Source organism: Glycine max, chromosome 15, assembly GCF_000004515.6.
Source record: "Glycine max cultivar Williams 82 chromosome 15, Glycine_max_v4.0, whole genome shotgun sequence".
In the NCBI taxonomy this organism is placed as follows: domain Eukaryota; kingdom Viridiplantae; phylum Streptophyta; class Magnoliopsida; order Fabales; family Fabaceae; genus Glycine; species Glycine max.
Window position 1 is genome coordinate 1 of NC_038251.2, and position 54,980 is coordinate 54,980.

The window sequence follows — 54,980 nt, forward strand, 5'->3', positions numbered from 1 at the left end:
CCCTAAACCCTAAACCCTAAACCCTAAACCCTAAACCCTAAACCCTAAACCCTAAACCCTAAACCCTAAACCCTAAACCCTAAACCCTAAACCCTAAACCCTAAACCCTAAACCCTAAACCCTAAACCCTAAACCCTAAACCCTAAACCCTAAACCCTAAACCCTAAACCCTAAACCCTAAACCCTAAACCCTAAACCCTAAACCCTAAACCCTAAACCCTAAACCCTAAACCCTAAACCCTAAACCCTAAACCCTAAACCCTAAACCCTAAACCCTAAACCCTAAACCCTAAACCCTAAACCCTAAACCCTAAACCCTAAACCCTAAACCCTAAACCCTAAACCCTAAACCCTAAACCCTAAACCCTAAACCCTAAACCCTAAACCCTAAACCCTAAACCCTAAACCCTAAACCCTAAACCCTAAACCCTAAACCCTAAACCCTAAACCCTAAACCCTAAACCCTAAACCCTAAACCCTAAACCCTAAACCCTAAACCCTAAACCCTAAACCCTAAACCCTAAACCCTAAACCCTAAACCCTAAACCCTAAACCCTAAACCCTAAACCCTAAACCCTAAACCCTAAACCCTAAACCCTAAACCCTAAACCCTAAACCCTAAACCCTAAACCCTAAACCCTAAACCCTAAACCCTAAACCCTAAACCCTAAACCCTAAACCCTAAACCCTAAACCCTAAACCCTAAACCCTAAACCCTAAACCCTAAACCCTAAACCCTAAACCCTAAACCCTAAACCCTAAACCCTAAACCCTAAACCCTAAACCCTAAACCCTAAACCCTAAACCCTAAACCCTAAACCCTAAACCCTAAACCCTAAACCCTAAACCCTAAACCCTAAACCCTAAACCCTAAACCCTAAACCCTAAACCCTAAACCCTAAACCCTAAACCCTAAACCCTAAACCCTAAACCCTAAACCCTAAACCCTAAACCCTAAACCCTAAACCCTAAACCCTAAACCCTAAACCCTAAACCCTAAACCCTAAACCCTAAACCCTAAACCCTAAACCCTAAACCCTAATGTGTATAGACAAGTAAATTTACCGTCTGTTGTCTCTCTTATCTTCCTCTTTCTGTTGCATGGCATTGACACCCACATATACCTACAGATAATATTGACAATCAAATTTACCTAATTAAAAAATGCTTCAAGATAGAGAACACAGCCAGAATTAATTACAGCACTTCAAAGCTCGCCCAGTCATATAGAAAATATGCCTTCTTTTCGTCTTCCCAGGCTAATGTTTTGTTTATAAGATTGTCAACTATAGCTGAAAGAAAACATATTGTCTTCAAAAGTTCAAATGGCACTGTCAATAATGAATAGTTTCATAGGCATTCATGAAAGCAAACCTGGAATTTTGCCTATAGTTATTCTAGCACGTTCTGCACGTTTAAGATTAATGTGATTGCATTGCCCAACATTGTAACGGTTGTCATCCTGTAATTGTTTTTAATACTTCAGAGAACAAACTAAATGATCTAGCAATAACAGTTGTCCATAAATGAAATTAAATTAATAACAATTAGTTTGAACAAGATACACAGCATAAAGTGAGACCAATTATACTAACTAATCACATAGATACAAACAGGAAACTCAAGCTTACAATAAAATTGTGATTAATAAATATCTTGATATATTTGGATTCACTTTTCCAAACAATTTTTACATCAACTTTCACTTCAATTCATCTGACATGCAATTTTTTATGGTGTAGTCCACTTCAGTTCATCTGACATGCAACTTTTTATGGTGTACTGGTGCAAGTGATCTTTTGATTAATCCATGCAAGAATCACCTTTTTTTTAATGAAAAATACAATGTATTCAATATCATTTGAAACTTCCAATAAAAGTACAATAGTTTGGGCAAGAAAATAAAGAGATCTAAAAACAAAGAAAGAAGGCAAAACCATGGCAGGCCTGTGTCCTACCAGCGTGATTATGAAGCTATACAAATGATAAAATATAATTTCTGGCTTACTTGATTATATTTGTCAAGCCAATTCTCCTCTTCACATGCAGCAAACCACTTATCAATCCTATCTGTTACTTCTTTTCTACTCAAAACTTCATCTTTTGCCTTAATGATCTGTTCTTCGATTTTGGCTAATAGCTCAAAAGGATCCACCAATCCTATACAAAAAACAGTACCATTGCATAATGTCAGATACTCAGATTATTTCCAGGTAAATCTTGAAAAGAAAAAAAAAAGATTTAAAGAAGTACTAAATATGTGTTTGGCTCAACTTGTTTAAGAGAAATAATCCCTTATTTTTGTTAGCTTCTTAAAAGCGTTGAAAAACAAAAGTATGTAGCAGAAGAAAGTCGTTCTGAAACATAAGCTACGAGGAGGTTATAGGTAAATAATCTATTAATGCACACGAACATACCAGAATCTATTAATGCACTAGCTTTCTCGGCCACAATACTTGGATCTGGTTCAATATTAGTCAATCTGCATATTTCCTCTAACTCTGACCTCTTCTTAAAAACAAGTTCTTTCATTCTGCTTGCTTTTAGTTTGGCAAGCCTGTCCACTTCTGTTGAATCCTAAAAAAGGAATTTTCAGTCTAGGAGCTCCATCTCCACAGAATAAATTGCAAAGAATGAAAAAATAATAAAAACAAAGGGAGAGGGAACTGAAAGAAGCTTCCAGACCTTCTCTATCATTTCTATTGAAAGAACACCTCGTTCAGTGATTTCTGATTCTCAGGTTTCAACAATAGAAGTAATCTTCATAAAACAGTTTCTCTCTTCTTTTGAAGAGTCCATCAAATTCCAAAGTTCAAATAGTTTTGCTACAACATCCTTCAGCTGCATTTTTAAAAATAGTGTACTTTTAAAGGAAGGGAAGAAATTACAACAATCAATCAAACGAAAAGCAATTAAGTATACTGCAGAAAAATCACCTTCTGAAATTCTAGTTTTCCTTTCTATTTTTAACTTGAGAATGGCCTGCTCTAGACCTTCCAATGTGCTATTGCTAATATTAGTCGACTGTTCCACCTGAGTCCCATGCAAACTTGGGTGAACATCACCCACGGTCTGACCAAAATCCAACCCAAGCACACTACAAAGAGAATGCACCTCATTCACACATTGCAAGACCTTTTGAAGGCAATCAGCATCAAAAGAACACACATATAAAACGCAAAAATAAGTTATAAAATAAAAGGAGGATCAATATACTGATTGATATGAGGCTATAAAACAAGACAACAGGGGTAAAGAAAAGCATTTTAATTGCCACATGTACTACTTTTTCTTAGGGGAAAAAATAAAACAGCAGGGAGCTTGCACAAACAAGAAATGAATATTTACATGAATTGATCATTCACAAAAATCAAAGGTTTATTAACCCATAACCATGGTCCAGAGCTATAAGAAAGTTCATGGGTCAGTTTATATCATAATACAAACCTTTTCTTTTTTAAGAACTAAATTATGATTGAGTTAAACTGGTGTAGCTTTTATAGATAATTATTATTTGATGGAAGTAGTAATTATAAAGGTGTTAATATTCACCAAAAAAGGTCTTCTTCCTACTAAAAAACTATTCTCTTAAAAAAAATCAAAATATACCGGAAACTTAATAAAAATCTCCCTGTGAACAAAGATATATCTTACTCTTTAATAATTGTGTGAAAATTATAAATTTAACCCGAAACCCTCAACCCCAAACCCTTTCAGAGAATGACTAATCCTGAATCAAAAAGAACAGAACAGAGAACAAAGAGAAGTAGAGACTTAGAACACATAGGAATTGATAAACACAAAAAACAAAGGAATGAGTATCTCTTACAGAATATAAAAAAAAATAGAGAGAACAGACAAGGAAACAGATGAAATAATTGGAGAAAAAGATGAAAACAAAGAATGAGACTCTAAATAGACAGGCTACCAAAGAAAACCAAAATAGTTTGTTCACAGCAGAGTCTGTCACAAAATTTGGTAGAAGTGTTCAATCAAAGATATCTTATTCAAGTCATGGGTTTGAGTTTGCGAAAGATATAAGAATACTTGTAGTAACCACATTTAATGAACACTCAATGCAAGGGAATAGTCACTGAAGTCTGAACAATCAGAATCTGTTGTGTTAAAAAAAAAGAATAAGTACTGCTTTCCCCACCATACCTCTTGCTATCACTGCAGCAGCCATGAGAACTACACAATGTCATAACCATATTATAGTATATTGTTATAAAATGGTTGCAATTTAACAATTGATAGAAAGAACCACAAATAATTGGTTTTTACTTTTTACTAATGCACATTTGATAAAAGTGTCTCATAAGAAGCCAATGCCGATCCAAAAATTCTTTTCTTATTTAGGTTCCTATGCTTTGCATGTTATCACAATAAAACAAATTTAGAGAAGGAAGAATTTATACCTTGCATCTAAACCATGCACCACGATAACCACCTTTTCAAAGCATCAGGCATCTTTATGTGCTTCCACTTTTTTAAGACAAAAATCTTGATATAAAGAAGCTGCAAAGATTATTATACGAGACAACTGTTAAACAATCATGTTTCAAGTTTTCGGCCCTTCAACTTAAGTAACTTAGCAGACGAAACTCTTGATAAAATAGAGAACAAACAGGAAAACAAAATAACAAAATTATATAATTATAGGTTAAAATACCATTAGAGATAGAGAGAAAGAAAATATGCAAAGAGAGAGAACAGTGACTTCAAAAATACACAACAAATAAAGCAAATTAGTTTTCAAAAATTAAATCTTGATCAAGTCCGGAAAGTAGCTTTCCATTTTCTTTGAGAACACAACAATGTTAATATGACAAACAAAGGATAAAGATCCTCAACGCCCCAAATAAACATCTTCAAACCTTGGAACAACAACACCAAATAACCCAAATTAAGCCTACAAAAGGATCAAGACAAACAAGCATTAAAAGAATGACAATCTCACAAAACATGTTGTCAACTATATCAACCCATGGAGAAATCTGTGAAAAAAGGGAATTCATATCCACCCTAATTGTTATTCATATATTATTAATTTTTAAATTGTACAAAAAATATTAGTAATGTTAGGTCTCATCAAAATTATTAATTTTCAATAAATTTTAATAATTGTAAAGAGAATGTTAAAAAAAGTGTCTTATAGATGAAGTGTAGTTAACATCCATATTATTTGAAATAGTAAACCAACCATTATGAATATTTTTACACATTTTTTAAAAAATATTTTTCTTACTTTAAATATTTAAAGATTTTTTATAGTTACTTATAAATAAATATTTATATATATATATATATATATATATATATATATATATATATATATATATATATATATATATATTAAATTCACATATAGTTGAGATATTGACTTTATTTATTCATTTTTTGTGATTTTTTTTATAAATAAAATGCTGAAATATTTTTTCATCCTTCTAAAATTACTACAGTTCAAATTTATTTTTTATCATTTTTTGTATATTTTTCACCGCCTATAAACTTATAATTTACTAGTTTTTCATCTAGAATTAGGTTTGAATGATTACGGACCTATGTGATATTTTTTATTTTTTTAATTAAATTTTTAAGATGTAATTTTTGAAGGTTAAAGTTCTTTTACTTAGCATTCTAAAAGGGCTACACTAATTTTAATTTTATTAAATATGGTAGTTTCACAAGATAACAAGAAAACATGTAGGATATTGCATCTGATGTGTACTATGGTAGTGGCTGCTCCATCTTAGCGTCCATGTCTTTCCAAATGAAGTCAATCTTAAATTCTTCACTGATAAATGGAAGAGGCAATTGACAAAATACTTCCTGGAAAAAGGTGGGGTAAGAAATCTTTCAAAATTGATATTAACAAAATTACAAAAAGTCTTATGTAAATAGCTGGTTTGACTCACTCAAACATACAAGGAACCAGTATATATGATGAGCAATCAAAGTCGTTGTAATACAGAGTCCTTCAGAATTTGTATTAATTTAATATTACAAGTTCCTTTCTTTCTCAAACATGCTATATAATATTCATTTTACAACAGATATCCATAATGCCAAATATATAGCAAAGGGTCGGCACAAGATATATACATAAGTCCAGTAGATGTAAAACATTTTTCATAAGCCTTACAGAAATGTCACTTGTCGAAGCATCAGGCTACTCATCCAACAAATACAACATTCCTGTCAGCCAACCTAATCAATGAAAAATACCAATCAAAAAATAAAACTTTGAAAAGAGATACCTAAATCTAGTGAGAAATATTCTACAAATATATCAATCCAATTAGAAGCAGTAAAACCTTATGAAGTATATTGCAGATGTGACAACTAAGTCGATGTAAACATCAAACATCATCAAATAAGCTTATAAAAGGAAAGACATCACAACGTAAAGAAAGAAACAAAAAATAGATATCCCAAGCACAACAAATAACTAAATTTGAATGTGGGTGGGAATCTAATGGAAGGGCATACAGCAATTTGCAGTATAATCAATAAACAATAACAGTAAAACATTATGGTGAAAAGAAAAAATTGACCTTCCAATCCAAGTGCCAATCATAAGGATGCCTCCAGCAAACAGTATGCCCAGGATGATCTTTTAGTTGCAACACTGAATCTGACCATGCTGCACATTTACTATGGAAAACTACTTTACACCTAACGCACCAAAACTGCTTCTTTTTCTTGCAAATGAAGCATACCTGTTCATTTAAGGACATAATATGAATATGGCAAGACAAGGAGGACAAAATAAACAAAAAAGACTGTGGAGTGTGGACGTTGTTGGGTGTTGGGTAAATAGCTTGATTCAATAAGCTCTTGCTAAGTGGGAATTATTCATAAGTTTTACACACATAAAAAGTTTAGAACTTGTGATCGATCTCTGCTTTCACATGTGTTCATACCACCCCAAGTTCATCAGATGACACAAATAATCTAACATTCGCTCCCTGTTTTAAATATAAGCTAAATGATACATTTAGTATCCAATTAATCTTCTATAAATTGCATTAATCAAAAGGAAACCATAATTCACATAATAGAGCACAACAATACTACTAATATATGAGCTGCCCATGAAATGCGGTTTTAATTTTAAGACTGTGTATAAAGTAGGAGCCAATACATGTAAATTCATGTGCAAAGGCAAATCAGTGCATTAAGGAAGTGAGGGTCATGTCACTAAAAACCTACATGTAGTGGACACTTGAATCTTTTCAGAGTGGAAGACCCAACAGCTTCTTTTGCACATTCAGAATGGTAGCACGCGTCACTTCCTCGAACAGAACACAAGAGCTCATCATCTCCAGGTAAATAATATGGCAACAAAACAACATTCACCCTCAACCCAGACACATAACAAACAATTAAATGAAATCCATTATCAGTTAAAACAAAAACAGTCAATTACATGCCGAATCCATTAATCAGTAATTTAAAGATTGTTAAAAAAATACCATCTTGGGAGCGCCAACTAGAAAAGGATCTTTAAGGCGATCTTGGAAGGCCTTATCGGCGGTGGGGGGTTTCTTGACCCGATCCAGGGAGCCACGAGTGCGCTTCAAAACCCGAGGTTCGAAGGCAGGTTCGGAACCGAAGCCATTGGTTAGGGATTTGACAGGAACGTCAAGGGCATCATCGGAGGAGCAATGAGAGAGTTTGAGAGCCGCGGAGAGAGATAGGTTCACCAAATCTGGCATCGTGGAATCCTTTGAAGAAACTTGCCGACAGAGGCATATGGTACGAAAAACAAAGATGCAGAGGGAGAGAAAGCAGAAGCCGAATATTGTATAAGGTAGTGTCGTTGGAGGGAGTCATGAAAATGAAAGCGGATTGTTTTCAATTTACAAATAATAATAAAACATTTTCTTAAGTTATTTTAAAAAGCTTATTGAAATAATTTTAAAACTTTTTATAAATAAATAAATTATAATAATTTTTGTAAACTCTCTTAAACACTTTTTGAAAATAATTTACCATTCTACTATGTATATATAAAAGAAGATTTCACCAATGAGTATAATAACTCCATATTCATTCAATATTAATTAAATGTTATTGATTTTACTTTAACTAGTTAATTCAAAGTAGTTCAAATTTAAAATAATAAATGTTATGATTTATTTATGATTCTTTTAAAATAAAATTTAATCGAATCAATCAATCCATTTAAATACTAAAATAAAAATACATATAATTATGTTACTTTAATTAATAATTATGTTTTTAATTCATTATATTGTAGGTAATTATTCTAATTATTGACAATTCTTTTATTATTATTATTATTATTATTATTATTATTATTATTATTATTATTATTATTATTATTATTATTATTCAAAAATGTGATATCAATTTGTGGGTTAAAAACATGGGAGGTCTTGGAATAAAACATATTTTCCTCTTCAATGAGGCTTTTTTGGCTAAGTGGAGATGGGATTTTTGAGTGAGAAAGGAGGGGTGCAAAGTGAGGTATTAGTTACAAAATATGGAAGGTGGAAGAGGCTTAAGAGGGAGGAAGCAACTCAACATGCTTCATTCTGGCAGAGAGATTTGTGTAAAATTTGTGGAGGGTGTTGTAATTTAAAATGGTTTGATGATATGGTGAGAAGGAAAGTACGGAGGGGGAACAACACTAAATTTTGGAGTGATATTTGGGTGGGAGATCAAGCTTGGTAAATAAAATTCCTAGATTATATTTGAATTCTTCACAAAAAGAGGAGTATGTATCGTGTGTGGTTTGAGGGAGTGTGGAGGTGGGATTTCTCATGAAGGAGGGAGTGGTTTGTGTGAGAAGAGGAAATGGTAGATAGGCTTGTGGTGTTAGTGAGAGGTGTATCTTTAGAAAAGGATAGGTCAGATTCATGGAATTGGGTTTTGGACCAAACTGGGATTTTTTTCGATTAGAGCCAATACTTGGCTTTAGTTGAACAAAAGTTTGGATCTTCCAGTGATGATATTTTGGTCCAAACTTGGAAGCTCAAAGTCCCACCAAAGATCAATATTTTTCTTGGAGGCTTACGAGGAATATACTTCTTAATGGGGATAATCTTATGAGAAAGAATGTGGGAGCTAGACTTGGAGATTTTCATTGTCCATCTTACAGTGATCATAATGAGTCTATTATGCTCACTTTGTTCTACCATCTGTGGGTTCAGGATATATGGATGATCTACTACGTGTGGCTGAAAATTTCATTATTTGATGAGAATCTTTATCTATTTATGAAATTTTAAAAATCTAATTATTTTGAGATTTTTTATGAATTGAATCTCAATCGATTGTTTGTTGTAGAGATGAAGCATGATATAAAATTTTGAAAATTTTCTTAAAATAGATTGTGGCGGTTAAAAATCAACACTTTGTTTAACTTAATTATATTAATTACTTATAATGACAAAGAAAACCCATCTAACCCCTAACCCCTAAACCCTATTACTAGAAAATTATGAAGCCTCAACATCCAAATTACAAAAATGAAAAAAGCATTCACAAATTAATAATAAAATGAGGCATAAAGAATTACAATCCTTAAATTTCCTGGACAGTGCTGAAAATTACATTTTCTAGCTTGTTTTACCCTAAACCCTATTACTAGAACATTCTAGAGCCTCAACATCCAAATTACAAAAATGAAAAATGCTTCACAAATTAATATTCAAAAGAGGCATAAAGAATGACAAAATCCTTAACTTTCCACGACATAGTGCTGAAAATCACAAGTGCCGCACTCCTTAAAGATATACAATCACTGAGGATAAACTCATAAGTCAAACATTTCAAACCCAATATACAATCCTATTACCTGGGCCATTTCATATAGTGGTTGGTAAATTGCAGGCATTAATAGAGCAGAGTTGTTGGAGCTCCATTTGTAGTTCTTTCAAAGGTATGACTATATAGTTAAGCATCATTATTAGTAACAATGAAAATAAAAGCTATAATAATTAGAGACAGTGAAAATAAAAGTTGTAAGGTTCATAACATACTATACAAAACATCTTCGATATCCACACTGCCAGCATCCCGAGCAATGTCCTCCATATTGCTGCAAAGTGTAAGCATGTGAGGATCATTTCACAAAGAAAAAAAGGAATAAACTATTACCAAACTATACAAATTTGTCATTCAGCTCTACGTTGGATAGTATACAACTGATGGTTTGTGAAAGACATCCAGAATCCATATATTATTTTTTAAAAATAAAATAAAGCAAGTTCAATTTAACTGGACTTTTAGAACTGTTTCATTGACTTGCCAACTAAATAGAAAGAGAAGAGCAACTCACTAAGCTTCGTCAAGAATAACCATGCCTCCTTTAATATCCACTTCCATTGGTACTCAAATGACTGGATTATTGATGTAGTTATATGGACAAAATACTAATTGGGCATCATTTGACATATAGAACGAGCACCATAATAACAACAACCAGAAAGTGAAAGTGGAGACAGCATAAGACTTGTACTTTACAAAGCTTAGAACAAACTTTTAAACAAAAAAATAAAAAACAAAGATATGTGGGAAGACACCCACCAGATTCACCCAAGACAGCGATTCCCACCATACTGGAAGTACTTTCCTGCAATGAAAAAACAGGTGACATGCACTCTCCTCCATTGTTCTGCAGAAAGGACACAAATATTCATGTAACTCAACTTGCTTCCTTCTCAAGTTATCTCTGGTTGGTAGCCTATCTTTGAGTAACCTCCATGCAAACACAGCCACTTTAGGTGGGACCTTAAGCTTCCATAATTCCTTGAACTCTCCATCCTGGGCCTCCTCTGATATGTCCTCTCTAAGCACACTATAGGCACTCCTAATCGAATACTGGCCACTAGGATCTGCCGCCCACACCCACTGATCACCAATATGAGACTGGATTTTGTACCCCTCAACTTCTTGTATAAATGAGACCGCCATATCTATCTCACTGTCAAATAATGGTCTCTGCCACTTGAAGTCCCATTCCCACCCTGTGTCCTTGAAATCTCGTACCACTTAAATTTGTATTGTTAGAGAATAAAATGGTACCATTCCGATCAAAAAACAATTTGAGTGCCTCAGCAATCATCCAAACAGAATCATATGCATAGAGGCTGTATGGATTTAACCCAATTGAGCCATTACTGATGTGTTTCCACCTTGAGATAAATGCCTATTTTTTCTTAAGTGAGGGGTGTGAGGGCGAAAGGTAATAACTCCTTGAATTGAGTAGGTGGGGGATATGAGGGTAATGTGGAAGGGGTTGATGCAGTGAGTGTTTTCATGAAAAATGAGACATTTTGGTGTTTCAGAGAAAGTTTTTGAAGGTGGGATTTGATAGGGATATGCAGTTGTGGTAAATAATGTGGGCAGGTGGAAAGTTCGTTATGGGACATAAATCAAACAGGAGGTAGGCACTAAACTTAGCAGGGGTTCTGTTAAATCTAGTAATGATTCTGTCCAGATTTGTGGGATTCAATTTAGGGGAAATAAATCTGAACCAAATCAGATCAGATATTTTTAGGAAGTTTTTATCTTATTTATTGCATTTCGTTTTTATTTTATCTCTGTTTATGGGAGATTTGTTTCCTGATTATGGGAGATTTATTTTCCTTATTTGTAGCAGATTCACTCTGCATAAATACTGATTAAAAGACAAAGCTATTGTTCGATGGGTCGTCCAAACCTCGGATACTGCGCAGACCTCCAAACAGCACATGTAGAGGCGTAACACAGCAGAGGCAGAGGAGCTGGTAGTAGAGATGCACAAAAAAGGAGATGAAGGGGACCTCGGGAAGCGCGTTAGCTGTCATTCGAGACAGCTTACATGAAAATGTAAATGGCAAGGGGACAATGAACGTTGAAGGTGAAGAAGGAGAAGTGAATGAGGCTGACCTGGGCAATTTCAAATTATCCATACCATTGGCACATGACAAGGAGGATATGGGATTAATGGACTTGGGCCACGCTATTAACACCCCCCTAAGGTAGTTTCTCCTCACAAAAAAGGCCCAACATCATCATAATAAGCGCTCAGCACTTCGTGGCTGGTATATTCACAGAAAGGGGGTATCAAAAGCAGCAAAGCCCATAAAGCTGGGGTCATCACGAAGCAAGCTATCTCAAGCCCAGTGCATCCTGGCACTGAACCAAATTTGCAAATTCAGGATAGTAGCGGACCAGTTGATCAACAAACGCAATCAGATCAGTCCCCATCACCCAAAAAACTTGAAAAACACAACCAAGCGGAAACTCAAGATCTTCATGCAGAAAATGTATGGAACATAATCATCGAACTGGGGTTGACAACAGGCCCTTCACAAAGGAATTTTGTTCAACAGCTCTAGGACATGGAGGATAGAGATGAAGAACAGGTAGCCAGGCAGGGAGTTACGCACAGACCCCATGAACATCATCTCATACAACATAAGGGGGTTAGGGAGGGGAATTAAATGGCCGGCAATCAGAAGGCTGGTCAATGAGAACCATATTGATCTTTTGTGCATTCAAGAAACAAAAATAGAGAGTATTAATAAATTATTGTGCCAGGCTTTATGGGGCAACTCCAAATTCAGTTGGGAGTCATATCCATCAGCCAATTCTGCTGGTGGAATTCTCTGTGTTTGGAATGAGAAATCTCTTAAGGTGGATGTGGAAGCAATGCTTTTCAAGTTTATTTTGATGATGCCAAAGACTCAAGTCAAGAATCAATAGTCAAGCAAGTATCAAGAATCAAAGAGTCGTTCAATCAAGATTCAAGATTAAAGTGAAGATTCAAGAGAAGACTCAAGATATACAAGAACTTCAAGAAAAGCATTAAGATAAGTATAAAAAGATTTTTTCAAAAAAAAAGATTCAATAGCCCAATTTGTCCAAAAGAATTTTTCAAAGAAAAATCTTTTACCAAGAGTTTTACTCTCTGGTATTCGATTACCAGAAAGCAGTAATCGATTACCAGTAGCCAACATTCTTTTCAAACTGATTTACAAAGCAGTAATCGATTACCATGAGCATGTAATCGATTACCAATGTTTTAAAACGTTAGATTTTAAATTTCAAGAGTCACAACTTGTGATAAAACAATTTCAAACTTGTATAATCGATTACCAGTGTTTCTAAACGTTTTGATTTTTAAATTTAAACATGAAGAGTCACATCTGTTGATGTGTAATCGATTACACTACAATGGTAATCGATTATTAGTGACTTGTTTTGAAAATTAAATTACCAAAAGTCACAATTCTTAAAGTGACTAGTTTTTGAAGATTTTTTAAAGAGTCATAACTTTTAAAGTGACTAGTTTTCAAAAGAGTCAAAACTTTTAAAGTGACTAGTTTTAAAGAAATTGCCAAGAGTCACAAACTTTAACTTGAGTCATCAAATTACTATAAATATGTGACCATGACACAAATTTTAGAAGAGAGAATTTTCAGATTCCTTTCATTCAAAGAGAGCTTTCTTTCATTCATTCAAAACATTCTTCTAAGAGTTTGTGTTCAATACTTTCTTTATCAAAAAAAGTTCATTGGTCAAAAACTTGTGTTATTCTTCTTCTTCATTCCTTCTCCCTCTTGCCAAAAGAATTTAAAGAACTAATCGTCTAAGAATTCTTTTGATTCATTCCTTCTCCCTCTTGCCAAAAGAATTCAAAGAACTAACCGTCTGAGAATTCTTTTGATTCTTTCCTCCTCCCTCTATACAAAAAAATTCAAAGGACTAACCGCTTGAAATATCTTTTGTTTCACCCTACAAAGATTTCAAAGGACTAATCGCCTGAGATATCTTTGTCTTAACACATTGGAACGTACATCCTTTGTGGTACAAGTAGAGAGTACATCTACTTGGGTTGTAATACTGAGAACAAGAGAAGGTACATCTCTTATGGATCAGTTCAAGTGGAGCGTACATCCACTTGGTGTTACACTGAGCACAAAGGAGGGGACATCCTTTGTGGCTCTTTGCTTGAAAAGGATTTTATAAGGTTATTGGAAATCTCAAAAACCGTGGATTGCTTGGGGACTGGACGTAGGCACGGGTTGTGGCCGAACCAGTATAAATCTTGTGTTTCCTTCTTCCCTACACTCTTTACTTTTTCGATGTGCATTTTTTATTTCCGCTTTACTTTTGTCTAAGTTATTGTTTCTGTTATTTACTTTCTCATAACTTAGTAATAAAGCCTAATTGAATCTAGTAATATTAAGAAGGAAAAATTTTAATTAGTCAAGAAACATTAATAATTAATTCAATCTCCCCTTCTTAATTATTCCGAGGCCACTTGATCCAACAGTGGAGAGCAAATTTGTCGGAGCCAGATTCATATTGTTGTCTGGGAAATGGGGCCAAGAGTCGCAAACTATTCATGTTGTTAACATCTACTCACCATGCAATATTCAAGAAAAAGGGTCCTATGGGACAATGTCTCTTAGTTGAAAAACCAAAACCCGAGCGGATATTGGAGTATCTTAAGGGACTTTAACAATGTTAGGTCACCTGTAGAGAGAATAGGATCTTCTCAAAGGGGGTTGCTGGATGGAAGCATTGTGGAATTCAACAATTGGATCGAGGAGCTGGAGGTAGAAGAAGCGCCTTGAGTGGGAAAGAAAATCACTTGGTTCAGACCGAATGGCTCGACTAAAAGCAAGCTGGATAGATTCCTGGTTTCTCCCGAATGGCTTGCCAAATGGCCTGGGTCCGTTCAATCTGCGCTAGTCAGGAATTTCTCGGATCATTGTCCTGTCTTGCTCAGATCTAAAAACGTCGATTGGGGCCCAAAACCATTGAGAATTCTAGACTGCTAGCTACCCGATAAATCCTTCAAGAAAGTGGTTATCAATGGTTGGTCGGCTAATCCTCAGAGCGGGTGGGGGGATATGTACTAAAAGAGAAAATCAAAGCTCTTAAATAGAAGATAAAGACATGGAACAGAGATCAATATGGAGACATCTTCAGCAAATTTAAGAAGATAGAGGAAGAATTAAATATATTGGAAGAAGCAACAGCAGACAGGCAGTTGGAAGATAATGAACGGGCTCTTAGAAAACAGCTTCAACAACAATTATGGAAGGCAACTCAAACTCATGAGTCAGTATTGAGACAGAAGGCCAGATCCAGGTGGATTAAGGAAGGAGATTGTAACTCGAGATATTTCCACTTGTTGATAAATTCCAGGCGGAGATCCAATGGTCTGAATGGAGTGTGGAAGGATGAGCTGGCAGCAGTTAAAGAGGAAGTTAGGAGGTTCTTTTCTCAGAGATTTCAGGAAGCTGACTATGACAAGCCAAAACTGGACGAAATTAGTTTCAAAACCATTACTTCTCAACAAAATGACATGCTAGTAGAACGATTTCAGGAGGAGGAGATAAAGGGCCGTATGAAGTTGCAAAAGTGATAAAGGTCCAGGCCCGAATGGGCTTAACTTTAAATTCATCAAGCAATTCTGGGATGTCATCAAATCAGACTTTCTCAAATTCTTTGATGAGTTCCATGTTAACGGAGACTTCCCGAGAGGTTTAAATGCATCTTTTATAGCCCTAATCCCGAAGGTAACAGACCCTTAGGTGCTGAATGATTACAGGCCTATCTCACTAATAGGATGTACTTACAAGATTTTTGCTAAGGTGTTGGCCAATAGGCTGAAGAAGGTAATGCATGGCATCATCAACGAACGACAATCAGCATTCATAAAAGGCAGACACATGCTCCACAGCGTGTTGATTGCAAACGAGGTAGTCGAAGAGGCTAAAAGATGCCAAAAACCTTGCATTGTTTTCAAGGTTGACTACGAGAAGGCGTTTGATTCGGTGTCCTGAGAGTTCTTAAGTTATATGATGGGGAGATTGGGCTTTGGCTCGAGGTGGATCCAATGGATACTTGCATGTCTAAAATCAACTTCGATTTCGGTCTTGGTAAACAGAAGTCCTTCATCCGAGTTCTTACCACAGAAAGGGCTCAAGCAAGGAGACCCATTATCACCTCTCCTATTCAACATCACAGCCGAAGGATTGAGCGGATTAATGTCAAAGGCTATTGACAGAGGGCTCTACAGGGGATTTTTAGTGGGCTCAAATAAGGTTGAAGTTAGCCTGCTCCAGTATGTAGATGATACTATATTCTTGGGAGAGGCAACTATGGAGAATGTAAGAGCCATCAAAGCAATGCTTCGTGCTTTTGAGCTAGTATCGGGGCTAAAGATAAACTTTGCTAAAAGTAATTGCAGGGCCTTTGGTCTGTCGAATCAGTGGACTCATGATGCTTCCAATTACCTCAATTGTAGCTTGATGTCTTTCCCGTTCTCATATCTAGGCAATCATATTGGATTGCCAATCCTAGAAGATGTCAGACTTGGGAACCTATAATCACTAAATGTGAGAGAAAATTAGCGAGATGGAAGCAAAGACATTTGTCTTTTGGGGGGAGAGTAACTCCCATAAATTCAGTGCTAACATCCATTCTGATCTATTTTTTCTCTTTTTTCAGGGTTTCTAAACAGGTGGTTGACAAGCTAGTTAGATTACAGAGGAATTTTTTATGGGATGGTGCAGCTGATCAAAAAAAGATTGATAGGGTCCGATGGGATAAGGTTTGCTTGCCAAAGGAAGAAGGTGGATTGGGAGTCAAAGATATCACCTCGTTCAATATATCTTTGTTGGGAAAGTGGAAATGGGATTTGGTCCAGAATCAGGGGGAGACTTGGACAAAAATACTTGAATCAAAGTATGGAGGTTGGAGGAATCTAGATGCAGTCCCAAGGGCTAGTTTAGAATCCTTATGGTGGAGGGAACTCAAGACGATAAATCAAATCACTCATCAAGGGCAGCAGTTGGGCAGATCGACTTTGTGGAAGGTTAGGCGCGGAGACAAGATTAAATTCTGGGAGGACAGGTGGTTAATTGGAGAGACCAAACTATCAGAAAAGTATCCAAGATTGTACACCATATCGACTCAGCAACATCAACTCATTCAGCAATTAGGAGTCTTTAATGAAAAAGGGTGGGAGTGACAATTTCAATGGAGGAGACCATTGTTTGATAACGAGATTGACCTGGCGGTCGCTTTCTTGCAAGAAATTGATGGGACCAGAATCAGACCGGATTCGCATGACCAGTGGATTTGGGTGGTGGAGCCAAGCGGCTGCTATTCAGCTAGGAGTGCATATAGAGTAATTAGAGAAGGCATACCACCAGAGGGTCAGGATGGAGGGTTCAGGGAATTATGGAAGCTCAAGGTACCACCAAAAGTGGCTATGTTTGTTTGGAGGTTAATCAAAGATAGATTGTCAACCAGAGACAATTTGAAAAAGAAGCGGGTAGAGTTACAGGATTACTTATGCCCTTTTTGCAGATTGGCAGATGAGAGCGCAAGTCATTTATTCTTTCATTGCAGCAAAATTATCCCTCTATGGTGGGAATCGATGGCTTGGGTGAATCTAGTGGGGGTTTTCCCACATCAACCGAGTTAGCATTTTCTTCAGCATTTTCATGGAGTTTTCGAAGGATTGCAGGCAAAGAGATGGCAGCAGTGGTGGTTAGCTCTGACGTACACTACTTGGAAGCACCGAGACAGCATCATTTTCTCCAATGCCTCATTCAACGCCCAGAAAATAATGGATGACGTAATGTTTTTACTATGGTCATGGCTCAAATGCTTTGAAAAGAACTTCACATCTCACTTCAACAAGTGGTCCTCAAATCTCAAAGATGGCTTTTGTTGGACAAGACCATAGGAATGTAGGCTTCTTTTCTGTAATTTTATCTATCAATGGTAGTTTTCAGCTCGCATAATCACAATGCTTGTTGCTAACTACCTATGAATTGTATTCTAAAATCTGTTTGACCAGTACCTCTGGTACTATTTTATGAATATATTATATATTTTGGCTAAGCATAAAAAAAAGGTTACAAGTTGGCCGGTGCTGATGTCAAGAACTTGAGATGCACCAGTCTCAGGCTTGCGATCAAGTGCATCTAACAGGTAAGTAGTTTTTGTTGTATGGCACAGTTGATGACAATGCAAGGAGAGCAGCAACGTGGGATGCTTGTTGGTGTCGGTCAACAGCAGATGAGGGTATTGTGCTGAGGGGTGACATGGTTGTATGTTGCAATATGTAGATCTTATTTCTTTCCTAATTTTTATTGTTACAATATTTATTTTAAAATATATTAAAATATGTCAACCCCGTGATCATACATGAACCAAGCTGAGTTTGATTGAGTTGGTTTGGTTTGTCCTTAAAAATTTGCCAAGTCCAAACAAACCCAAACAAAAGCTTTTTAATCAGTTTGGTCTCATTTTCCAGTCAATCCAACCCGACCCAACCATGCCCCTACTTGCATGTTTATGAATTAGGAAGAGAATAAAATAATAAAAGAGGGAATATCTGACAGAGTCTCTGTTTATTAGTGATAAAATTTATATTTATTTCATTCAACATTCCTGCCCAATAAAAAAGATGAGATAATACAAGTTTCTTACATGTCTTTTGTTGACATTTTTGTAAAGCCAATAGCAAGAGAATGCTGTTTTCCTTTAGCCATGATGGCCTGAAATCATATAAATACATGATGAGATGAAGGTTAATATAAAGTCACTAGAAAAATTGTGCATTATAATCATTCAGGAAGAATATAAGGACAGTACCACAGGGCATTTTGCCCCTACATCCTCATCCTAAACACCCCCAGGAGATGTAAGACCGGGACACATTATGTTTGCACCCGCCAAGACAAATCTAATTGCACCACGGTCAACCAGTAACTTTTTCATTATATTTCGATCTACAAAATAAATAAGTAAATAAACAAGCAACAATAATTTTCCCATATAACGCATTTCAATATCCTTTTCATCGTAAAGGTTGGACCCAAAGTCAGCTGCATCGTACATTAGTTTATTATGCATTACATAAAAGGTATGCACTATGCATTCAAAATAGATACCGGAAAAATATGCAACAACTATAAAATTTACATTGATGGAGAAGTGGCAAGGTGGGCATCTATGGTCCATCACAGACACAGAAAAACAAAGGCACATTGTTCACAAGAACCATATTGAGATGGTTCTGACTACAAGAACAAGGGGATAACAGAAGATATGACACAACAAAATGCAGGCAAAAAGAACCACACAATCAAACCATTTAGCAACTACAGGAGGGGACTTCTTGGGAAGTATATCATCCAAAACAGGTTAAAGGCCTAGATATTGCAGTGGAGAGTAAGTGAGGTTAATATCACAAGCAACCAAAAACCAATGAGTAGCAAGAACCAAAGTTGTTATTTAAGGTTAAAAATTCACATCAAAAGGCAAACCCCAAATGTGACATCACCTCTTCAACTGTACTTTTCCCTTTTTTTTCGTTGAACAGATGCCTTCTCATGGTTCTGTGACATCACCTCTTCAGCAATCCTTTTCATCACCTCTAGAGCGGCTGGCGGTGTTGCTGAGAACCACGGTTGGCGCAATGAAGGGAACGACGGGGTTTTGCGTGGTGAGGGGGAACGAGATTGTTTTCAGATCGAGGTATATTGTATTATTAGGTATTGCGTTCGAGGGAGTCACGAAAATCCAAGCGGGATTGTTTTCAGGTCAATTTGCAAATAATAGTAACATATTTTCATAAGTTATTTTAAAAACTTATTGAAATAAGTTTAAAATCATTTATGAATGAATAAATTATAATAAATTTCGTAAACTCTCCTAAACACTTAAAAAAAGTGTTTATAAAAATAAAAGAAGATTTTATTCGATAAGAAAAATATCATATAACAATTTCATATTCATTCAATATTAATTAAATATCATTGATTTTATTTTAATTAGTCAATTCAAATTAGTTCAAATTCAAAATAATAAATGTTAAAATTTATGTCTGGTTCTGTTAAAATAAAATTTTATCAAATCAATCAATCCATTTAAATACTAAAATAAGAATACATATAATTATGTTACCTTAATTAATAATTATGTTTTCAATTCATTTTTTACTACGTAATCATTTTAATTGGTGATAATCCTTTTATTCTTTATATTATCTACCTATTATTATTATTATTATTATTATTATTATTATTAAAAAGTGAGATGGATTTGTGGATTATTTACTATTTTAAAAATTCAATGTTTTTTTCAAAAAATATGTTATACAATTTTTTCATACATAACTTAATATTTTCTCTCATTGTTTTTCCTTTATGAAAGTTTTTATATTTTTTAATTTATATTTATCTTTTATAATTTTACATTTCATTTTTTTTGTCTTATAAGTATTGACATATATAAACATTTGAAAGATGTAAGATCATGTTTTTTTTTATTAGTTTGATTTATATTTTTCTTATTCAATATTTTGAATAATAATCTAAGTTATGTAGTAAAAAATATTGATTAGGTTAGATATTATTTAACATGAACCATTATGTGGTACAAGATAAACTTAAATATTCTACTAATGTCTCATAAGAAAGACAATGCAATAAATATTATGATTGAGCCTTCAAATATGAGTAACATATGAATAATAAATAAATTATAATATAACTTTTTTGTATAAAATACTAAATCCAAAACCTCAAACCTTAGACCCAAAAACCCCTAAATCCCAAACCCCAAACTCCAAAACCCTCAATCATCAATCCCAAATCATAAGCCCCACACCCTCAATCCCAAACCCAAAACCTAAAACCCTTAACCTTAGTCATAGCCACCAATGTCCAGACTTAACACCAACCCAAAATCCCACCAACATTGTCGCAATTGAACCTCAAATCTAGTTGTCTTTGTCATCGTAGTTAGGTTTCATATCTCAAGTATGAAGAGGAACTCGTTACACCAAGTCACATGTTGATCTTGAGATGTCACAAATCAACTTCATGGTGGAGTTACCGGCGATACTGTCCATTAAAGCTAAGGGTTCTCTCACTAAGATTTGGATAAGAAATCTTTGGCTACTTTGATATGAGGACAAATGATCACCGTGGTGTAACATCCTAAAAATAATTCAATAATTATTCAGATAAAGATATCTAAATATATCTTTTAGTAAGCAAAAATATAGATTAAATTGTTTTAAACTATTATATTGTTATTTGTATTTTGAAAAAATGTTAGTTTAATTATATATTGGATTTATTAAAGATAATTACAATTAAATATAATAGAAATAATAGATGAAGAAAAATCGGTTAAACAAATTTTAAATTATGTACCGTTCTTATATAAGGGTAGACAATACCTTCTCTTATAACCATACACATAAACTATCTTTTTTTGTATTAGTGGGTTATTCAATGATTGAGAAAAAGAACGAAGCGGCAATTTTTTTTCGACACAATTGGTAAAGAAGAAGAAGAATAACGAAGACACGAATTTCTTGTTTCAAGAGGTGAGTAAAACAATTTTTTATAAACCTCCATGGTATGAATTATCAAGAACGTGTTTTCTTGATATATATATACCTTTAGGATTAAGACCAATTTGAACGTATCTGCGTTATGTTTTAGTCATTACAAATATTATATTACTATATAATTGTTGTTATTTATGTGATTTCATATTATTAGTTGATTTTATTATTGTTGTGAAGTGATTTTGAGAATTATTATTCAATGCATGAAATTAGGGAGTTTTTTGGTAGTTTTTTTATAATAGTATTCTTGTAATTTTGTGAATTGATCATCACATTCTGGGAACCGGTGAAGATATACATTTTATTATGAGATTATATGATAGATACCTCCATCTGGGATAGGAAAGAGATTTTGGATACCTCCATCTATGATAGAGAAAGACATTGGAATGTCATTGCATGAAATATGAGCTCATAGACTCTTTGAAAATTTTGACATCTACACTGGTTCCGAGAAGCAAAAAATTGAGTATTGTGATTATGAGAAACACTAAGTTGTGTTTGTTATATTTATTTGGATGCATTGAGGTGTTGCCATTTATTTAAAATTTTTATTTATTCAAAATTGTATGAATTGTGATTGTTTAATAGGATTTTTATTGCTGTGTAAATATATATATATATATATATATATATATATATATATATATATATATATATAATCCTATATTAAATTCATTTAGGATATTATGGTCAATTTTTTGGATTATCACACTGGTTGAGAACAACACTATTTGTGAACTTTTGTTAGTTGTTTTATTCAATAAGATTGTCATCTCCTTATAAGTGTTATTAATATGATGAAGAAATTGTTAAGTTTGAGAAGACTTGAAGACATAGTTTTCTTAGTTACATTTATTTTTGTTTGGTTACTACTTCAAAATAAGACACTGAATGCGATTACTTTTGTTGTATTTTTAGTGTTCATTTAGTTTAGATGTCCATATTTCGAGGATGATATTTTTATTTATGTAAAGCTTATTTATTTGACTATTTATTATACAAAAGGTATTTTCATATTATTATAATTTTGAGATTTTATATTCTTTTAGTATGAGTTATTTTTTTAATAAAGGGCGTTGCACGTGGTGACGACCAGACTGACAAAATCTTCTCAATCGAGGTTTGTCAAAAGGATCGTGTGTGTGATCAAATCTAGAGGTAGAGGCGACACATGATGTTGGAGGAGGGTGGCAGGGTTAGTGCGCGACCGCCATCGCCGTTAACTTCACCAAGACCAAATGCGCCACAATTTTTTTTTCTTCTCTCTATCTTCCAAATCCATTTCCAGGGACGATGGCGACAATGTTGTTGGACTACAATGGATGACAAACACGAGGAATTAGAAAACAAAATGGATATGGGATCCTTTCTTCTTGCTCCTTTGATTGGTTATGTCATTTTTAATTGCTAGAAATTGTAACTTAAATTTCAAAATGAACATTGTCGGTTTTAAAATTACCACAAATCATATTTTTAAAAAGTTAATGATCATGTCCCCAATTGTTGAAATTTTAACACAATAATTAAAAACAAATTTTTTTAAATATTAAAGATAAAAAATAAATAAATAATTATGAAAAATCAAAACCAAAAGTTAAGTATATATACCTATTTTAATATTTTTTTTAAACAAACTTAAACAAGACGTTGGAGGTCTCCTATCACAAGAAACCATTTTTTTTAAGCGTTAGATAGTTTAAGTTTTAATCGAATGGTTAAATATCTTTTTTACCTTTATTTCTCGCTCTTTCCCATATTATCCCTAGAACCCTTTAATTTCACATTCTTCAATTTTCGTTTTCCTTCGTTTCAAAATTTGCACGTGCCTTTACATGGGAACGGTGTAACCGACTCTCTAAGGTAAAAGAATCGTTGATTGTAGTCGTCGTGGTCGTCGATAGTTGTGATTATTTCCGAACTCTATTTAGTAATTCCGAACTTCTGACGGGTTTGTACTCTATTTTCCGGCGTCTAGGTTCGTTGTGACCCATCAACGTTAGGGTTTATTTCTTCCTTTGGCTGTTTTGATTTGATTTGATTTGATTTACTATCTATCGTGAGTTACTCACTGTAATTATTATGGTTAATTAAATTTATTTAATATAATTTTAATATTTCACTACCAATCACGAGCAGAGGGGGATTTGCTTATCGGAATCTCGTCCGCGCCTTTCCTTTTGATAAAATTCAGCAGATTTTATAATGGTTGATTGCATTCAATATAATTTGTCATTTCGTTCCATATTTTGTAACTTCCGATATCTTTCTTCTTTGTACTTTGGGTCCATGAATTGTTGACTTTTGATATGGCTTGAACCGTGTTTTAACATTGAGTTTACTTGCAACAGTTTGGTGCTAGGATTCTTGGATTGTTCTGTGACTTATATCAAATAATCATATTTAGTTTTTTATTCCCCTTCAAGATTTACATATAAATCGTCCAGTTGTTTTGTTCTTGCCATGACAATGGGGTTCATGTTACAGGCTTACAGCTGAACTGTTAGTTGGTGGTGAAATCCTGGCACAGGTTTTACAAATGTGAATAACAGAGAAAGTGAAGTTAAAATTACAGGCACAGATTCCAGAAAAGATATCGGGGAAGGCACCTAATCAATCAGGGCCTCAGTTGCCTGGCCTGATTCAACTGAATGGAAATGCCCTGCCTCAGATGCCAAATATAGGAGTTTGTACAACTATGGATCCTGAATTTCTTAGAGCTCGTTCTTTAACTCTAGAGAAAATGTAAGTTTTTTTTTAATATATTTCTTTATAGTTGATTTTTTGGTACACTCAATCTGGTGAACTGTGCTAAATCATGAGAAGTTTTATTGATAGGGTAGATTATTAATATGGGTTATGTATATTTTTCTTGAATAAAGCTAATTGACACAACCTAGTGAGACAAGGCATGATTGTTGTTGTGTGAAACTTATGTAATATGAAAGTTGGTACATTTTATACGTGAGTTCATATTAGGAAATAATCCATTGAAATTATCTAAAATCAAAACAAGATAAATAGTTTTTGTCTTTTTGGTAGAGCTCAATGACATTGATCAAGCAACCCATGTAGTATGATAAGGGCATAAGCTTGGTGCTTCTCATGGTAAAACAAAATGGAAAGAAATAATTTGGGAACTTAATTATTATGTATATTTGTTTTATGTCCAACGTAATGCCTTGTGTTGTTTCTCACATGTAAGGCTTAGTGTGATTTTTAGGCTATAAGATATTACAACAGATTCTGTTTAGTCATTTTCATAATTTATTGCTTTACTTTTTATTAGCCAGCTCAGTCTATCAAAGTTGTTGACTATGACTCTTGTAGTGTATGTGTTGTTAGGTGAACTGGATTATTCTCTCTCCATATTTGATTCTATTATGCACCCTTGGCCCCATCTATCTTTGGTTTTCATAACTTAAAAATTGTATAATATACACATAAGGTTAGACTGTGATAATCTTTGTTTTAGGTATAAAACTATTCACATGCATTCACTGAACATCTTTAGCTTTTGGGTTAATTCTTTCATTAGATGGTATCAAAGCCTTTATGGCAATGCCTGAGAAGGTGTGTTTGATAGTGCTTTCACCTAACAACTTAAGATTTTGGGATAATTAGTTTATGACAATCTTTTACCATTTATTTCAATTTTAACAACAATAAGCATGCTACTTTTTACCTTCCAGATATAATATACTATTGCAGCGGTACCAGCATCCCGTTACAGAAGCACATAGAAGGAAGGTTAAGGATCTTGCAAAACGCCTCGAAGAGGGCATGTTTAAAACTGCTATTTCTAAGGTTTTTCCAGACCTCTAACTAATTTTTTTTTCCACTAATTGGAGGGATGTCATCCAAACTTACTTTTCCCCTGTTTAAATCCATGTAATTTCTAATTCTATAACTTACAACATGGGACTTTTTCTCTGTTTCCTAGGTTAATCTTAGGATCTTTGGATTGTTCTCTGGTTTTATATGCTTTTTGTCAACAATTACTATTTATAGTGTTGATGATGTTCTGGACTTGTCTTTTAGGAGGACTACATGAACTTGGACACACTAGAGAGTCGCTTATCTAATTTCCTTAGAAGGTCATCTATGACTAATCAAAACCAACAACATCCACAGCTTGTTAGCTCTTCTCCAATTGGTACAATGATACCAACCCCTGGTATGTCGCATGTTACAAATTCAACCATGATCATAGCATCTTCTGTGGATGCCTCAATGATTGCTGCCGGTGGGTGTAACAGCATAGCATCCTCATCTGTCAATAGTGTAAGCATGTTACCTGCTGGTAACATGCTTGGAAGCTCTTTAAATAGATCTGATGGTAATTCTAGTTGTTTTGATTCCTTAGTCCTTTCAGTTTGTTTTTCTTTCCCTGCATTTGTGGGTCTACTTATTGCAGGTTTGTCTAATGGTTACTAGCAGTCTTTTACATATTTTTTTGTTGTTTCAGGAGGAAACATGTCATCGGTGGGGGTGCCAAGAGCTACTAGCCAGATGATTCCAACTCCAGGATTTAGTGTCAGTAATAATCGTTCATATACAAATCTGGATCCTTCAACTAACAGCAGTTCTTTTTCCGCTGTTGATTCTACAAAACTATCTCAGTCACAGTCACAACCGCAGCGGCACCAGAAGCTGCAAGATAGTGGCCACAACAATCATGCATTGCACAACCTTGGCAGTCAAATGGATGGTGGAATGAGATCTGATTTGCTGCAAAATTCATTTGCATATCCAAATGATTCTATAAATAATGGGCTAGGCTTGATTGGAAACAGCATACAACTTGCAAATGAACCTGGCACTGATGACTATTCTTCAGCGTACACTAATTCCCCTAAACACTTACAGCAGCACTTTGATCAAAATCAACAACTGGTAGTGCAGGGTAATCTTTCTAAATCTTTTTGTTTGATTTAAAATCATGAGGGCGAGCCCTGGCACAATGGTAAAGTTGTGCCTTGGTGACCAATTGGTCATGGGTTCGAATCTGGAAAACAGCCTCTTTGCATATGCAAGGGTAAGGCTGCGTACAATTATCACCTCTCATAGCTTTGCATAGCGCTATAGGGTACATTAGTTTTTTTTGCTTTTGATTTATTATTATTAAGTATAAAATCAAAGACCTTTACCTCCTTCCTGCCCCTCCCCATGGTGGTATAATCATTTTTAGCTACACTGTTGTTTGTTGGGAACACATGATTTATGACAAAACTGGTATGAACCTTTGTGAAGAATTGAGTCACAGGTCTAGACGTGGACTAATCTTTCTTGCAACCTATGTGAAAGCAAGAAGCATACTCGTCCTTGACAAAGCCCTCCTAGACTAGCACAAGTTTTTCTGAATAGTATTTCTCATTGATTATATTTCAATCAAGTCTGCCCTTTAAAAAGGCTACAAAGATATGCCTAACAATTACTATAATTGATTCTAATTAATAAAATAAAAATAAATAGATCTCTAATTGATAGGATTATATATAAAATTTATCCTAATTAATAAAATAAGGATCTGGAATCTGGATATTGATATCCAGATCTTATTAAGATAGGGAAAGATAATGGAACAAGATAAACCGAAATAAATCAATATTTAAATAAAGCGATATCTTAATCTTAATTAGTGGTCTAACTATAAAAGATTATGGCGTCAACCTTGTGGCAAAAAGCTTGGTTGTTGTTGTTTGTAGGGTGTGTGGCATCTACATGTCTATGTGCACACCATTTCCTGTTGGACTTTGAGGGATGGGAAAGTATATTTTTTCTCTGTACTAATTGAAATCTCACACAAAAGGGTAACAATCTCATTATCAGGTGACAGATATGGATTGCTTAATGCTGACACTTTTACTTCTGTAAGCTTTTATGCATCTGCGACATCCTCTGGGTCTATGATGAACACTCAGAACATGAATGCAGTAAAATTGCCATCAATACCCATTACCAGCTCACTGATAAGTGGTCATTCAAATTTGAACAGTATGCATCAGACTTCTCATCAAAAGTCTCAGGCAATAAATTCATTGAAAAATTTAAAATACCAGTCTTCATTGACTTCAAGAGATGGTCATGTGCATACTCAACAGCAATATGAGCAAAGACCCCAACAATGTCACCAGTCAGAGCGGTATACTCCACAGCAATTTCAACTGAAGCTGCAAGGTCAGCAACCTCAGCATTTGGTCAACAATGATGCCTTCTCTCAGTCTCAGCTCTCTTCCAATCTAGACAATATAGTAAAGTCTGAGTCTGGAGTTGAACCACATAAAGAAGTTCTTGATTCTCAGCTTTCTGAACAGTTCCGTGTATCTAAGATGCAGAACCAGTTCCAGCAAATTTCTTCTAATGATTGCTCTAAGGTTGCTCAACATTTTTCATTGGGCCAGAACGACTCATCCTCATCACCACCTCAGATTTCACAACAAATGTTGCATCCACATCGATTGCTTTCAGAGTCACAAAATAATTTTAGCTGTCTTTCAGCTGGGTCACAATCCACATCCATACTTATAAATCAATGGCCTCGATCACTAGATGGACACCACATTCCTCAGGGTATGCCACATGAACAGCATCTTCCCATGGATTTTCATCGAAGAATATCAGGGCAGGACGTAGCTCAATGCAATACTTTATCATCAGATGGATCTATTATTGGTCAAGCTGTTGCTCCCAGAAGCTCAACTGAGCAGATAGACCCAAGCAGTAATATAAAGAAGTCACACAGGAATCAACAGAGGTGGCTTTTATTTTTATTTCACGCTCGTCACTGTTCTGCCCCAGAAGGACATTGCCTAGAACGCCATTGTTCTACTGCACAAAAGTTATGTAATCACATAGATGGATGCACTATACCTTATTGTCCATATCCTCGTTGTCATCATACCAGGAGATTGCTTCTTCATTTCATAAAATGCAATAATCCACATTGCCCTGTTTGTGTTTTGGTAAGAAAGTATCGGCATGCATTTCAACTTAAGCCCAAAATTTGGTCAGATCCTGAATCATGTTTGGCAAATGCTTTAAATGGATCCTGCGAATCCTATAATGTGGTAGGCCCATCACCTAGATTGATCTCGAAGTCTCCACTAGTGGTTGAAACTTCAGAAGACCTACCATCTCTAAAGCGTATGAAAACTGAGCAGTGCACCCAGTCCATTAATCCTGAATATGACAATTCTTCTTCATCTGTTCTAAATTGTGACTCACGGGATTCAAAGGATACTCAGTGCCAAGTCTATCTCAGTGGTGAAATGTCTATATCAACTAAATCTGAGCCTACTGAAGTTAAAGAAGAAGTTCTGGTGCATTCAATTCATGAAAATCTTAGTGAGACAAAAATGGATGAGGATAGTGCACATGATAAAATGCCCACTGGTAAGCCTGTCACACATACTGAGCCTGCTAATATAGCTAGGCCAGAAAATATTAAAACTGAGAAACAAAATGGACAAGATAAGCAAGAAAATGTGGACCAGCCATCTGATCATGGGGCTGGAACCAAGTCTGGTAAGCCAAAAATAAAGGGGGTCTCATTGACTGAGTTGTTTACTCCTGAGCAAGTCAGGGAACATATCACTGGCCTCAGGCGATGGGTTGGCCAAGTAAGACTATTTATTCTTGTTGCATTTTTTTTAACGGAAAAATTACTTTATAGCCATTAATTTAATGGTAGCATGAATCATTTCTGTTATAGTTTAAAAAGTATGAAATCTTAGCACTTCACTGAGCTTGCTATGCCTTTGTCTTACATAACCCCCCAACCCTAGTTAAAAAAAACTCCAAGCCCAATGCCGAACACCCCAGAATGACTAAAAATGCATCAACTGGAAATGGTGAACTATGTTTATCATGCATATTCAGCAGAACTTGGGTTCCTAATTATCATTCATTATCACATCTAAATACCTATGCTGTTTGTCATCTACTGAACTTTGATTTTTTATGCATATAATATGATATGTCAATCATTGGTTTCAGCATTTAAATCTTTTCCCCTCATTTTTTCAAGTTCATGAAAATATAATTTCTAATGCTTCTTCTAGATTCTTAATTTACTTAATGCACATCTTAGCTTCTCATTATGTTTGTGAGGTTTATATTTTGCATGCAACAATCCAGATTGATAAATCAACCATTATAGTTGCTTTCAGATGTTCATGGAATTTATTGAGTTATATAGTTACATACACATTGAAAAGAAAAAAAAACCCATTCATGTCATCCCTATTATTTAAAAATGGTAGGATATGTTAGTTTTCCTAAGATGTTCATAAATAATTTTTTGAAGGTTTGTCCAAGAATTATCTACTGTTTGCTTTTAGTTGTTCAGTTGCTGTATGTCCTCCTTAATTCCTTATAGTCTTATACTTCTTTAATTGTCTTGGTATCCTAATTTTACCGAGATGCATCTATTTATTGTGACAGAGCAAATCAAAAGCAGAGAAGAATCAAGCAATGGAGCATTCAATGAGTGAGAACTCCTGTCAATTGTGTGCTGTAGAAAAACTAACTTTTGAACCATCCCCTATTTATTGCACAACATGTGGTGTTCGGATTAAACGAAATAATATGTATTATACCATGGGTACTGGTGATACACGGCATTATTTTTGTATTCCATGCTATAATGAGCCTCGTGGAGACACCATTGTTGTTGATGGAACTCCTTTTCCTAAGTCAAGGTTAGAAAAGAAGAAAAATGACGAGGAAACAGAGGAATGGGTGCGTATCATGTCTTATTTTGTTTATTGATTGGCAGTTTACTTTGTTTTAATAACCATCTACTTTATCTGCATGCAGTGGGTTCAATGTGATAAATGTGAGGCATGGCAACATCAAATTTGTGCCTTATTTAATGGTCGAAGAAATGATGGTGGACAAGCTGATTACACTTGCCCTAACTGCTATATTCAAGAAGTAGAAAGAAGTGAGCGCAAGCCCTTACCGCAAAGTGCTGTTCTTGGAGCCAAGGATTTACCAAGAACAATTCTCAGTGATCACATAGAACAACAATTATTTAGGAGACTAAAGCATGAAAGACAAGAGAGGGCCCGACTTCAAGGGAAAAGTTATGATGAGGTGATTCATCTCTTTTTGTATATTGCATATGTAGATATAGGAGTATTCAACTCCATTGTACAGTTTTATTTTTCCTTACTATTAACTAACCCTTTAGGTTAGTTATTAGTTAGTTACTTTACCACTCAACAGCTGTCGTGACAGCTGTTGTTAGTTAAGACAGTTAGACAGTTAGTCTAACTAAATATTATTGTAAACTGTATTGAATCATTGGGTTTTACAATTCATTAACAGAAACTCTTACCAAAGTTTTCCCAAACCTCAATTCTCTCTTCCTTTCTCTCTCTCTCTCTGATTTGTTTAGTAGAGATTGTTATTGTTACATATAAAACCATTCATGAGCTTCCATCTAATGCCTTAAGATTTTAGTAAAGTTAACTCTTGGCATGGTATAAGTATATATGATTAAATTGGCTTGAGCTCAATTCATGTGACCTTTTTTCAAATAGTGTTGAATTTCAATACGAGGCAGGGTGGGCTTTTTGCATTATCCGTGCTTCAAGCCCGATATCCTCTTGCATCCGTGGTTTCAGGCATACCATTCACAAGCCTTCACCTAATAGCTTAAGCTTTTAGGAGAGTTAGTACTTGATAGTTACTGTTGTTTTCCTTATTCGTCATTGGAAATAATGCTAGGATTGTCATCAATTTGTTAGAACCTAAAATCTAGGCCTTGTGAAGAATCCCTAAAATCAAAATACATTCTCAATTTTCTTGACTTGAATACTGATGTCACTGATCATGACATTTATCCTCCACTGGCAAATGTAGCTAAAGTCGGCAGTATAGCATTACTAACTTTTTTTCTGATAAGACTTACTAAATTGTCACTAAGTAATGGCTGCAAGTTGTTTATTATAATCTTAAAGTTTAATTTATCACTTATTTGAATATTATGCTTCAGAAGTTTATTTGATTGGAGTATTGAACTTATAATTTGATCATTCAATTTTTTTTTTATATATATTCTTGCTCTTCTCTCTCTCTTGTGTTTTACATTGGTGCCATTTTGTTTATTGGAGGTTGATGATTAAACTCCTAACTGGTTTCCTGCAGAGAAAGAATTCCATTTGGTGCGTGTTTATGCTTTGGTTATATATAAAACATTTTTAATTGATGTTACCAGGTGCCTGGAGCTGAAGCTCTTGTTATAAGAGTTGTGTCATCTGTAGACAAGAAGTTAGAAGTTAAACAGAGGTTTTTGGAGATTTTTCAGGAAGAAAATTACCCAACAGAATTTCCATATAAATCGAAGGTAAAGGGAAGGTTGCTTTAGAGCTAGTCATGTTGGTAATCAAGTCGTTATTATTTATTCTGGATTTTGATGACTTTTGGTTTCCATTTCAGGTAATCTTGTTGTTTCAGAAGATTGAAGGTGTGGAAGTATGCCTCTTTGGCATGTATGTTCAAGAGTTTGGATCTGAATGTCAATTTCCGAATCAACGGCGGGTTTATCTTTCATATCTGGACTCTGTAAAGTATTTTAGGCCTGAGGTTAAAGCAGTAACTGGAGAAGCTCTTCGGACATTTGTTTATCATGAAATTCTGGTAACCTTTAGTTCTAATTCCTTGTCCTTGTGTTGGGTGGAATATTATACAGCCTTGTGGAACCCTTTGTTGGAGTCATTCAAGTTCTGATTTGTTTCCTTCCTGTAGTTCTATTCTATATAAATAGTTGAGTAGTTTTCGTTATGATTTTCTTTTAGATTGGATACCTTGAGTATTGCAAGAAACGTGGTTTTACAAGCTGCTACATATGGGCATGTCCTCCATTAAAGGGTGAAGATTATATTTTATATTGTCATCCGGAAATTCAGAAAACTCCAAAATCTGATAAGCTTAGGGAATGGTAAGTTTAAAAGCTTCAGGATAAACATAATGAGAAAGTGAAGTTGCCTAATTGTTTTACATGTACAAAATGCTCAAGGTACTCATTTCTAACTATAGTTTGTTTCATGAACAATTTCCAACAGGTACCTGTCCATGTTAAGAAAAGCTTCCAAGGAGAATATTGTGGTTGATCTCACCAACTTGTACGATCATTTCTTTGTATCTTCTGGTGAATGTAGGGCTAAGGTTACAGCAGCAAGGCTCCCATATTTTGATGGTGACTACTGGCCTGGGGCTGCAGAGGATTTGATTTATCAGCTTCGTCAAGAGGAAGATGGAAGAAAACAAAATAAGAAAGGAACAACTAAGAAGACTATAACAAAAAGGGCTTTGAAAGCATCTGGTCAGTCAGATCTTTCTGGAAATGCCTCAAAAGACCTTCTCCTAATGCACAAAGTAATTTGCCATTTTGATCTTTGAACATGTTATTGTTCATTTGTTCTTTTGGGCAAATGAAGTCCAGTGCTAATCATGTTTTTGAATTTGTTGCATATGTTGTATAACTAGATCTCCAAATTATATCTTCTCACTTATTGCATTTAACATTTATATGGGGTTTCCTTGAGTGGAAATAGCAATTTCCTTGTAATAAAGCTTTTGATCTCTATCCAGCTTGGTGAAACCATTTGCCCAATGAAGGAAGATTTTATCATGGTTCATTTGCAGCATGCATGCACTCATTGCTGTATTCTAATGGTGTCTGGCAACCGTTGGGTTTGCAGGCAATGCAAGAATTTTCAGATCTGTGACAAGTAAGGATTCTTCCATCGTCTTGTTTTGTCATGTAATATGTCAATTTAAATGTGCTAAAATATATTATCACAATTTATCCATTATTATTATTTTATTAGTATTATTATTGTGAGAAGAGAAACAAATTTATTTTCTGAATTTACTTGAGCATATCACACAACATAATGTTGTCACGATAATAACTACTACTTTTAAGGGAGCATTTAAAGTATCACTACTTCATAAGATACATTGAACTCAACTAAACATAATAATAACCAACGTTGTCATGATCAAGATCCTACTTATGACATGGAGGAGGGTTACAAGATCATAAAACATAGGATCGTAAGATCCTACCAAAAATATAAAAATATATTTTAATACAAAAGTATGATAAATGATAGTATATGTAGCTAATACATATAATAATATCACTAAAACTGATTTAAAAGTGTAAATATTTATTTTATAGTTATTGTATTATTTTATAATATCATATAAGTATTAGTAATATCTCACTATTCTATATTTTATGATCTATAATCTCTAACAATAATAAGGAGATATCTCTGTTTGGTTTTCACATTTCTTTAGTGTATGTTAGGATTAAAGTTTGCAAACCTATATTTGAATGAATTTCATTTTGCTAATAGAGTTTGCAAAAGCAACTTTGATATTGCTTTCATTTGAAACTTGGTTTTAAGCCAAATGTAATTGTCCAAATGTACTTTTGAGAGAAACCAAACATATCATAACTGAGTTCATTGGGCAAACATAAGTTGAAGGAGGCCAAGCTGTAAACCAATTGTTGAAAAGCGGTTGTTGAGTTTAAGACTGAGAAAGACGAATTCAGATTAGGGAAGAAGAAAACAGATAATCGTAACGCAAAAAAGGAGTATCATTGTTATTGAAGATCAAAACAATGATATTACAAGTTGTGGGTTTAGCACTCTCATCACGCTTAACCCTTCTAACTAATTCTCTTATATAGGAGTGTAACAAATTGAAACAGAAATAAGAGAAAACGGTTACAAACAAGATTTGTTATCTGAACCATCTAACAACTAACTAAACAAACTGGACAATACATTTTTAGACATGATTGAATGCTCCACTGGACAAAAGATAAATTCCAGCACAAAGGACTGGACTGGACAATACAGGCAGTGTCATCTAGTCCCCTCTTTCAACAATCTCTACCTTGGTTTAGTAACAATTCTGAATTAGATTCACAAAGTTATTTCCAACAATCTACATTGAGTAGATCCAAACAATGTATAAATTTCTTTCTTGTAATAGGCTTTGTCAACATATCGGCTCAGTTTTCTCTTGTATTAACTTTCTAGACTTTAATCCTATCCTCTTCTTAGTACGAATGAAGTGACATCGGGCGTCAATGTATTTAGTCCTTTCATGATGGACTTGGTCTTTGGCTAAGCAGATTCCACTCAGATTGTCGTAGAAAATGATAGGCTTTATCCTGAGGAAACCTAAGATTGATAATAAGACCCTTTAACTAGATTTCTTCCTTAGCTGCTTTTGCCAAAGCCATGTATTCTGCCTCTGTGGTTGACAAGGCAACTATGGGCTGAAGTGTAGCTTTCCGACCTACAAGGGAATTGCCACCTGTCAAAGCATAACCTGTCACAGATTGTCTTGCACTCAAATCTCCAGCATGGTTAGAATCTAAATAACCAGTAAGTGCACAAGATGTGTCACCTTGGTAGATGAGTCCAATATCAGTTGTACCCTTAAGGTACTTGAATATTCGTTTAATTGTTTGTCAATGTTCCTTCCCAAGTTTACCCGTATACTACTCACTATACTGGCTGTTTGTGCTAGATCTGGTCTTGTGCATACCATGACATACGTTAGACTTCCAATTGCACTAACATAAGGAACACGAGCATGCATTCCTTTTCTGATTTTGATTGAGTAGTATCGATTTCAAAGAGATGAATGGACGATGTCAAAGAAGTACATATTGGTTTTGCTGTTGCTATCCAAAAATGATTCAACACTTTCTAAATGTATTCCTTTTGGCATAAGAAAAGCTTATTCTGAGCATGATTCCTCCTAATTTCCATGCCCAAAATCTTTTTAGTTGCTCCCATATCTTTCATCTCAAATTCACTATTAAAAAGTGACTTCAGTTTCCGAATTTCAAACTTGTGTCAAGATACTATGGGCATGTCGTCCACATAGAGAAGTAGATAAATGTATGCACCATCCTTCACCTTACTATGATAAACACATGAATCATATGGACTTTTATTGTACCCATGAGAGATAATTAACTAATCGAATCTCTTGTACCATTGTCTTGGAGATTGCTTCAATCCATAAAGAGACCTTTACAACCTACAAATAAAATCTTCCTTTCCTTGCACTTCAAAACCTTTTGGTTGTTTCATAAAAATTTCTTCCTCCCACTTTTCCATGGAGAAAAGTTGTTTTCACATCAAGTTGTTTAGTGGCTGAAGTACGCTGATGATACAGTATTTTTTGGAGAAGCTACCATGGAAAATGTCAAAGCTGTGAAGGTAATACTCAGAAGCTTTGAGATGGTCTCAGGTTTGAAGATCAATTTCGCAAAGAGCCAATTCGGAGCAATAGCCCAGCCTGGGGACTGGTGCACCTCTGCTGCTGCTTACCTCAATTGTGATATGCTCCAGCTCCCTTTTTGCTATTTAGGAATTCCTATTGGTGTCAACCCGAGGAGAACAGCGGTCTGGGATCCGATTATAAGGAAGTTTGAGGCTAAATTAAACAAATGGAATCAGAGAAATATCTCTATGGCTGGTAGAATCACCCTCATCAATGCTGTCTTAACAGCATTACCCTTGTTTTATTTGTCCTTTTTCAGGGCCCCCTCAGCTGTGATCAGTAGACTTTCTGCCATCCAAAGACAATTTCTTTGGGGTGGTAATCGAGAAGGGAAGGAGATTGCCTGGGTATCTTGGACTCTCTGCTGTACTTCTAGAGATATGGGAGGTTTGGGAATCAAAGACATCAAAATCCTCAATAAGGCTCTTTTATTCAAATGGAAATGGATGTTGTTCCACCAACCTAATCATCTTTGGAACAGGATTTTGGTCTCCAAATACAAAGGTTGGAGGGGCTTAGATCAAGGGCCTAAAAAGCGCTGTTTCTCTACTTGGTGGGCTGACCTAAGGGATATCACCCAACACCAGAGTATGAATGCTGCTCTTAATCAAATATGCTGGAAGGTGGGTAGGGGCGATCAGATTTTATTTTGGGAAGATCCTTGGGTTGATGAGGGGATTCCACTCAAAGATCAATTCCCTGAATTATATAGAATTTCTTCCCAAAGACATTGTAGGGTGGCAGATGTGGGGTTTTACTCTGAAGATGGGTGGGTTTGGAACCTCTCTTGGAGAAGACATCTATTTGATAATGAGATGGAGACAGCTTCTAAATTTATCGACCAAATATCAGCAATTAGGCTAAACATCAACCTGCAGGACACTTGGATCTGGAGAGCTGAAACTAGTGGGAACTTCTCTGTCAAATCTGCTTACCAAGTTATCAAATCTGAGCAGTCTTTTGAAGGCCAGCAACCGGGTTTCCAACAACTTTGGGAGATTAAAATTCCTCCTAGAGCCTTATCTTTTTCTTGGAGATTGCTATGGGATAGACTCCCTACTAAGGATAACTTAATTAAGAGACAAATCCAAGTTGACAACGACCTCTGCCCCTTTTGCCACAGTCAACCTGAATCTGCCTCACATTTGTTTTTCACTTGTGCTAAGATTCTGCCTCTGTGGTGGGAATTCTTTTCATGGGTGAAGGAAGACAGGGTCATCCATTGCAGACCCATGGGTAACTTCCTCCAGCATTATCCTTTAGCAGGATCAAGGGGGGCTAACAGAAGATGGAAGATGTGGTGGATAGCAGTTACAAATTCAATCTGGAAGCTCAGAAATGAGATGATATTTCATAATCAACCCTTTGATATCACTAAGCTGGCAGATAGAAGTCTTTTCCTTATGTGGACTTGGTTGAGGGGTTGGGAAAGGGATTTCAAGGTCCCTTTCCATTGTTGGTCTTCAGCAATGTCTATAGTTTTTAATTAACGTTTTCTTTGTAGGGCAGGGTGGGGCTTGATGTTTGCTGTACGTTATTTTGTCCCTGCTTTTGCAGAGTTCTTTCTTTTATCTCTTGTAGTACCTCTGGTACTTCTAAGTTATTAATATATATTATCTTTGCATTTCAAAAAAAAAATAGTTGCAACTTGATGTGAAAACAACTTATCAGCTTCAGAATAAGTAATTGCTTCATGATAGGTGGTTAGTTCGAATAAGTCAACTTCTTCTGCCACCTGGAGTGCACAGGAAACAATATCATCAAAGCTTTATCTTTTAGGTGCTTTGATTTGCCTTTGAGACTTCCTAAGAGTAGTAGTCTTAGGCTTCCTCGTAAGGTTCAGACTCTTCTAGTCAGACTCATCCACTGATTCAGACTGACGTTGTTGGGGTTGCGTCTAATGATTTTGTTCAGTATCATTAGGTGCTTCAGAGTGCTCTTGATCACTAAATTTTTTTATTGTAGGGATCTCAAACTCCACCTGCTTAGTGACCTTAGTTGCCTTGCTTGAATCTTCCATAGACTTCGAATGCAGTGTAGAGAGTTCATCAAAACCGATATCTCTACTCAGAATGACCTTTCTTTCTAACGGAGACTAGATTCAGAATCCTTTAACTCCATCTCCGTAGCTCATAAGGACACCCTTCTTAGCTCTGGATTCTAGCTTACCTTCATTTACATGTTAATATGCCGAACATCAAATCACATTCAGCATTGAGTAATCAGTTGGTTTGTGGACGGGGAGCAATTCACCAAGTAACATGTTGTGCTGACTGCCTTAGCCAAAAAACTTCTATTCGGCCTTGAGTTTGATAACATGCATCTGGTCCTTCCCAATAAGGTCTTGTTCATTCTTTCAGCTACTCCATTTTGCTGAGGAGTATGCCAAACAATATGTTGTATAGCAATACCTTCTTCCTTATAAAATTCATTGAATTCTTCAGAACAAAATTTCCAGCCATTGTCAGTCCTCAAACACTTAATTTTCTTGTTTGATTCTGCATGAGTGTTGTCCAATGCTCGAGACATTTGAAGGTTTCAGATTTTTGCTTCATGGATACCCATGTTATCCTTGAGTAATCATCAATGATAGAGAGGAAATATCTTACCCCTCCTAGGGATGAAACTCTCAAAGGCCTCCAACAATCAAAATGGACGCCATCCAATGTGGCCATTGTAGTGTGCACTGCCTTTGGGAATTTCGTCCTATTCTGCTTCCATAGACACAATGCTCACAAAACTAAAGAGGTTCCATCTTGTGATTTGCAAGTAGCCCTTGCTTTCTCAGAATTTTCAGTCCATTTTCACTTGTGTGACCTAGACGCGTATGCCACAAAGAATTATCATTGGACGCAGGACTTCCAGCTTGTGAAATAGTTGAAGCTGAGTCTGTCACTGTGGAACCTTGCAGGATATACAGATTTCCTTGCTTGGTTCCCTGCATTACATCAGACTTGCCTTTCCCTTTGATTTGCATCACTCCACCTTCAACATTGAAGTTAAAACCTTTTGAATCCATCGCTCTCATAGAGATTAGATTCTTCTTAAGCTTTGGAACATGGTGAACATTGGTTAAGGTTCTAACAATTCCATCATGCATTTTGATTTGTATAGAACCTATCCCAACTGTCTTGCAAGGAGCATTGTTACCCATCGAAACATTACCACCAGATTTCTTTTCATAAGTCATGAACCAATTTTGGTATTGGAAAAAATTCAAGTCTCACATCAGCTAAAAATAGTGTCAAGATAGAGTATATAAGTGGGGGTAATCCTCATCCTGTGAGCTATTGAGTTTGGCCCAAACCTACACTTTAAGATGGTATCAGAGCCTATCATAGATTCATTAAAAGGGTCACCCCCCATGTTATCCACACACCAAGCCCAAAAGTGTTGGACGTGAAGGGGAGTATTTGGAAAAATTCAAGTTCCACATCGGCTAGAGATTGTACAAAATTCAAGTCCCACATCGGCTAGAGGTAGTGCGAAGATAGATTGTACAAAATTCAAGTCTCACATCGGCTAGAGGTAGTGCCAAGATAGAGTATACAAGTGGGGGCAACCCTCATCCTATTAGCTAGCTTTTGGGGTTGAGTTAGAGCTAAATCCACATTCTAAGATTCAGTGTGGACTCTTATGATAATAATAACTTGAGTCCAATACCCATTGTTCAGAATGATGTTGTTGTTGTTGTTGATCAACAACCGAGAGTACCAAATCATCTTTTCATGAGGAATCACTTTGAACAATGGCTGCCACAGAATCTTTCTTCATTTTCTTGGGACAATCTTTCTTTCAAAAAACGCTAGAAGCTACTAAAAAAAACTTGTTTACCGAACAGTCAAACAAGTTTTTCAGCTTGTAGAAAAAGTTATAAGTTAGCTGAAATACTTTGTCAAACATAGCCTCTGTATATCATATTTAAAGAGGGTTCTATAATTTGTTTTTTTTTTTGATCAGCAAAAATATAATATATTGATATAAGTACCAGAGGTACTAAAAAAGTACAGAGGTAGAGCCAAAGTCATGGTTCCAAATAATTTGTATGTCATTGTTTTAGTTCCTATTTTTGGAGAATATTGAAACTGCTGATGATAATTGTCTAAATAGCATTATACATCTTAAAATTACATTCAGTATTCATTATTGGAATTCTTTTTATGATTTTTCTTCTTGTCTGATATTATTTATCAACTCAACCAATTCCAAACTCAACCTATCAACTTTACTTGTCACACACTGTCTTAATTTTTCCTCCTACATTCAAAGATATTCAGTATATTGATAACAATGTTCTCTTCTTAGGTGTTATGAAGCAGAACTAAAGCGCGAAGAGAGAGAACAGCATCCTATTAACCAGAGGGAAAAACACACCCTTTATCCTGTGAGTAAGCAGGCATTTTTAATGTTCCTATTTGAAGGATTGATTTTGCACTGGTTCTTTTCTTACCTGTACAGCTGTGTGAAATTTTTTTAGCACTTGGCAGCTATGAAGCTTAGATACTCCCAAAATGTCAAAGATATCGATGTCATATGCACAACCCATACCGATACATATATGACATGCCTAGTCACGTACCCTGGGACTGGGATTATCATCCGTTTAAAAAAATTGTCAACTAATGTGTTTGGGAAACAACTCCGGTACTTTGAATAAGACTAAAATTGCATACGACTCCAATACTGTTCTCTCTTTTTGATAGAAACTGGATCAAAAGTAGGGAGAAAAAAACTTCTATTAAGAGAAAAGCGTACAAATGAGTACCAGGACTTTCAAGAGGCCTGAACTCTCCTACAATAATCTGAGTTCCTTCTCAAATCACAAGATAAAATCCCTCTCAAACCCTTTTCTTATTTGCAGGCAACATGCCAGCCCCAAACTAACTATCTAGTAATCAAAGTCTCTTTTACCTATATTATGTTTATATAGATTTTGTTTTAATTTATGTTAATGTATCTTGTAATTTTAGGAGAAGAAACTGATCTTTATTTTAGTACATTATCACAATTACATGAGGAATCTATATAGACAGGGATGGTTAGGTGAAATCCTAGACACCAATCAAATCAGATCTTGATACCAACTAACTGAATCTCCTAGAATAAAGGAGAATAAAATCTAATCTGATTTGGATTTTAGCTACGCATATCTTCTAGGATCCTTATTTGAAATTTAAATTTAGGATTAATTAAGTTTTTAGTCCTTCATCTTTTTCAAATACAAATTTTTAGTTCCTTAATTTTTTTTACAACTTTTAGTCCTTCATTAATTTTTTGTTAGCATTTTTAGTCCCTCATTTATTTTTATTGTTCAAAATTAGTCCAATGAGGGACTAAAAATTGGTAAAAATATTTAGAGGGACTAAAAATACTAATGAAAAATTAATGAAGGACTAAAAATTGGAATCTATAAAAATTGAGGAACTAAAAACTTGATTAACCCATAAATTTATATACAGCTGTCAACACCTGCCCTCAAGTTGGTGCATAGATGTCCAGCATGCCCAACTTGCTTACAAAAAATTCAAAATTAGGTCTAAACAGTCCTTTTGTAAGAATGTCTGCCAATTGCTGTGAAGTGGGAACAAATGGCATGCAAATTAAGCCTCCATCCACCATCTCTTTTATGAAATGCCTGTTGATTTCTACATGCTTGGTTCGATCATGCTGAACTGGATTCTGGGAAATGCTTATTGCAACCTTGTTATCACAGTACAACTTTATGGAAAGAGTCATAGAAAGTTGTAACTCTTCTAGAATCCTTTTAAGCTATAAAATTTAACAAACTCCCTGGTCATTGTCCTATTATTCAGGCTCTGCACTACTTCTAGCAGCAACATTCTGTTTTTTGCTTCTCCAAGTAACCAAATTACCCCAAAGAAATGTACAATAGCCGGAAGTGGACTTTTGGTTAATAATGGATCCAGCCCAATCTCCATGTGTGAATACTTTGATGCCTTGCTGCCCGGTTTTCTTAAAAAACAGTCCTTTACCCGGAGCACTTTTTAAATACCTTAAAATCCTGTAAACTGCCTCAAGGTGTTCTTCATGTGTGAGTGGCTGAGTGCATGAATTGTCTCACTAAACTTACTGCAAAGGCTATGTCTGGCTGGGTATGATAGAAATAAATTAATCTTCCCACTAATCTTTGGTACCCTGCCATATCAACTGGATCTCCTTTGTCTTCATTTCCAAGTTTTTTGTTAGGATCTATAGGAGTTTCAGCTGGCCTACAACCCATCATCCTAGTGTCTTTGAGAAGATCCAGAATATGCTTTCATTGTGACACAACAATTCCTTTCTTTGATCTTGCAACCTCCATCCCAAAAAATATTTTAAGGACCTGAGGTCTTTAATCTCAAACTTTGTATGATCACTTTGACACTGAACCTACCCTTTTTGAAGTGTAAGGGATGATGTTTTATTCAGTGGAAGAGGCAGCAGGTAGTACATCATCAGATACAATGGGCAATAATTGGGGATGCATGTCCTCAATCCAATAAGCCTCCTTAACATAAAATGCTAAATGAGCTAGTTTATCTGTGGCTCAGTTTTCTAATCTGTTAACAAAACAAAGTGAATGAAAGCTGGAAAGACTAGCTAACAGAACACTATCCTTCAACACACCGGTGAAATAATCACGCTGGCCAAAGGTGCCACTTCTCCAGTTATCAGCGAGACACTTACAGTCAGATTCATAAAGTACCTGTTGGAACAACATGTTCCTTGCAGTTTCGATAGACCACCGAAAAGCCAAACCTTTGTAACAAACTTGGCCAATCTCTCAAACCAAGCTCTAGGTTATTGTTTCAATCCATAGAGAGACTTTTGAAGCCTGCATACTTTTTTTATTAAAATGCGATACAAAACCTGGGGGTGCATCCATGTAGACGTCTTCCTCCAAATCTCCATTCAAAAAGGCATTCTTCACGTCTAGCTGCTGCAATGGCCAGTCTAAATTTGCACTTAGTGACAAAAGAACTCTAACTGCTTATAACTTGGCAACAGGGGCAAAGGTTTCTGAGTAATCAGTACCATAAGTCTGATTGTTTAGCAACTAACCTGGCTTAGTATCTCTCTATAGATCTGCCTTATACTTGATGGTAAACACCCATTTAAACCCCACACTTGTCTTTCCTCTAGGCAAGTCTACCTTTTTCCAAGTCTGATTCTTCTCCAGGGCTCTCATCTCCTCCAAGACAGCTTCCTTCCACTCAGGAACCTTTAGAGCAGCCTGTATATCTTTTGGAATTTCTTTTTTTGTCAGTTCTAAAGTAAAAGCCCGAAATGAAGGGGAAAAGTTTTCATGAGACAAAATTTGAGATAGGATGCTTTGTACATGATCTAATGTGATCTAATGCCCTCTCTAATCGCAATAGGAAGGGCAGAATTGTCAGGGACAAATTCAACTATAGTTTGAACAGGTTGGACAGAATTAGAAAAATTGTTACCTGATGGGTTCTCAGAGTCATGGCAGTCTTGAGGATCATTTGGCTCTATTCTTTGAGATTTGTCATTCTGGTATAGACTAGATCAAAGGGTTCCACACCCTTATTACACACTGTATGTTGTCTCTTTTTGTTCAGTTTCAATAATTGCAGTTTCTAAAACAGGTTCTGAAATCTTGTTTTTATTTTGCTGATTAGGTTCACCCTTGTTTTGAGTATCTAAATTTCCTTCTTTATGCTTGGAATCTAAATTTAAAAAAATCTGAATTTTGTAAAGTTGGCAAGACTGAAAAATCTGAAGTTTGAAATACTGGACAGCATCTTCCCCCCCCCCAAGACGATTTTGAAAAAAAAGGGTTTTTTCTTTAAAAAAAATAACATCCTTAAAAACAATGGTACAAAGACAGTACACCCAAATATTCTAAGGGGTAAAGTGCATGAGAGTTTATTATTTGGAAAAAACTTGTGAAAACATTTTGAAGTTCAAAATATATTATCAACTTCAGATTTTGTTTTCATCAAGTAAATCCATGTTAATCTTGTATGATCATCTATAAAGGTGACAAACAATCTTTTTCCATTTGGTTTAGGGTCCCGACTAGGCCACCAAACATCACTACAAATTAAAGTGAATGTACTTGATCTTTTATAAGATTGAGGAGAATGAGAGGAATGCTGATGCTTTGAAAGTCGACAAACTTCACAAGAAAACAGATTTGGATTTTTATTTTTAAAAAGTTCAGGAAATAAATGTTTCAAGTACACAAAACTTGGGTGACCTAGCATACAATTCCATAGCATAATTTTTCCATCTTCATGAACAGAAACTTAATTAAGACAATTACCCTGAGTTTTTTTTCCTTAAAGACAACTTCATCCTCAAAGAGATAGTGTCCATCAACCTCCTTAGCACTGCCAATCATCCTCCCTGAACTCAACTCTCCGAATTTGCGAGTACAGGAGTAAAAAATATCCAAACAGTTTAGAGCATGTTTCAATTTACTAATGGACAAAAGATTACATGACAAATTTGGGACATGAAGAACATTATATAGAGTTAGAGATTTAGATATAGGAATGGAACCAACACCAGCTATGGTAGACAAAGCACCACCTGCAATTCTGATCTTTTTATGACCTGCACAAGGACTGTATGTGGAGAACAGTTTTGAACAATTTGTCATGTGATCAGTAGCGCCAGAGTCAATGATCCATGGGGCTTAGAATTCTATTTTGTGCTAACAAGAGCAGTAGAAAAGGAAATACCTTGTTGGGCTAGAGAAGAGGTTGGATTAACTGACATTCTAGCTGAAAGGAATTTGGACAAGTGCTCTAATTGTTCCCTAGTGAAAGGAAGTGACTTCGAGTTGCCCTTCTGCCTCATGTTTTCTCCATGTGAGGCTACAAGAGGCTACAAATGATGACAATGCGTGCCTAGAATTTCTGGGAGTTGTGGTAGGCAAATACACGAATAGAAGGAGAAGAAACTGATCTTTATTTTTGTACATTGATCACAATTACACAAGGAATTAATATATATGGACAGGGATGGTTAGGTGAAATCCTAAACAATCTTATTACAAAATAAATGCAGAGATAAGAATTGAAGGAGAATCAAATTAGATCTGCATAATCTGATCTTTATATCATCTAACTGAATCTCCTAGAATAAAGGAGAATAAAATCTAATCAGATCTGATAATCTGATTTGGATTTTAACTACCTATATCTTCTAGGATCCCTATTTAAAATTTAAATTTACAGCTATCAACTCTTCATGTATCTTATTTTGAATTATTAAAAAATTTGGTATCCTCATTGTTGTGTCATTACTGTCATATCATCCACGTGTCATATTAATATTAAGTACAGCTTGGCTGTGAATTACCTTGGTTTCAGCATAACTAGTGAGTCAGATAAATTATGGAGCTCATAATTTGATGTGATGTATTCTTTTGATAGCTAAAATCAGTAAAAAATGATATTGGAATTTTCCGTACCTTTATGTTCTTGTAGGTAGAAATTACTGATGTACCTGCCGATACGAAGGACAAAGACGAGATTCTTGAGAGTGAATTCTTTGACACTAGGCAGGCATTTCTGAGTCTCTGCCAGGGAAATCATTATCAGTATGATACTCTAAGGCGGGCCAAGCATTCCTCTATGATGATTTTGTATCATCTTCATAATCCAACTGCCCCTGCATTTGTTACAACATGTAATATTTGTCGTCTTGACATAGAAACAGGCCAAGGTTGGCGTTGTGAAGTTTGCCCTGAATATGATGTGTGCAATGCTTGTTATCAAAAGGACCGTGGCGCTGATCATCCTCATAAATTGACAAATCACCCATCAATGGCAGATCGTGATGCTCAGAACAAGGAAGCAAGGCAACTTCGAGTATTACAGGTTTGTATGAGATTTTATTTGTTCCTGTATGTGTCGTTTCAATGAGCATGCTTATATATTACTTGGTTATATTGCACATTTCAAATAAAGAAGTCAGATACATGTGTGGTGAAATTTGAGTGTGAAGAGGAGCTGCCTTCATTTATATTTTCTAGCATGTAGAACATTTAAAATTATATAATGTGAATTTGAGCATGAAAAATTCTGAACTTTTATGCATATGTGGAACATATATGTTGTTGGAGTGTTTATTTGCTATTATCAATGATAACAGCAGCAGCAACAAAGGCTGTATATCTACTAGTCAGTCAACTTCCATTGTTAGCTTTGTTGAACTTTTTTTTTTAAAAAAAAAGGCAAAGTCAATTGAATTATAAAAACGTGTTGTTTGGGGGCACAAGCAGTGCATCAAAACAAACCACCCAATTACAAGTTGAAAGATACCTGAATAAACCTGTCAAGATCAAATAAAGGGCAACCAGCCTTACAAAGGCAAAGACCTTCCTCGAACCCAAAAGAAACCCATGCACAAAAGCACGATAGTATGTTAAGAAAAGAACTGAATAAACCGTTCACCCCCCACACCCTTGTAAGCACCATAAAACGACCCACATCTGGAAACTAACCTTGACCCACTGTAAAATGTGTACCCTGTAGCAAACTACAAACAGCTCTATATGACAACACCTGAAGCCATAAAAAACCGAAGCTATATAAAAAACAATGAATATGTTTTAACGACCAGCACGGATCCATTTGCCACTCATAAAAAGATGGTGAAAACTGTTCATTTGTTGCCTTCAACCAAGCCCACGACCTGCATTTGACAGATTCAAATAACTGTTGAATATCACATCTTCGACTGTTGAAAATAATATGATTCCGCTGAAGCCAAATGGACCAAATCATTGCTGCCCACACTACCCACCAGGCTCCTTTTCTCCTGTTACCATTGGCTGCCCTTGCATGCTTCCAGAAATGGGCCATACTATCTTGTGGCAGAACTGTTGGCCTCCTAGCCATGCATAGCACTGCAACCGTACTTGATAGTATACTTAACAAGAAAAGAAGAGGTGCGTTGTAGATCCTGCATCTTGATTACAGTCAGGAAGTAGGTTTGGGCCTAAGTTAACCCTACGAAACCAGCTTGTGAGGTGAGGATTGCTCTCCATTTATATAGTCAATCTCAACACTATCTTTAATCAATGTGGGATTTCAACATGTCCCCCTTTTACCAAAAGCTAGCTGTCATGTGAGACTTTCAACACACATCTCTATCTAGGGATGATCACAATTTAGGTGACTTTACCAAGCTTCCTCCAAGTCCCTTTTGTTGAACTTTTGTGATGATCATGAATGAATTGGCAATTTTTTTTGGGAAGGGGGGAGTTTTACGAAATATTGTGTTATTTACATGGGATAATACTCAATTGCTTACTATTGAATTCTTTAATGTTAATACATGATTTTGACTTTCAATCTCATTTTATCACCGATTCACCATGCTTAGTGGTGATATTGCACTTCTATCTATAAGGTCTGATGTTAATGGATTTTATAATTTACAGTTACGAAAAATGCTTGATCTTCTTGTGCATGCATCTCAATGTCGTTCTGCCCACTGCCAATATCCAAATTGTCGCAAGGTGAAGGGGCTTTTCCGTCATGGGATGCATTGCAAAATCCGTGCCTCTGGAGGTTGTGTTCTATGCAAGAAAATGTGGTATTTGCTTCAACTCCATGCTCGTGCTTGCAAGGAATCTGAATGCCATGTACCACGTTGCAGGTTTGTGGGTCAGGCATAGGCATTGCAATTACTTAAGTCACTGTTTATATATTTTGCGTGTATAACATTTTCTTTTTGGGTTAAATCAGAGATTTAAAAGAACACTTAAGGAGGTTGCAGCAACAGTCTGATTCAAGACGAAGAGCTGCTGTAATGGAGATGATGAGGCAGAGAGCTGCAGAAGTTGCCAACAGTTCTGGATGAGCATTTTGATGTTTGGATATGTACATATGGGATGTTTTGGAAGAATGCTCCTGACAAATATAGACATTAGCTTTGCCCGTTCTCCAGTTAGACACTGCTGGAAACTAGGGCTTGACATGGATCCGGATCAATCCGGTGAATCTGAATCAATTCAAACTCAAAATTCCAGATTGGATCGGATTGAAAAATTGCAATTCTGATTTGTTTGGATTGCATCACGGATTTCACTTTGAAAATCCTATCTAATCCTATCCATCAAATTGCTTAGTATTTTTTTAAATATTTGTTTAATCTTTAGAGTTTGGGTTTTTTAGCCCAGCCCAATTTAATTGTATTTTTTTTCACTTGGATTGCAAACTTAAACTAGGAAAAAATCCATTGGATCCAAATATGTTAAAATTGATTGGATCGGATTAAAAAATGCCACAGACCAACCTACCAGGTTAGTTGCTCGGATGACTAACTCATACCCGCGTTACCTAAACGTCAGTAGCATGTTGGCGTGGAGCTGGCGATCCACGGCAAAAAGGCTTGGGGGCTCTATGAATTTCATTTCCCGGCCCGGGAAATTATCAGTCTGGGCTAATCGCTAAGAGCTCATCCCGAGAGAACTCGGGACGGGATAACTCGAAGTACGGCATGAAGTAAGAAGTTAGCCAAGTTCTGTGATCCTCGAGAATGAACTATCAGACCTAAAGCCTAGACTAGAAGGAAAGAACTGATCTGGTCCTAACAGACCCGTGTCCACCCCTGCTGGAAACCGTATTTTGACCAGCTGTGCGTGGATGGTTTCTATATGCATGACCTGATTGTTACCATGAGGATCATAGAGTTCAACCAACTAGTGATGCCTCAACTAACTAATCAGGTCCAACTGGGTATAACGGCGGTGGTGTCTTCGTATGCTAGTCGATTTGATGATTCTTTGATATAGTCAGCTTCTCGTGTTATCTCTAATGGTCATTGTGTGGCAATTTACTATAGTTCTAATTTGTCAAAAGTATATTACTTTCTTTTTTTCGCGGGGGCACTGCTAAGTCGCATTTTGTCCTCGTCTTCTTTAATGTTGACACTTTCTGTAGTACCTTTTTATTTAAAGATTAAGTAATTAGTAGTTTCAGAAATTTGTACTAGCCAACTCAAAGGGTTGGCGTAGGGGTGGAAGTTCTCGCTTCATTCACATGAGTGAGAACAATCTATTTAGTGGGAGAACTCGTGTTTGATTCTTACCATTGTTAAAAATTCTTTTGGTTAGTGATAGTTACGCATAGCGAGTAGGATTAGTCTCTGATCTAGTGAATTGGGAAACATTCATCATCTCTTACCTAAGATAAAAAAAAGATTGTACTAGCCAATACTAATATTTCTTGTGTATTGATTAAAAATTAAATCAAAGACAACTATAAGAATTGAATGTTTTATAATTGATAATTATGATACCACGAAATTATTATCATGAAATTAATGTGGTAAAATAATTTTTCAAGTTAGATTTGAGTTTTAATATTTTTCATGTTAATATAAGATAATTGCAAGTGAAAAATGATGAACGATAAAATTGTAATTTATTCTTTTTAATTAATGTTATAAACAAAATAATTTATTTTGGTCATAAATAGTTTAAGCAAGTTAGGACGGAAAGATTTTAAAATTTCAAGTTAATTTGAATGAATTAAGAAAATTATAATTTAACCTAGGTTTAATAAATAAAATGGTAAAAAAATATCATGGAAGTTTTCATTGGACAATTGATTATTATATAATTCTATCATTAAAATTTCAACATGGTCATGCTTTAGGATTTACGGTCATATACATCTTTTATACATGGTTGAGCAAGGTTATATAAACAAGATATAAGTGGTGACCTAAACCTCGACATGGTCATGCTCCATTATGTAGGGTTGTGTTTCCCAATGAGTGAACATTCTTAACCACCTCAAATATAATGAGAAATAAAGAGTCAAAACCTAATACAACTCGTTTTCCTTGGTTAGCAAATCTCTAATTATGCAATATGAATAAATGGAGGCCCTCATGGTCTTCCAAGTCATTAATCAATAGATATTATAATTAATACAAAGCACACACATAAAAATTTCAATTTTTAACCGATCAATTACACAATTTATCACAAAGTCTTTTTGTTATCTTTAGCCTATCGATTCATGGGGAAATACTATTGAATCATGTAAAAGTTATTGCATACAACTAACAAAAAAATAAACATGCTAAGGGAAACATACAAGAGCAAAGAACACTAATGACGAAGGAAGGAGAACATGTTATACTCACCTCAACACAAGAGTCACAAGATTTTCTACTACCTAATTTTTTATTTTTCATTCTTTTTCTACTTCGCTCCCTTGTATTTCTTTATTTTCTTTCTCTTTCTCTATAGGTCAAAAGTGAATGTGTGAGAGCATATGATTGATTAGTTTAATTTCATATTGGATCTCTAATGGCCCATTTACTCTTGGCTTCTTATATTTAAACTTATTTGTTTAGTTAAAACCTAAATACTTAATTAATATTTATATATTAAATTAATTATCCTATAACTTTTGGAATCTTACAAGTTCTTCATTTTATCAAGTAGGTATGAGTTAAGTTGATTAACTCGTTTAACTCTTGAGACTATCTTAAGTGAAAATTGAATAGAAGGTCAAGACAAGAGAGATAGAAATTGGGAGGAAAATATATAAAGGATGAAATAATTTCTAAAAGCTTAAAACTAAAAATTATAATGCACTTTTTTTTCAAGAAACAAGTTAAAATTATTTTAAATATTCAATTAAAAATAATTTTATATGATTTTTTTTGTTAAACTCCTTTTATTCAAATAAATTTTGCTTTCAAATTTCCGTTAAAAACTAAAAAAATTGAAACTTAAAACCATCCAACACAAGGAAAAAGGTACATGTGTCTGCGGGTATTTTCTATTACTTAAAAAGTCTATTTAAATATATAATACCCCACATAACTTGCCTTAATTTTAATGTTAATATATTTTATTTATTATTAATAAACAAAATACTTTTACTTTCTTTAGTTTTCTGGCCATCATAATATTTTTAAAAAATTACAAGAATAAATAAAAATATATTTAACTTATTTTATTATTTAGTAAATTTTTTTACTTCATTAGTTATTAAATATTTATAAATACACGTTTCTATATTTTTTTCTTCTTCTGTCTTTCGGACGAAAGCGCAGCGTATAGAAAGGGAAAAGAAGATAATATGGTGGTAGTTTAAGATAATGGTAATCTATGGCCCAAGTTTATCGGTGTACTGTGGGTCGTGGGTACGAGATGGTGAGAGCAATTGGCAAGATAGGTGCAGCCCTCAGAAATTGAGTGGGTCTGGGAGAAGAAGCATCACCTGCAAATTCGAGAGTGTGAGACTCAGTAGAGCATGCAGTGTGGCACTGACTACCTTGCTCACAACCGCTGCGGTGATAGCTTCTGTGGCAGCAGCTGATGAACCCGAGACTCTATCCAACATACCCCAGACTTTGTCCGGTGAGTGCACGTTGCCCAAAGATTGCAAGAAAGCTAGAATACAGAAACCAAAGTCAAGGAAAGCGGAATCATGCACAATCAAGTGTGTCACCACTTGCATCAGAGGTGGAGATGGCTCTCCTGGGGAAGGCCCTTTTAACGTGATAAGGTACATAATAAACTTCCTAGTTTCATATTTGATATTAAACGTTCGCGATTTAGATATGATAATTATCTAAATGGATTTTTCAGACCTCTGGTTGTTTTCAAGCAAGGGTTTCGAACTCGTCAATACTGGTAAATCACTTCAACTATTTGCTATAGTTTGTGTTGCGTGCTAATTTGATGCGATCGTTGCTGATAAAATTAACAGTTCGCTTTTTGTACCAACTGAAAACTTCAATTGATATATATTTGTTCGTTTTATTTTTTGGAAAGGGGAAATGAACTTCAAACTTTAAGATGCATTACAATTTTTATCATTTCTTTGATATAGCATGTAGTGTCACATTACTTAAATTAATATTGTCTGGTTAAATTTTAGTTTAGGCCAGTCGTTAATTTTCAGTGACAGCTGTGGCCAGTAGATTTTTAATTCATGTGGCGTATTTGTTCGGCATGGTATTCAATAATTGCTACTGCAACCCACAACTACATGTTGGGAGATGGACAAGTTTTTCTCATTTCCCGCAAATGGCACCAATCGTGTAAGGTGAATTTGTATAAAAGATTTGCTTAATGCGCCAGGTTTAAGCTTAGCGGATCTATTTCACATGTTTTCTCTTTCTTCCTTAAGTGAATGATCTATAGTACCTAAGTGGCTTGCTTCCCCGTTGACAACTAGCTTTGATGGGAGGGATGCTTGCTTGGGTCCCTCCCTCCCCCCTCCAACAGCTATCTTTTAAGTTTTAAGTGCACACAAGAATGAAGGGATGTCTGGAATCTTTAGAGAAAAGTGAGTCATTGAGGAAGGAGATTGAGGCAGAACAGGGGCTTCAAGAAGCCTGGCTCAAGAAGATTGAAGAGATATTGGAGAGCCTCAGAAAATGTGGCCCACAAAGGTAGGTCAATGGGGAGATCGTCAAATGAACATCAAGAGGAACTTTGGAGGATGTTGTAGATTCCCTTGTTCTCTAGAGATGATGCCTATGGGTGGGTGAAGGTGAATAGGTTGAAATGATATTTTCAAATTAAAGGGGTAATAGAGGAGGAGAAATTACATGATGGGAGTCTTACATGACAAATCCATCATGGGCGTGTTTCAGAACTGTCATTAGAATTTAGAAGGTTCCAACCTTCAATGATGCAAAATCCCTTTGAATTGCTTTTGGGTTTGAAGCAAACTACTACAGTGGAAGATTTTTAGGACGAAGTTTGAGTTGTATGCTGAACCAATTTTCCCCAAGTGCTTGGGAATTGGGTCCTTATCAATTTTTTTCTTAAAAGGGCATAAGGTTGGATACCTATTAAAGACTCTCCAACACTCAATTACTCAAATCAATGTGTGCTCTGGCTTGGGAGTCCAAATACTAAAAAATGAGTGCATACATAGGAATGTTTGTTGCTATCTTTGTATAAAATCATGCCCTTCAGTTCTTGCACGATTCACAAGATAAGGTATTTGTAAATGGCCTTAGGATCGTGAGATCCTATCTGTCCTCCATGTTAATAGTTGTTTGATTGAACCCATCAAAGGTTTTATCTCAACAGAATTAGTAATGATTAAGCTTATCAATTTACAGTATTTTTATTGATAAAAAGTGAAGCAATTTGAACTTAACTCGTAATTCTTATATATAGTGATTGAGTTGTTTTAGTGTCTAGTCATAATATGAACTTCTCAGCTGTTTGGCAAGTCATTTGGGTTGTGTTTTATGGCCTATATGGGTCTTCAGTACAGAAATGGTATAGTCTTCAATGATGCTGTTTTGGCTTTTGAGAACATTCTGGTTAGGTTCAGAACTTTGACATGGCTAAAAGTAAGAGTTCGGGGATTTCCTTGTTCGTTTTTTGAATGGGTCAATAGCCTTGGCCTCTATTTGTAAAATATGGAGGGATAGCCAATATCTTATATTATACTTTGACTCCAGTCTTATGTGTTATCCGTTGGCTGCAGTCACATTTTTTGGTGGGTGCATTTGTTGTCTTGGTGTCTTTGTGTTGGGCAATGTATAGTCTGTTCTATATGGTTCAGTTTTTAGTATATCAATTTGGTAGGGATATTTGCTTCAGTGGGGGCCTTTTTTATGATTTTTTTTTTATCAGCCAAAATAAATATATATGTATATTAAATGAGTACCAGAGGTACTAAAAGGTACAGGATTAAGATTACAAATGTGACATATTTGAAATCAGCCAGCTATTTGGTCCACCCCAGGATGGGGCACATAGCAGGCCCTATTACAAATAATTACCCTGCACTCCTAATGTCTACTACATCTAAAACCTTGTGCCAGATTTGAAGACCATTGATTGTAGTGAGTGGTGAAATCCTTCTCTAAGTGTTTCATCCAAGTCCATACCAGAAACAATGCATCCTCCATCAGTCTGTTTGCATTGAAACTGCTATTAGAGAAAACTATATCATTTCTGTGCTTCCATATGGTCCAAGTCAGTGCTATCCACCACCCTTTCCATCTAGACGCAGCCAATCCTTCAGTGATATAAGACATATGGTCCAAGTCAGTGCTATCCACCACCATTTCTGTGCCGTTTTTATGATTTGTTGGTGGTGTGTGCATTGTAACTCTTTCGGGCTAGTTGGGGCATGTCTTGTGACCCTTCCACCTTGTTTTTATTATCAATATATATGTTATTTGCCTACAAAAAAAAATGATTTTTTCATATGCTATAAAAAAATCAATCTTTCTCTAGACTTGTTATTAAGCAACATGCAAACTAAATATTTTATATAATAAATACTTATTTTTGTCTTTAAAGTAGTAATTTTGAAAAATAAAATAAAATACTTATGTCAAAGATTATTTTCTTATATATGGAATCATTATGTAAAAAAAATTTAAGCAGTGCTTTAAAGCATTTAATACATTTTATTAGTTGCTTTTAAATAATTTAAATATTAGTATTAAATAAATTTCTTATTTTAATATAATAAATATTTTCTAATTGAGTACTTTCTAGTTTCTATTACTGATTAGCATTTATTTCCTTGGGCAGTTTGGTGGAATGCTCAGATATCTGTAATTTGATAAGCGATGCTGTAGTAACAAAAACTAGGTAGTCACTCTTTCAGTAAATGCTTATTTGCCCATGTATACTTTCCTTGTGTAATTTAGTACTATGTTCAAATATATCTGTAATTTTTTTTTAAGTGATGATGATAGACATTCAATTTCTGTTTGGTTTATAGCAATAATTATAATTGTTATGTGTACTCTTTTAAGAAGAAGAAACAACAACAATAATAATAATGTGTATTTTGATGCTAATTTTGTGTTAGAAAAAATACTCAAGGACAGGTGGATGATCCCTCTATTTCCACATTATAGTAGGGATTATCTTGACTTCATGATAGTGTAACTTGATAACACAAAATATGTTTAGTTTAGGGCTAACGAGGAGGGAAAATATAGTGGAGAAGATTTTTAAGAAAACTAGCATTAATATCTTTGCATTCACACTGGTTACGTTAGTTTTTATTTATATTTTAAAATTACTTGTGTATATATAACTAAAATAATCGTTTATTACACTATTATACATGTTTTTAGTTGGCATGTTAAAAAATAATTTAAGATTGTTTTACTACAATAATAATACTAATAATAATAATAATAATAGATGTTTTGATGCACTGTGATACACTGCAATTATAAGGTTAGAGAGGAAGGAAAATAATTAGAGGTGTAAGTGGTATATTTTTTA

The 54,980-nt window shown here is 35.2% G+C and overlaps 3 protein-coding genes across 21 annotated transcripts; 2 read left to right on the forward strand and 1 right to left on the reverse strand.

Moving 5' to 3' along the window:
• Window positions 1-1,003: 1,003 nt before the first annotated feature.
• On the reverse strand, window positions 1,004-19,587 carry LOC100799982 (65-kDa microtubule-associated protein 6). 15 transcript variants are annotated; one of them, XM_041010125.1, is made up of 15 exons: window positions 19,337-19,587; window positions 18,481-18,548; window positions 10,014-10,072; window positions 9,830-9,919; window positions 7,216-7,294; window positions 6,558-6,722; window positions 6,146-6,210; window positions 4,419-4,518; window positions 2,937-3,097; window positions 2,686-2,841; window positions 2,418-2,577; window positions 2,009-2,160; window positions 1,375-1,462; window positions 1,202-1,292; window positions 1,004-1,124 (listed from the first exon to the last, which is right to left on the reverse strand). In XM_041010125.1, exons 10-15 carry the CDS (start codon window positions 2,695-2,697, stop codon window positions 1,025-1,027), a joined length of 603 nt encoding a protein of 200 aa, XP_040866059.1. In that variant the 5' UTR covers window positions 2,698-2,841; window positions 2,937-3,097; window positions 4,419-4,518; window positions 6,146-6,210; window positions 6,558-6,722; window positions 7,216-7,294; window positions 9,830-9,919; window positions 10,014-10,072; window positions 18,481-18,548; window positions 19,337-19,587; the 3' UTR covers window positions 1,004-1,024. The 15 variants fall into 15 exon arrangements, 8 of the variants coding, with proteins under 8 accessions (XP_040866059.1, XP_040866058.1, XP_014623443.1 ...); XM_041010124.1 differs by lacking the exons at window positions 18,481-18,548; window positions 19,337-19,587 and adding an exon at window positions 10,313-12,782; XR_005888886.1 differs by lacking the exons at window positions 1,004-1,124; window positions 1,202-1,292; window positions 1,375-1,462; window positions 2,009-2,160 and adding exons at window positions 5,732-5,832; window positions 10,313-11,024; window positions 18,646-18,782 and having other exon boundaries at window positions 2,426-2,567.
• A 3,554-nt stretch (window positions 19,588-23,141) lies between these two features.
• On the forward strand, window positions 23,142-47,873 carry LOC100800511 (histone acetyltransferase HAC1). Of its 3 annotated transcripts, none has more exons than XM_006597013.4 (17): window positions 23,142-23,278; window positions 23,903-24,160; window positions 25,108-25,222; window positions 25,457-25,754; window positions 25,884-26,321; window positions 27,248-29,037; window positions 29,861-30,157; window positions 30,236-30,514; window positions 31,641-31,769; window positions 31,862-32,062; window positions 32,221-32,363; window positions 32,488-32,800; window positions 33,017-33,156; window positions 40,052-40,130; window positions 45,211-45,603; window positions 47,172-47,389; window positions 47,479-47,873. In XM_006597013.4, exons 2-17 carry the CDS (start codon window positions 24,087-24,089, stop codon window positions 47,591-47,593), a joined length of 5,022 nt encoding a protein of 1,673 aa, XP_006597076.1. In that variant the 5' UTR covers window positions 23,142-23,278; window positions 23,903-24,086; the 3' UTR covers window positions 47,594-47,873. The 3 variants fall into 3 exon arrangements, with proteins under 3 accessions (XP_006597076.1, XP_006597077.1, XP_006597078.1); XM_006597014.4 differs by having other exon boundaries at window positions 23,260-23,393; XM_006597015.4 differs by lacking the exon at window positions 23,142-23,278 and adding an exon at window positions 23,327-23,366.
• A 2,894-nt stretch (window positions 47,874-50,767) lies between these two features.
• Window positions 50,768-54,465, forward strand: LOC100527434 (uncharacterized). 3 transcript variants are annotated; one of them, XM_006596925.4, is made up of 3 exons: window positions 50,768-51,264; window positions 51,348-51,392; window positions 53,552-54,108. In XM_006596925.4, coding segments are annotated over exons 1-3 (456 nt in total). In that variant the 5' UTR covers window positions 50,768-50,854; the 3' UTR covers window positions 53,553-54,108. The 3 variants fall into 3 exon arrangements, with proteins under 3 accessions (XP_006596988.1, XP_040865351.1, NP_001236035.1); XM_041009417.1 differs by lacking the exon at window positions 53,552-54,108 and adding an exon at window positions 51,664-53,326; NM_001249106.2 differs by lacking the exon at window positions 53,552-54,108 and adding an exon at window positions 54,273-54,465 and having other exon boundaries at window positions 50,806-51,264.
• The last annotated feature ends 515 nt before the right edge of the window (window positions 54,466-54,980 follow it).

Coding starts and splice junctions, on each gene's coding strand:
- LOC100799982 (XM_041010125.1), bottom strand. Junction 1,463..2,008: donor GGCTTGACAAATATAATCAA/GTAAGCCAGAAA, acceptor AAACAATTACAG/GATGACAACCGTTACAATGT. Junction 1,293..1,374: donor AACTATAGGCAAAATTCCAG/GTTTGCTTTCAT, acceptor GTTTTCTTTCAG/CTATAGTTGACAATCTTATA.
- LOC100800511 (XM_006597013.4), top strand. CDS start 24,087: ATGCCAAATATAGGAGTTTGTACAACTATGGATCCTGAATTTCTTAGA. Junction 30,158..30,235: donor ACGAGGAAACAGAGGAATGG/GTGCGTATCATG, acceptor ATCTGCATGCAG/TGGGTTCAATGTGATAAATG. Junction 32,801..33,016: donor ACCTTCTCCTAATGCACAAA/GTAATTTGCCAT, acceptor ATCTCTATCCAG/CTTGGTGAAACCATTTGCCC.
- LOC100527434 (NM_001249106.2), top strand. CDS start 50,855: ATGGTAATCTATGGCCCAAGTTTATCGGTGTACTGTGGGTCGTGGGTA. Junction 51,265..51,347: donor GGCCCTTTTAACGTGATAAG/GTACATAATAAA, acceptor TGGATTTTTCAG/ACCTCTGGTTGTTTTCAAGC. Junction 51,393..54,272: donor TTTCGAACTCGTCAATACTG/GTAAATCACTTC, acceptor TTCCTTGGGCAG/TTTGGTGGAATGCTCAGATA.